We start from the raw sequence: 72,089 nt of genomic DNA, 5'->3' as shown, positions 1-72,089 counted from the left end.
ATCCACATGTCTGGGGGAAAGTGCAGACTGGGGGCTCAGCCTCCACCAGGCTCTCCTGGCCGTGGGCGCACCCACCCAGGACGGTGGCTGTCTTGACTCAATGACCGTCCCTGCTGCAGTGCTGGGCAGTGTCGCTTGGAGACATTTGTGGTCCCCAGCTGCTTCCCCCAGCCCAGCCCTGTCCCCTCTGCTGAAACAGCCTGGTTTGGATGGAGCTTGGCAGGCTCGGGAGTGGGCACCTGGTGGGGGGGTCTGTGCCCTGAAACCCAGAAGCAGCTTGGAGGTGAGGGGGGTTGTGGGTGCTGTCCACAGCCAGCTGGCATTTTCTAAGGAAACTGGGCCCACCAGGGCCGGGAGCCCCACAGTGAGGGGGACCGTCCCAGGCCGCTCTGTGCACTGGGAAGTGGGCCTGGGGGCTCAGGCCCTGGGATGGGGCTGGGGGCTGGGAGCTGGAGGGGGGCAGAGGGGGATCTGAAGGCAAAGGTGATTTGTTGGTAAAAATGGAGGCTTTGTTGAGGGTTCTTAATCTGGGGTCCCTCCCAAGAGATAACCCAGGACCCCCAGTGACCACAGATGTGATGGGGGTAGAGGATTTGGGGGAGAGAGACAATGGCTTCCATTACACCTTTGTCACTGCCACCTTCCTGGAGACTTTCTTCTGGAAAAGGCTTCCCTGGCTACTGGGCCAGATGGTGTTGAGTCAGGGGGCTGGACTTGTCCCTGGAATCTCTCCTTGGCCACTTGCTTCCATGATTGGTGGGGGGCACTGAAGGGCCAGGCTTCTCTCTGTGGGGCCTGTGCTGCTTGTGGGGTTACACAGAGGGAGAAGCAGGGCAGTGGGGGCTGTGCTGGGGTGAGTGGCAGTTGGCCCAGTCACGTGACAAGATCCTGGGTCTGGGCAGGTCACCAGCCTCTGGGTTGGTATCTGGCACACCAGGTACAGCAGGGGGGGCCATACATTCTGTCAAGTGCATGACATGGGTCTGCACCACTGCAAGGGGCTGGGACTGACCACTGAAGACCGGCCAGTTGGGCTGAGCACAAAATGATGTTTCAGAAGATTGGCCAGGCTTAGGTGGGAGGGCAGAGGCTCCTGGAAGGAGTTGAGGATAGGGGCTGGGCACAGGGGCTCACACCTGTAATCCCAGCACTTTGGGAGGCCGAGGCAGGTGGATTACCTGAGGTCAGGCGTTCGAGGCCAGCCCGGCCAATATGGTGAAACCCTGTCTCTACTAAAAATACAAAAATTAGCCAGGCATGGTCGCACACGCCTGGAATCCCAGATACTCAGGAGGCTGGGGCAGGAGAATTGCTTGAGCCCTGGAGACGGAGGTTGCAGTGAGCCGAGATCATGCCATTGCATTCCTACCTGGGTGACAGAGCAAGACTCCTCTCAGAAAAAAAAAAAAAAAAAAGGGAGAGAAAAAAGATAAGAATAGGGATAGGATAAGATGAGATGGGATAAGATAAGAACTCAGAGTGCCTGAAAGACTGACCTCACCAGTAGTCAAATAAACACAAATGTGTCTCTGAAAGATACATTTAAAAAAATCTATCAAACTGGGGCCAGGCGCAGTGGCTCACGCTTGTAATCCCAGCACTTTGGGAGGCCAAGGTGGGCGGATCACTTGAGGTCAGGAGTTCGAGACCAGCCTGACTAACATGGTGAAATCCCGTCTCTACTAAAAATACAAAAATTAGCTGGGCGTGGTGACACATGTCTGTAATCCCAGCTACTTGGGAGGCTGAGGCGGGAGAATTTGAACCCAGGAGGTGGAGCTTGCAGTGAGCCAAGATTGTGCCATTGCACTCCAGCCTGGGCAACAAGAGCAAATCCCCGTCTCAAAAAAAGAGAATCTATCAAATTGGGAAAAATAAGAAAGTTGACTCTGGAATTTGGACGGGCGTGGTGGAGCAGGGAGGTTGGAGCAGGTGACTCAACATTTCCCTCCCTAGGGTTTGTCTCAAACGTGACGGGAGAAACGAGGTCACAGTGAAAGACGGAAATGGCTAGATAATGGCCAGCAACCATGAAATAGCTTAGAAATTACAGGCAATCCAGCCAGGTGCAGTGGCTCACGCCTATAATCCCAGCACTTTGGTAGGCTGAGGTGGGTGGATCACCTGAGGTCAGGAGCTCAAAACCAGCCTAACCAATATGGTGAAACCCCGTCTCTACTAAAAGTATAAAATTAGCCCGGCATGGTAGCACATGCCTGTAATCCCAGCTACTTGGGAGGCTGAGGCAGGAGAATCACTTGAACCCAGGAGGCGGAGGTTACAGTGAGCCGAGATCGTGCCATTGCACTCCAGCCTGGGGAACGAGAGCAAAACTCCATCTCAAAAAAAAAAAAAAAGAAAGAAAGAAATTACAGACAATCCACAAGACAGACCTCAGCAGCCTGAGGAGCTATTTTTGGCACACAGGATGGAATGAGGAACTGCTCCCTGCACATGGCAGGGGTCAGGGCTCCTTCTCCATCCTTCTGTGTCTGTCTGAAAAGTTTCGTAATAAAAAGTTACAAAATAGGGCCGGGCGTGTGGTGGCTCACTCCTGTAATCCCAGCACTTTGGGAGGCTGAGGGGGACGGATCAGCTGAGGTCAGTAGTTCAAGACCATCCTGACCAATATGGTGAAACCCCGTCTCTATTAAAAATACAAAAAATTAGCCAGGCATGGTAGCGGGCACCTGTAATCCCAGCTACTCGGGAGGCTGAGGCAGGAGAATCACTTGAACTTGGGAGGCGGAGGTTGCAGTGAGCCGAGATCGCGCCATTGCACTCCAGCCTGGGAAATGAGAGCCAAACTCCACCTCAAAAAAAAAAAGTTACAAAATAGATTTTAAAAGACTGGAGGAGCACAGCAACTGCAGGCCAGAGAGCTCCAGGGACAGTGGCTGGGTGAGGTCACGCTAGATCCTGTTATTGGAATGTCCATCCCAGCAGCATGTGGCACTTCTCCAATCTGGAAAATGGATTCATTGGCCAGGTGTGGTGACTCACGCCTGTAATCCCAGCACTTTGGGAGGCTGAGGTGGGTGGATTTCTTGAGCCCAGGAGTTCGAGACCAGCCTGGGCAACATAGCGAAACCAGGTCTCTATGAATAAAAATACAAAAATTAACTGGGTGTGGTAGCAGGTGCCTGTAGTCCCAGTTACTCAGAAGGGAGGATGATTTGAGCCCAGGAGGTGGAGGTTTTGATGAGCAGAGATTTTGCCACTATACTCCAGCCTGGATGAGGGAGTGAGACCTTTTCTCCAAAATAAATAAATAAACAAACAAATAAATAAAGTGAGAGAGAGAGGGAGAGGGTGAGGGAGAGAGAGAGAGAACAATTGTAATAGTAGTTAAAGAAAAAAAAGCTGGGCGCGGTGGCTCACGCCTGTAATCCCAGCACTTTGGGAGGCCGAGGCGGGCAGATCACGAGGTCAGGAGATCGAGACCATCCTGGCTAACACGGTGAAACCCCGTCTCTACTAAAAATACAAAAAATTAGCTGGTCGTGGTAGTGCGTGCCTATAGTCCCAGCTACTTGGAGGCTGAGGCAGGAGAATGGCGTGAACCCAGGAGGCGGAGCTTGCCGAGATGGTGCCACTGCACTCCAGCCTGGGCGACAAAGCGAGACACCGTCTCAAAAAAAAAAAAAAAAAAAAAAAAACAAACAAAAAACAAAAACAAAAAAAAACAGAAAAAAAAAGCTGGGTGTGGTGGCTCACACCTGTAATCTCAGCACTTTGGGAGGCTGAGGCAGGAGGATCATTTGAGCCCAGGAGTTTGAGACCTGCCTAGGCAACATGGCGAAACCCCATTTCTATTAAAAGTACAAAAAATTAGCTGGACACAGTGGTGTGCCTGTAGTCCCAGCCACTCGGGAGGCTGAGGCGGGAGAATCGCTTGAACCTGGGAGGTAGGGGCTTCAGTGAGCCAAGATCATGCCACTTTACTCCAGCCTGGGTGGCAGAGCAAGACTCCATCTTAACAAAAAAAAGAAAGAAAGAAAAGAAAAGGCAAATGAAAAAAAGAAAGAATGAACATGGGTTCACAGAAGCAGCACGGAAAGTGCGAGGCAGAGCAGCCTTGGAGCCCGCACACTGAGAACAGGAGAAAGGTGGGTTGGACACTGGAGAGAGAAGTCCAGAGAGCAGTGGACGGCTGGCCTCAGTGGGCTGCCAAGGTGTGGCTTGAAGATGGAGCTGAACAGGGACGCATTTGCCCAGCATGGAGGCTGGGAGATGAGGGGCTTGGTCATTTGCTGAGGGGAGGTGGAGGCAGGGGCCCAGGGCCAGCAGGGGTGGGAGATGCAGCTGGAGCTCAGGGGTGGGTGGATGGGGATGTCAGGCTGACCTGGGCCCACCCACACTGTGGCCTTGTGGCTGGAGTCATCCGAGAGACCTCACCATGGCCATCCTGTCTGGCCATGCTGCTCTGAATCCAGGTGGAGTTGGACGGTGATAAGGGGGCTTCAGCCTGTCACAGTCCCTCAGAGCAGACCAAAAACAGAGTTCCCCAGAGTCCACCAGGCCAGGCTGGCATTGCTGGTGCTGTGAGCATGGTGGGCTGTCCCCTACCCGAGCCTCCGGCGGGCTAGGGGCACCTTGCTGCCGTTTCAGGAGTGAAAGTCTGCACTGGGCGCCTTTCCCACAGGGCTTGGTCGCTCCCACCCATCCCACAGCTGAGAGGAGCCCCACCGGTGGGCCAGACAGCTGGGGCAATGAGAGGAAGGGGCGGTCTCCATGCACAGCCCAGGCAGGGCTTCCCCCACCCCAGGAGGGTGGTGCCTACTTCCTGAGTGGAACAACACAGGAAGCCTCTGCCTGGCCTTGTCCTTCCACTTGAAGACCCAGCCCCAGGGGAAGCTGAGAGAGGACCCGGGCCCCACTGCACCCTCCCCAGAAAGAGTAGTGTCTGAAATGTGGGCAGCCTGCTCTAACCCATGCCCCTTTCTGTGGAGGAAACAGCCCTGGCCCCAGGCCGGGACAGACCGCTACACTGCAGCTGGCGGGTGGGGCCACTGGGCTGGCTGGAGAGAGGGCCCTGAGCCCCTATCCTGAGCTCAGTCACCTTGAGGGGAGGCAGAGGCTCCCCGAGGCAGTACAAGTAGCAGGTGCGGCAAACTGATGGTGAGCAGGTGCTGGCGGGACCCCAGACCCTGGTCCAGGAAGGCCCTCAGAAGAGGCCGGTAGGCTGCCTGAGGCTGTGGACCTGTCCGGCAGGGAATGCCAGACAAAGCTTGAATGTGTTCTGAAAAGCGAAGGGCTGGTGCAGGGCTTCCCTGACGCCCAAGCCTGTTTGGCCATGCGTGGTGAAGAGCTGGACCTCGGTGCTAGCGAGTTGGGACGTCCCAGTGGGCTCAGCTCTCTGGCTGCCCTGCCCTGGGTTGGTCCCACCAGGCCTCCTGCTGGGCCCACTGACTCTTTCCAGGCATCCTCTCCAGGCTGTCGGTGCCCAAAGGTCAGGCACGTGGCGGGATCTGGACATCAGCAGCTCGAGCCACATGGGCCACATGGGACCAGTTGGATGGGAAGGTGGCTCCGGCTCCTGCCCCTGGCTAGTCTCTGCTCTCAACATACAGGCCTGGAGCCCAGAGGGGCCTCTTTGTGAAAGCCTCCGCCTGGGGCTGGGCCTGGAGGGGAGTGTGCATTTTCACTTCACTTCACTTCCTTTGGTTTTGCAGAGGTGCTTGCAGTCCTCTGTCCCAGGTTTGCTGGCTGGCATCAGGGTGACCGGGCGGCACAGCCCTGGACCAGCAAGAGCTCATCCTCCCAGGTTTGGGAGGGTTTCCAGAACCCTTGGTCCAGTTAAAGGCAGACTCCCCGGGAGCCCCTTCCTGGGCGGCTCAGTCATTCTGATGGGGTCCAGGGGCCTCAGGCAGCAGCTCCGTGTGCTCACTCCAGCTCATTTGACAGGAGAGGTCCCTGTCTCCTGTTATTCAGAATTTGAAAGGTCGGGAGGGGGCGGCTGCAGAATCAGAGTAGACAACAGCAAGCAAAAGTATGCGGGTTTCTAGGGCTCCTGAAGCGGGGCCCGGCAGCTAAGGAGGGAAGCCAGGCCCGGTGTGAGGCTGATGGGGCCCCCCCACACCCCTGGGGCTCAGAAGGAACTGGACTGGTCGCAGGTGGCTCTGGCGTGTCCCCAGCCCACTCGGCCCACCTGCCTGGCTGGGGATCTGCCTTCCTTGGCCCTTCTGGTTCCACTCACTGCTTCCTCACCTACTGACCCCCTCTGTTTTGGGCATGGCCAGAGAGCCCTGCATCTCTTGCTGGACCTTGGAGCTGGGCGCAGCAGCCAGACGACAGGGCCACACAGATCTTAACAGAGCAGCAGCCGGGAGGGCAGCGTCCAGCACACAGGCACCCGAGGGAGAGTCTGAAGACCCTCAGCGCTGCCCCACCATTTCCACTCAGGGGGCTAGCCCGAGACGCAGGGAGCAGTGCATACTTATTCCAGCCACTGGGAGGGTGGGGGCAGAATGGGTAGCCCAGGAACCCCTCCAGCCCACACCACCCACCGCCAAGGGGGCATCACTTTGGAGATGGCTTTTCTGGATTCTTTCTTGACTCAGTGTCTCATTTTTTAAAGTGTTTTCCAGGTATTGCTTTAAATTCTCCAGAAGTTCACGAGCTTCCTGTAGTCGTGGCCTCCTGTTTTTCCCGTTGTTAAAAAATGATGAGACAAGTCTCAATCATTTTAGGAGTTTTATTTGCTAAAGTTGAGACCACGCATCCGTGACACAGCCTCAGGAAGTCCTGATGACATGCCCAGGGTGGTTGGGCACAGCCTGGTTTCATGCATTTTAGGGAGACAAGAGACATCAGTCAATATATGTGAGACGTACATTGGTTCGGTCCAGAAAGGTGGGGACAACTCGAAGCAGGGAGGGGGCTTCCCAACTATCTGTCTCTCACCTACCTGTGGGTAGGTCACAGGTAGGTGGGAGACAAATGGTTGCATTATTTTCAACTTCTGATAAGTCTTTCCAAAGGAGGCCATCAGAATATGCATCTGTCTCAGTGAGCAGAGGGAGGACTTTGAATAGAACGGAAGGCAGATTGGCCCTGAGCAGTTCCCAGCTTGAAGGGGCCCGAGATACTTTTCTTTAACAGAAATATACTTGAAAGGGCAGCTGGGGATGTCAACACACAGGCAGCCCTACCTGCTGGCTCAGAGCCCTTGGTGTGGGTGTGCCTGGTTTCTGCCTCACTTTCGAGCAGCTTCCAGAGAATTCTTGCAAGAGCCACGTGGGATGGGTGGGAAGAGCAAATGGCTCCAGGTAGTGCCTCTGGCCAGCCTCTCAACATACAAGCCTCAGGCCCAAAGGGGCCTTGCTGTGTAGGGGCTCTGCCTGTAGCTGGGGCCTGGCCCTGCCCTTTGAGGGGAGTGTGTCCCAGGGGACTGACTGCACCTGCTGGCTTCCCATGAGGGTCTCGGCTGACAGAGGGCAGTACCAGACAGCATGGGGTGGGGGTCGGGCCTGGCACTAGGCAGGCAGGATTGGAGTTAGTGAGGCAGCTGCCAGGCTCAGCCTCCATCCCTGCACTGCAGGGCCCGGAAACAGCAGAGTGAGACCCTCAGGCTTTGCAGGGCTTTGGGAGAGGCACAAACACCATCTGAGAATGGGTTCAGGACACTCTCCTCCCTGCAAACCCTCTTTGGCTGGTCAGGGTGGTGCCTGTTTTAGAGGCATCTCAGGTTAAGGAAGGAAGCAGAGGGTTGTTAGTGGGGCCTGAGGTCATCGGCGTGGCCTGAGGCCGGCAGGTCGACCTCGCGCTTGCTGGCCAGTCCGCCCCGCCCGCTCCAGCAATCTCTCCACTGTGCTTTCAGAAGTGCCCTTCCTGCTGCGCAGTTCTCCCCTCCTGGGACGGCGGCAGTATTGAAGCTTGTGACAAGTGCCTTCACACAGACCCCTTGCAACTGTCCATGCGTGCCGTGGCACCAGGTGCTGCCCACCTGCTGGTCCCGGCCGCCGCTCCTCGTGAAAGTGCATTTTTGTAAATGTGTACATATTAAAGGAAGCACTCTGCATATTTGATTTAATAACGTTAACATTCCGGCCTCCCTTGTTCTTTGGGTGCTGTTCCTTTTGCATTTAGAGTCAGACTGGGAGAGAACCGCGCCGGCAGAGAGGCATGAGGCACTGGGGCATGTGCTGGGTGTTGGCCCACATGGCTGTGGTGGCTGTGGAGGGTGAGACGGTCCTGCTGAGTCAGGGCCTGCCAGGGCCTCGAATGCATTGCCAAGTTGGTGGATGCAGGTTTGGCCAAAACCTTCCTGGGAATGGGGAGGGGGGTATCTAGGTGCCTGGCACCTGACCCTGACTACAAACAGCTGAAAACAGTTTTATAAAATAGTATAAAATTGCTTACCCATGAATACCTATCAAGGTCCTAAGGAATTAACAGTTCAAAATTTTTATTCATTCATTTATTCCTTTGTTTTGCTTGTTCATTCAGAGGCAAGGTCAGCATTTGAGAGACTGGAGGCAGGAGAGAAGCAGCCCTTCCACCTGGCCCTGGAGCTGGTTTTGCCTCTCACTGCTTGAGCCAACTGGAACATGGCATGGTGGCCTCAGGGCTGGGCATGGAAGGCCGACTCCAAGGCTGACTCTGAGCCGTCTGTCAGTGACGTGCAAGTCTTTAACCTGCTGCGAGGGGCAGGAGGTCAACTGAGTCAAGGAGCAAAGCCAAGAACCAGATCTATACAAAAAAGAAGAAAAAAGTCCTGCTGACAGCCTGGGAGTGAGGCTGCCTTGCACAGGCAGAACAAATGAATAAATGAATGAATGAATAAAAATTTTGACCTGGTAATTCCTTAAGACCTGCTGGTTGCTGCTGGTTACTCTGGATGTCTGCTGAGCACTGCTGCTAGGGACTCCAGTGAGCACTGCTGCTGTGGACTCCAGGAAGCCGTGCAAATGAGCTATGGTGTGCACTCCAGGGGCGGTCTCTCTCACTCCGGCTGGAATCCTCCCATCAGCTCCTCCACTGTATTGAGCCAGGTCTGCAGGGACACACAGAGGAGCTGGTAGGAGATCCTGCTTGCCATCGGCTGCTCACAAGCCCAAGGCTTGTGCCCTCAGGGTGGGGACAGGGATTAAACCCGTCTCCTGCCTTGGCCCCAAGGAGTTGGCCAGGCAGTTCAGGCAGAAGGGCAGCCCCTGAGGAGTCATGTACACCATGACTAGTGTGGCCATGAAGCCCATGTTCCCACCACCAGGTTGGCCAAAAAGACGGCAGGCTTTGAGTTTCCTTGTAAATGGTGTTTACCTACCTTCAGTTCCCTAGGTTCCTGGTGGAACCAAATGCAAATCACCTTTGTCATAGACCTCTGTACGCCTCATGAATGATTTTTCAAGGTCAGTGAGTAGACCACAATCAAACCAAGCACACAGGGGAACCTGGCACCATGATTGAAATGCGTGCAGAGGCATCTGAGTCTACTGGAATTCTCAGACATGGATTGTAAAAAGCTTGCTGTGCTCAAAGACAGCTTGGAAAAGCTGATAGGCCAAACAAACTTCAACCTAGCACCAAGTAGAACTTCTGGAAATGAAAAATAAATACAACCTTCAAACTAAACACTCCAGAAGTAGTTTGGCAGCCACTCTTCGACACTGCTAAAAAGAGAATCTGTGAACTAGAAGAGAGGTGAGAAGAAAAGATCCAGGCTACCCCCCAGGACAAGAGATAGAAAACAGCATCAGCAGCTGAGGAGGGGGCCCCACGCAAGGGCCTGGAAGGGGCTGTCCTGAGACCCATGGGAGCCCATCAGGCATGGAGTGAGCAGTGAGTAGGTGCGGCAGGTATAGCAGGTGTCATGGGTGCAGCTGGGTTGCCTAGTTACTTCTGCAAGAAGTGTCCCACAGACCTGCACTTCCCTGGCTGTGCCAATGTGTTCCCCCAATTCTGGGAAAGCCCCTGTAACCTCGGGGAGATGCATCTGGCTTGGAGTCTCACAGGACATAGACTGGCCTCTGTGCCTGTGTAAGGGTGTGCGGCTGTTGGAGGGGTGGCACTCAGGGGTCAGCATGCACCAAGTGTGCATGGGTTGAGCTGAGAGCCTCTGCCGTTGCCTGCATGTGTCCATGGTGGGCAGGCCTGCCTCCCCAACCCCAAGCTTATTGTCCAGTGTCCTGAGCCCACTGGGAGTTCATGGCCTCCCTCCACCCCATACTCAGTCATAAAACACCACTTAGGTGACCTTGCACCTTTTCAGGCCTGGCTGGTGCCTGGCCATAGCCAGCCCATGTGGATGGCAGTGCCAAGAGGTCCAGGCCCGACCGGCAGGCTTACTGCTCGCTGTCTCACGCCATGCCAGGGTGGATGATGGGGCTCTTCTTCATCTCAGTGCTACCACCCCCATGGTGTGGTCATAAGCCAGGCTGGGTTCTGGCCCAACCCCCTGGGGTGAGCCTGGCAGTCCCCTCCTTTGGACCCTAGGCCACCTCCACACTTCCCGAATGCCACTCACCTGCCTCACAGAGTCCACTATACAGAGGCCAGGGTCCACAAGTGAGGGTTAGGCCCCAGGGCCCATCCTGCTGCCACCAAAGCCTTGTTCCCTTGTGGGGTGGGTGGAGGAGTGGCTGCCTTCAGAGAGGGTGCTGTGTGGTCTGCAAATCTAGGGAAGGAAGGCAGGCTCCCTGGCACCCCCAGGCTGGTGCCAGGCTCCTGGGGCCCCTCTGGCTGTGGCTGCAGGAACCCTGGCGGCCACCCCTGCTCTGGCTGCTGGACTTGGGACCTGTGCCACTCCTGTTTGCCCCTCAGGACACGCAGGCGTGCCCTGCCACCCATCCTGGCTGCCGAGTTCCTGGAGCCCGTTGTGTCCTGCCCTGCCATGAAGCGGGGACCCCCGACAGCGAGTCTCCCGCTGCCTCCACTCTTTTTGCTCTTCCTGTTGACAGGTCTGGGGTTCTGACCCGCTGTGCAGAGGGAGAGCTCCTCTGTCACTGGGGCACATGTCACCAAAATGAGCACCTGGGCCTCCCCAGGCCTAGTGGGCAGTGAGCTTGGGGGACATCAGGCTCCAAGGCATATGCCAGGGATGGCTGGGGTGGGGTGGGCACAGGGCCTGTTCCCCACACTTTGGAGCTGCTCCCAGCTGGGCCCAGAGGCTACATGGCTGTTGGTTGTGTGGCTCGGATGGGAAGGGTCTGGATGCAGAGGGAACTCTCAGGTGGCCACTGTGGCCCCAGGAGGGTGCCTGGCTGAGGAGGCCCTGGGCAGCAGGCTCTTACTCAGGCAGAGGATACAGGGAGCCACACCACCATCCCGGCCACCACTTTCCAGGCAGAGTGACCTGTGCCCAGAGGCCAACCTGCAGGCTAGATGGCGTGGGCGGGGCCCCATGCGCACATGCCTTGGAGACTCCCGCCTCCCTGGGCCATCCTCTCCCACCTCTTCTCATTCCTGCACTGTCAGAGCAGGGAGCAATGAGTCAGCCCTGCCTAGTCTGGCTGGAGAGCTGCGTCCTGACTGCGCCATCTGACCCAGCCTGGGACCAAGTCATGGCAGGGGCCTGCAGTGGGTGCAGAGCCCCTCTCAGGTGGTGAAGCAGCACCTCCCGCACCCACTGCTGCCAGGGCCGCCTGCTGCGTTCTTGGTGTTTGGCTGCCGGGACTGCGCCTGCTGGTTCTGCTTGGCAATAGCTCTGACTGCCGTGTCTCTGAAGAAACCGGGCCCCAGGGTGCAGAGAGGAGATTCCACACAGGAGCCTGGTCCCTGGGGTGGCCAGACCCATTAACCCCTGTAGGCCAGGAAGCAGCAGCCGGGTGGTATGGGCCTCATGGTGGCCACAGGCCCAACTCCAACTGTCCCAAGACCCAGCAGGGCTCACCCCTTCCCCATCAGACCCCCAGACCCAGGGTCTTCCAAGGAGCCCCTAAGGTCAACAGGGACCTGTGAGGTCTCGGATGGAGAGCATCTGGATGCCAGGGCTTGAAGACCTTTATACAAAAGGGGAAACGGGCCCGGGAGGAAGGAACCTGCCCTGTGACATTCTTCATGGCTCCCCAGCCCTTGTGGATTCAGGGGCTAGGATTTGAGTCTTGGGGTCGAGTTCTGAGAGGAGGGCAGCCAGCAGAAGGCATGGAGCCACGGGAGGGCTTGCTGGGGTCAGTGGTATCAGTGCGGCTCTGGGCCAGGGGGCTGGGGTGGCAGCTGGGCGGCACCAGGGGCTTCTCTCCTGGGTAGAGAGGTGCTGTGGAGCATCTGTAGGGACAGAGGCTGGGGCCCTAGGAAGCTCACTCTAGGCTAGAAGGTGTAGCCTGTGGGGGTCACCTGTTCAGCCGCAATATTGTTATCCTGCTGTTGATCTGGGAACCAGGAAGTGTCTGCTTGAAAGCCTTCTGTGGAAGAAGGAAGCCCAAACGGTAAGGAGGATTCTAGAAGCACGGAGGAGGCTGGAAAAGGTTGCCAAGAGGCCCCGGGGGCTGCATCGTCCTTGCTCTGATGGAATGGCCAGGTGGCTTCCTTGTGCATCACAGGTTTGGGGTGGCCCAAGGGGGCCTGAACCCGAGGGATGGCAAGGACACACTCATCAACCGTGGGCAGGAGACAGGTCCTGGGAGAGCGCCCAGGCCATGGGACACGCCCACTCAGGCAGGAGGCCTCTCACCGGGCAGGGCTGGGCAGACCAGGGTCCTGAAGACAGGCTCCCCCACGGTGGCCAGGATCACCCCGGGGCCCTTCAGCCCTCATCCCACATGTTGCCATTTCCACAGCTGGATCCAGTCCCCCCACTCAGCACCCCGTCCCGCCCCACATCGGCACCCGAGCTTCTCGCCGTGTGGAGAATGACTCACATCCTGGGCCACTAAGGCCCCAGGGCTCTCGCTACCTCTGTGCAGGTCCCCAGGACCTGGGCCTGTCCTGCCTCCTGCCTCGCGGTGGAGGCTGCTATGCCTTCCACTCGTGCAGGCCTCTGGAGGCCAGGACCGCCCCCCCACCCCACCAGACCACAACAGCCCTGAGGGGCTCGGTAGCCAGAGATAGGCCCTGCCAGGACCCACAGCGCGGAGCCGCAGAGGAGGGGCCAGGCCCTCATCATCAAAGATGCTCATTTGACGTGATCAAAGTGCGGCACAAAATGGCTTTCCGGAGCTAGAGCCCTGAGGTCCCAATGAGCAATCCGGCAGCAAAGCAGAAGAACGGGGCGGCGGGGAGCTGGTGCCGAGACTCACAGGAGGCCTGGAGCCGGAGACGGGGAAAGGAAACTCAGGGCACAGCCTCTGAGTACCAGGAGCTGCAGAGGGAGAGGGAGGGACGCACGGAGGTGAGAAGATCACATGAAAAAGAACATTTCTCTGAGCTAAGTGGAGACCCCAGCCCGCAGACCGAAGGGCCCACCGGCTTCCAGCTGGGAACCTGGTGCCACGGCAAGGCCTGGGGAAAAGGAAACCTTCCGAAGCCACAGGCAGACGCCCCGCCAAGCGGGAAAGAGAATGGACTGTGTAGTGAGCTAGTGCAGCGAGCCCCGCAGAATGAGGCCCCCTGCCTCACTGTGGTCAGCGGGCTGGGGGCAGGTGTGCAGACCCTGCAGAAGGAGGGCACATGCACCAGTCCCTTGGGAAGGTGCCTGGCAAAGCCACTAGTTTCCAATGCAGGTGCCCTTCGCTGCAGCAACCTAGAGCGCCAGCCGCGAGGGTCCCAGGCCTAGGAGGGCTGCAACTGCACAGCCACACGTGGCATGGATCAGGCACCAGACAAGGCCACCACGGGAGAGGCCACTGGGGAGGCCACCGGGCTGCTGGGCCTGGCAGGGCAGTGCGCAGGTTCATGGAGCAAGCACACTGCGGCAGATTGCTGGAAGGGAGGAATTCAGAAACAAGCCACCGTACGATATGATCTGTGATTGTGTGTTTTTGTTTTTGTTTTGACAAGGTCTCACTCTGTCACCCAGGCTTGAGGGCAGCGGCACGATCATAGCCCACTTCAGCCTCATCCTTTTGCGATCACGGGATCCTCCCACCTCAGTCTCTGGAGTAGCTGGGACTACAGGCACGCACCATCAGGTCTAGCTAATTTTTTAAAAACTTTTTTGTAGAGATGAATTCTCCCTATGTTGCCCAGGCTGGTCTTGAATTTCTGTGCTGAAGTGATCCTCGTGCCTTAGCCTCCCAAAGTTCTGGAATTATTGGAGTGAACCGCTGCCTCCAGCCTCATTTTAAACATTCTTAAGTGTACAGTTTAGTGGCATTAAATATAGTCAATTGTGCAATCATCATGGTTTACCTTTAAAAATTTCTTTCTTTTATTTTCTTTTTTTTTTTTTGAGACAGGGTCTCACTCTTGCCCAGGCTGGAGTGCAGTGGTGTGATCATGGCTCACTGCAGCCTCTACCTCCTGGGCTAAAGGGATCCTCCTGCCCCAGCCTCAACCTCCCAACTAGCTGACACCATAGGTGTGCGCCACCACACCCAGCTAATTTTTAATTTTTTGTAGAGATGGGGGTCTTGCTATGTTGCCCAGGCTGGTCTTGAACTCTTGGCCTCAAGTGATTCTCCTACCTCGGCCTCCCAAAGTGTTGGGATTACAGGCATAAGCCACTGCACCTGGCCTAACAAAATGTCAGTTGTGGTAAATACACATAAAATATCTCTCTTAACCATTTTCAAGTGTGTAACTCCACAACGCTAAGTCCATTCACATTGCTGATCACACTAGGTCTCCAGAAGTTTTTCATCTTGCAAATCTGAAACTCTGTCCCCATTAAACACCAACTCCCCATTCCCTTCTCTGCACACCCTGGTGTCCACCATTCTACTGTCTGTCTCTATGAGTCTGACTACTTTGGATGCCTCCTGTAAGTGGAGTCAGGCAGTGTTTGTCTTTCTGTGCCTGGCTTATTTCGCTTGACTTCATGTTCTCAAGGTTCATCCACGCTGTTGCATATGGCAGAATTTCCTTCCTTTTTAAGGCAGAATCATAGTTCCTGGGATGCGCAGACCACACTTTGCTTATTCAGTCATCTGTTGATGGCCCCTGGCTACTGTGTCTAATGCTGCTGTGAGCATGACTGTGCAAACATCCCTTTGAGACCCTCCTTTTGGTTTTGCTGGGAGTACACCCAGAAGCAAAATTGTGGGATCCACTCTGGGGTCATTCTGCTTTTAATTTTTTGAGAAACTGCCATACCTCTTACCAAGACAACATTCCCACCAGCGGCGCACAAAGATTCCAATTTATCCACAGCCTTAACTTGTTATGTTTTGTTTTGTTTTAATAACAGCCATCTTATTGGGTGGGAGGTGGTATCTCACTGTGGTTTTGATTTGCGTTTCTCTAATTAATGATTAATTAATTTGAGATGATCTGTGTTCTTTTTTTTATTTTTTGAGACGGCCTATTTTTATATTAATTGTACTATTTTTCCCCTTTTTCTGTAGCCATACTTATTAGAGTCTTTTTTAGGAAAAGAAATTTTGGACTAGAGCTGATTGTAAATGTTTGCAGAGAAGAATTTAGAACAATAACTTTGAATGACAAAACTTAGACTAGTCATGGTTAAAATTTGATAAAATTCCCACGGTACAAGGAAATGTAGTTATTTTTGTTACCTGTAGCATTTTAAGATAACAATAAGAACCATGACTGACAGTGTCACATAAGGGCTATCAGGCTTTTATAAATTTTATGCAATCTTTAAAATACTCACATTAATAACATATCTATGTAAACATAGGTTTAGAACAGGTTTTAATATAACAAAGTTATGACTTATATTTGTTTTTTTTTAAATTTCTACAATTTTGGAACATTTATATCAATAATATACCCATAAATGTAATTGAAAGAAGGTCTAGCATCACTTACCATTTGACAATGTTTCCATACAGTTTACCAAATAAGTCTAATCATGTAATTCAAAAAGGCTTAATTTAGGATTTTGGTCCTGGAGAAACCCATAAAAAATGTCAAAAGGTTTAAAGCACTTTATCAAAACAGAATCGCAAGTCATTGAAAAATAATAGTTATTTGTTTAACCAGAGTGATAATTAAAAGACCTCAAAGGCAATACAAAAGTTACATGGATGTAAAAGCCTTAACTCTTTCAAAGCTCAGTTCTTCTAAGTTATCAAAAAACAAATAGAGACAACACAGGAATTATCTTGACAAAATGTAAAATCTTGTGTGTGTGTGTTTTAGGCCAGTTACTAAAAAGGTAAAGGAAAACCTCTTGTAATGTCTGATTGCTTCTCTTTATGGGAAGCAATAGGTGGCTTCTAGGTTGATTTCTAGGTTTAGGTAACCTAGAAATCAAACTTCATTAAGAAAGGGTGTTTGTACTTAATCAGACACAGGAGAGTGTGTCCAGGGTAATGAGTGTACACTACATTATAGGGGAGTGTAAACAAGAAAACTAGTATCTTGAATGGGGGAATACATGACTCTTAGTAATGGCATGGGAAGTATCCTGGTTACACTGAACAATTCAGACATGTTAAGAAAAGCCAACCAGGCACAGTGGCTCACACTATAATTCTAACACTTTGGGAAGCTAAGGTAGGAGGATCCCCTGAGGCCAGGAGTTTGAAACCAGTCTGATCAATATAGCAAGACCCTGTCTGCACACACATACACACACACACAAAGAAAAAGAAAGAAAAGTCAAATGTGATCAAGCCACTGCACTCCAGCCTGGTGACAAAGTGAGACCCTGTTTGAAAAAGAAAGGAAATAAAAAGAAAAGCCAACAGCACAGAATCAAATTATACTGGAGGAAAACATTGCTTTTCTAAACTGTGAAGATAAACATTTAAGCATCAGACCACAACAGCAAACTTAGAACAGGAGTTGATGAAAAGATTGAAGGAGAGAGTTACAATCCCAGCCAAACAAAAAGATATGCCTTTTCAAGGGGAGAGGGAATAGAAGGCAATGACATATGACTGCACATTACATGGCAAAAGTTGAACTTCTGAGATGTAAATTTGAGAAGTTTAAAAAAGGAAACAGATAAGAATCAAAACCTCTTATAATTTTATTAAGAGCAAATCAAGACTTTAAGAAAACTTTGTTCTAATATAGGGAACCAATTTTTAGTTTTGTAGTAGTGTATTTTTTTTTTTTTTTTTTTTTGAGACGGAGTCTCGCTTTATCACCCAGGCTGGAGTGCAGTGGCATGATCTCTGCTGACCACAAGCTCCGTCTCCAGGGTTCATGCCATTCTCCTGTCTCAGCCTCCCTAGTATCTGGGACTACAGACACCCACCACCACACCCAGCTAGTTTTTTGTACTTTTAGTAGAGACGGGGTCTAGGATGGTCTCGATTTCCTGACCTTGTGATCCACCCGCCTTGGCCTCCCAAAGTGCTGGGATTACAGGTGCCCGCCACCACACCCGGCTAATTTTTTGTATTTTTAGTAGAAACAGAGTTTCACGTTGTTAACTAGGATGGTCTCAATCTCCTGACCTCGTGATCCACCTGCCTCAGCCTCCCAAAGTGCTGGGATTACAGGTGCCCACCACCACACCCAGTTAATTTTTTGTATTTTTAGTAGAGATAGGGTTTCACTTTGTTAACTAGGATGGTCTCGATCTCCTGACCTCATGATCCGCCCGCCTTGGCCTCCCAAAGTTCTGGGACTGCAGACGCTTGCCACCACACCGAGCTAATTTTTTGTATTTTTAGTAGAGATGGGGTTTCACGTTGTTAACTAGGATGGTCTTGATCTCCTGACCTCGTGATCCGCCTTCCTCGGCCTCCCAAAGTGCTGGGATTACAGGCGTGAGCCACCGCGCCCAGCCATAGTGGTTTATTTTTAATATCAAAGCTCAAACCTTAGAAAGATTATTATAAATAATTATTTAAAATTATAGCTAACTTAATCACATACAAAATTCCTTTTATAAAATTTTCTTTTCATGAAACTTATCACAACTTACACAGGCCATTTAAGTTATGCTTGGACTTTTTGCTTTGTCCTATAATCAGTCATTTTATTTTAGGACAAAAACTTCACCATACAAGATTCTTTCTCATACAAAATTATTCTCTCTCTCTTTTTTAAACTTTTCTTACCAAAAATACAACTTCATATCCATAAACTTCTTTACATCTCTCCCTCCTACTTGCTGGCTTCTTTTAATTTTGTTTCATATTTAAAAAAAACTGAAAATTAGACAAAAATTATTTTTTCTCAATAAAGAACACATTTTGTGCCTTTTAAATAATTTTTAAATTAAAAACACATTTCTGGCACATTTACATATGAAATAATATATAAATTATAATTTTTAACTCTTAGTAAATAAACTTAAATTTAGTGAAAACCTAGGAAGCCAGAAATCTTGAATTATTTGTCACATACTAGAATTTTATTGATGAGAACAATATTACATTTTTTTTGAGATGGAGTCTTGCTCTATCACCCAGGCTGGAGTGCAGTGGCATGATCTTGGCTCACTGCAACCTCCTTCTCCCAGGTTTAAGTGATTCTCCCACCTCAGCCTCCCAAGTAGCTGGGACTACAGGTGCATGCCACCACACCCAGCTAATTTTTGTATTTTTGTAGTGATGGGGTTTTGCCGTGTTAGCCAGGCTGGTCTTGAACTCCTGACCTTGGATGATCTGCCTGCCTCAGCCTCCCAAAGTACTGAGATTTCAGGCATGAGTCACCAGGCCTGGCTCATATTATAATTTGTAGAAACATGTAACATAATTTTTCTTAGTTGGAAATGGAGACATTTAAGATTTCAAATACGAAAAGTTTATTTATAGGCATTTATCCCATTGACATTTACTTATTTAGTAAATTGCTTTTCTAGATCTTCAAGAGAAGGTCTTTGCCTAGATTAATTATAAAAACTGAGATATTAGACAAAGTGAATCATCATTTTTAAGTTATTTTCCTGCTAACCATTTTTACAGCCTGTGAATATTAGGTGTTCACCTAAGTAAGAATATTAAAGTTAAATATATACGGCTATTTTTCTGATAACTCAGAAGATTTAACTCTTTTTATTAAACCAACAATATGAAATAATTTTTCTCATTAAAAAATTACACAAAGGTCATTCTGTTTCTGGCTGGGCTTATAGTTTTATAGTCTTCATGCTAAACCCTGACACCTTAAAATATTTATCAGCTCATATAAACCTGTCTGACCACTCAACCCAGGCAAATGTATGCTGACAATTCTGAAGACATTTCTATTTCTTATTTTACCACTAATTTCAAAGTCATCTTATTTCTTAGAGATTTACTTAAGTTAGATGAACTTCAAAAATATTTGGGCTTACTAATTGATGAGCACTCATTTATAAGTCATTTGGTACCATGTAGACACAACATATAACATAAACGTACATATTTGTAAACACATCAAACATACATACACACACACAAATGTCTTACAGCTTTCATTTTAGAATTTTAGTCATGAGATACTAATAAGAAACTCACTGGTTTATAAAAGATGTTTGGTTCCAAGTTACATTTTTTTTTTTTTTTTTTTTTGAGGCAGAATCTCACTCTTGTTGCTCAGGCTGGAGTGCAGTGGCACAATCTTGGCTCGTTGCAACCTCCACCCCCAGGTTCAAGCGAATCTTGGTTCTCAGCCTCCTGAGTAGCTGGGATTAAAGGCACCCACCAGCAGCCCAGCTAATATTTGTATTTTTAGTAAAGATGGGGTTTCATTATGTTGGTCAGGCTGGTCTCGAACTCCTTACCTCAAGTGATCTGCCCACCTTGGCCTTCCAAAGTGCTGGGGTTACAGGTGTGAGCCACCGGGCCTGGCCCCAAGTTACATTTCTGACAACACTGGGACATGTTCACATGGCTAAACTTTATTTGCTTAAATTTTTAAAACCCCTTTTACCTTTTTTTTTAGTTTTACATGAGTTTAGGGTTAAAAATTCAGTGTATACATTTTAGTTAGAACTGGCTGAATTCTGTAAGAAAAACAAAATCTCCAAGTAGTCTTGAACTAGTAATACCATAAACAATGAGTTTTATCTTGAAAGCACTAGAAAATTCAGCAGATTCAGGCCGGACACAGTGGCTCATGCCTGTAATTGCAGCACTTTGGGAGGCTGAAGCAGGTGGATCACAAAGTCGGGAGATCAAGACCATCCTGGCTAACATGGTGAAACCCAGTCTCTACTAAAAAAATAGAAAAAATTAGCCAGGCGTGGTGGCGGGTGCCTGTAGTCTCAGCTGCTCAGGAGGCTGAGGCAGGAGAATGGCATGGATCTGGGAGGCGGAGCTTGCAGTGAGCCAAGATCGCACCACTGCACTCCAGCCTGGGTGACTGAACGAGATTCTGTCTCAAAAAAAGAAAAGAAAAAAAAAGAAAAGTCAGCAGATTCAATGTAGTCAGAAATAAAAGAAAAAAAGAGAGAGAACTTAGAATACTCTACATGTTAACTCTGTAGTTGAAGATTGGTTGCTCGAATTCTGAAGTTTTCTTGATGTTATCTGTCCATCAGTTTAAACATGTGGACAAGAATGGGTAATAATATGTAGCTGACTGTAGTCGCAGAAAACCTGGCATGTCTTAATGTTTGAAAATACAATTTTTGGTCATTTCAGTGTTAAATCATTGTCTCTGTTTCTCCCTCTGGTTATCTAAAAACTTGTGGGGCCTCAGAGTACTGTGTGACCAACCCTCATGTGTGTGTCCCCAGAAGAGCCAATTGTCAATTGCTTGTGACAAGGAATTTCCTGTGGGACCTCTGTGTGTTGAAAGGATGGCATCTCCAACACTTCCGTGAGCCCTCTAATCACCAAGGGATGCCAAATCAGAATCTAGTTGGAAGGAGCAAATATTCCTGGTCTTTGGAGTTGACTCAGGTCAAACCCTCATAGATTTTCATAGCTTCTGTCCCGCTGAGCCTCGCTTACAGAGTCAAACGGAAAGGGAGAGAGAGCACTGCCACAACCTAGCCAATCAGACACCTCACATGATCATTTCTTCCTAGTATCTTTCAGCGAGAAGAAATCCTTCTCAAGAAATAAAAGTCGCCAGGAATAACTTACCCCTTCATCAAGGAGTCATAGCAACTGCGTGTGAATAAATCTCAAGACCACCAGCTATGTGGGAGGAGAGACTCACTCAGTTGTCTGTAACCACTGGGGAGCCAGAGGGACTCAAAGGGCACAGGCCGGTACCAAGGCACCGGGTCCTGGTGATGTTTCAGACAACTCTGGGCAGCTGGGCTTGGAGTTCCCTCATGGTAGTCATGATTGTTGACTAAAGGAGAAAAAATCAAGCTTTCAAATAACTAAAGTTAGTTTTATTGTGAAGTCTGACTGAGGACTACAGATTAAGGCCAACAGCCTGGGAGCAGCTCTGTCAGGCTCCTCCAACACAGTGTTTCAACTCACTGCTTGTGTATGGAGTGGGGGTTAATATGTGCAAGAGCACATCAATGTGCTAAGATGTGACATTGAAGCAGAGTCACATCGAGGTTTGGTGGTAGAGTACATCTGCTTATAGATGACAGAGGCATCATCAAGAACCCCATCACATGTTATCTTATGTGTAGGAAAAGGCAAAAAAGAAATTTTTTTTTTGAGAGAGTCTCGCTCTGTCACCCAGGCTGGAGTGCAGTAGCTCAATCTCAGCTCACTGCAACCTCTGCCCCTCCAGGTTTAAGCAATTCTCTGCCTCAGCCTCCGGAGTAGCTGGGATTACAGGTGCGTGCCACCATGCCTGGCTAATTTTTTTTGTATTTTTAGTAGATACAGGGTTTCACCATCTTGGCCAGGCTGGTCTTGAACTCCTGACCTCGTGATCCACCCACCTCGGCCTCCCAAAGTGCTGGGATTACAGGCATGAGCCACGGCGCCTGGCCAATAATTTTTTTTTTTTTTTTTTTTTTTTTTTTTTTTTTTGAGTCAGGGTCTTGCTCTGTCATCCAGGCTGGAGTGCAGTGACTGATTTTTTAAAATTTAATCAGCAATCATGGCCACCAGGAAGGGACTCAGAGCTGACTGTCCAGGGTTGTCTGATCATGGCTCACGGTGTAACCTCAAACTCCTAAGCTCAAGTGATCCTCCTGCCTCAACCTCCCAAGCAGCTAGACATGTGCCACCATGCCCAGCTACTTAAAAAAATTTTTAAGGCCAAGCACGGTGGCTCATGCCTGTAATCCCAGCACTTTGGGAGGCTGAGGCAGGTGGATCACTTGAGGTCAGGAGTTGGAGATCATCCTGGCCAACATGATGAAACCCCATCTCTACTAAAAATATAAAAATTAGCTGGGCGTGATGGCGCATGCCTGTAATCCCAGCTACTCAGGAGACTGAGGCGGGAGAATCGCTTGAACCTCAACTGCGGAGGTTGCAGTGAGCCAAGATCCTGCCACTGCACTCCAGCCTGGGTGACAGAGCTAGACTCTGTCTCAAAAATAAAAATAAAAATAGAGACGGGGTCTTGCCATGTTGCCCAGGCTGGTCTCAAACTCTTGGCCTCAGATGATCATCCCACATGGGCCTCCACTGAGCCTGGCAGGGGTCATTTATCTTTGGAGGAATGTAGTGACTCAGGCAAGAGAGGTGGGGGCCGTGCACTCTGTCCTGCTTTGTCTTCAAAGCATCTTTCTGGAGAGCTACACATTGTGGAAGAGTCAGGGCTTTGTGAAATTATACTGCAAGCAGAAAGCTTCTTACATTTGCTACTTTGTTTTGCAAAAGTAACACTTGTGCATTAGAGAGGCCGGGCGCGGTGGCTCAAGCCTGTAATCCCAGCACTTTGGGAGGCCGAGACGGGCGGATCATGAGGTCAGGAGATCGAGACCATCCTGGCTAACACGGTGAAACCCCGTCTCTACTAAAAAATACAGAAAACTAGCCGGGCGCGGTGGCAGGCGCCTGTAGTCCCAACTACTCGGGAGGCTGAGGCAGGAGAATGGCGTGAACCCGGGAGGCGGAGCTTGCAGTGAGCTGAGATCTGGCCACTGCACTCCAGCCTGGGCGACAGAGCGAGACTCCGTCTCAAAAAAAAAAAAAAAAAAAAAAAAAAGAAAAGGACAAATATACAGAAACTAAGGTGGAAAAATCCATCATCCCACTACTAAGAAACAACCACAGTTAATATTTTGGGATTTTTGTTTTGTTTTCTGTCCTTTTATTCTATTTAATTTTTACTGCGGTAAAATCACATACTGTAAAATGTACCATCCAAACCATCTTTAGGTGTGCAGTTCATGATTCGTAGTTTTCAGTTTATACACCTGACATCTCTTTTGTCAAATTTATCCTTAGTATTTTATACTACGTGATGCCTTTGTGGGTCGTGTTTTAAAATTTCCCAATTTCCAATTGTTTCTTGTAAATACATAAAAATACAATTGATTTAGCCGGGCGTGGTGGCTCATGCCTATAATCCCAGCACTTTGGGAGACTGAGGCAGGCGGACCTGAGGTCAGGAGTTCAAGACCAGCCTGGCCAACATGGTGAAACCCTGTCTCTACTAAAAATACAAAAATTATCCGGGCGTGATGGCAGGCACCTGTAATCCCAGCTACTTGGGAGGCTGAGGCAGGAGAATCCCTTGAACCTGGGAGGCAGAGGTTATAGTGAGCTGAAATTGTTCCATTGCACACTCCAGCCTTCATGACAAGAGCGAAACTCCGTCTCAGAAAAAAAAAAAAAAAAAATACGGTTGATTTTTGTTTAATGCTCTTATATCCCACAACCTTGCTAAATTCCCTTACTTGTTCTGGCTTCTGTCTTTTAGAAAACTGACATGAGCTCTGCTAATGATGGAGATGTTGACTGAGTCATCCAAGCCAGCTTGCTATTTCCATTCCTAGACATGAAACTGCTGGGTTGCAGGACAATGAAGCATTTTGGATGAGTGCTGCCAAACTACTTCCAAAAAGAGCTGCTGACTTCTACTACAGCGGGGGCATTCCTGTCTTCCCCACCCAGCTGGCAGGCTGTGGGATTTAGGGCAGAGCCATGGGGTTGTCTGTGAAATGGCTCCCGGTCCTGCACCTGGCTCTGACCTACAAGCGTCATCCTCACGGCTTTTCTAGGCATCCTATGGGCGATTTATCTGAATGTCAGCAAATGAAAAGAGGGCTCTGTGTGAGTTCCTGTCCATATAGCATGGAGTGTCATTTTAAAGGACCCTTTTTGTGCTGTTGTCTAAATACGAGCGGCTGGGGGCATTGAACTAATGGACTTTGGGCAGAGTCAAGCAGCTCCATAGTGAAGGACCAGGAGGCGACTTACCTGCCTGGTTCTCGCCCTCCTGTCAGTCCTTGCTGGCCAGGGCCCAGTCCATCACATTCTGCTCGCCCACCTAACCTCCGCAGCCGGGTGGCCTTTCATCCTACTTGATTGAATGGTATGAAATTGCCTCTTTTTAGTCAAAACAGCCACCTATCAGCAATTTTGTGTAGTTCAACCAAATTATTTAAGTGCAGCTGATGCTCAGCACCAATTTTCTCAGCATAAGAATCCCCCAGTTCCCCAGGCCAAGCAGCCCCTCAGGGTCCAGAGCATGGGAAACAGAGGGGTCGTCCTCACAGTGGCCTTTCCTGACCAAGTGCATCCTAACCTGAGCAGCTAGAGGGGCAGGGAGATCTCACCTTCCTCATCCTTCTTCCTCTCCTCTGGAAATAGAAGAACCCTCCAGTGGCTTTCCACCTTACTCAAAGAAAAAGCCCAAGTCCTTAAAGGTCACCCCATGGTCCAGCCCCCCACCCTCCACCCTGCCCTGGCTCCTTGGGCGGCCTCCCAGGCGTGTGCACTTATCCCTCCCTTGCATCTTAAAGCCTCTGCCTGTCGTCCAGCACCCCTCCCTGGTCCTGGGAGCGTCTCTGTGAGTCACGGCCCCATGGTGCCTCTCACTGCTGGAGCTGTTTACTGTCTGTCTGCCCCCAGAAGCCAAGGTCCAGTAGGGCAGAGACTTAGACTGGGTTTCCCCTGTCCTGTCCCCAGGTGTGACCTGGTATGTCGCAGACACCCAGCAGATACTGCATGCATGAATGGATGAATATCCATTTCAAAATACCCTTGACAATAGTTCCTTTTTTGGTTGGGAGTGGTGGCTCACACCTGTAATCCCAGCACTTTGGGAGGCCAAGGCAGGTGGATCATCTGAGGTCAAAAATTCAAGACCAGCCTAGTCAACACAGTGAAACCCTGTCTCTACTAAAAATACAAAAATTATCCAGGCATGGCGGGTGTTGCCTGCAATCCCAGCTACTCGTAAGGCTGAGGCAGGAGAATCGCTTGAACCCATGCGGCGGAGGTTGCAGTGGGCCGAGATCATGCCATTGTGCTCCAGCCTGGGCAACAAGAGCAAAACTTCATCTCAAAACAAAACAAAAAATCCCTTTTCTTGTCCCTGTTCTGCTTGTGCCTAAGGGTGTGTGTAGGACACTGTTGGGCAATTCAGGATTTCTTACACCCACTTCACTTCAATATTGCTCTTACATTTCAATACCAAGTTGTTTTTTTTTTTTTCTTTTTTTTTTTTTTAGAGATGCGGTTTTGCTCTGTCACTCAGGCTGGAGTACAGTGGCATGATCATGGCTTACTGCAGCCGTGAACTCCTGGGCTCAAGTGATCCTCCTGCCTCAGTCTCCTGAGTAGCTGGGACCACAGGTGTGCACCACCATGCCCAGTTTCCAAGTGTGTGTGTGAGAAATAGGAACTCACAGGTACCCTAACACCTGGATTCTGACATGTTTGAAAAGAGTGGTATAAAATGCTTCGATCACTGCTGTCCTTCAGCATTGCATATTACTGTGGAGAAGCTTGGGGTCAGCTGTTTTTTCTCTCCTTGTGGTAAGTTGATTTTTCTGCCTGTGTGGCTGTAGGATTTATAGCAGATTTTGTTTCTGGCTACTCAGCCCTTACCAGCTCTTCTCACTCTCCTCCACAGCACTGGGGCTAGACATCTGAAAACTACATTCCCCAGACCCGCTGCCAAATGGATTTCCATGGGGTTCTGTACTTGGAGGCACTTGTGTGGGGTTAGAATGCAGGGGCTAGGAAGGACCACTCTGCTTTTGACCTTGGCAGCAGCAGCAGCTGTCTCAAAGTGACATCATAGCAAAGGAGCTTAGGCTCAGATGATGGAGGTTTTGCAGGGTGGAGGCCACCAAGGCCCATCCCTGGTCATGGCTGTGCAGCAGGTGGGATGTCTAGCTCAGGCTCCTACAGGTGTCGTAGCTACTTCCCATGGGTCAGGATCTTTGGACAACACCTCCATCCCATTGTATTCTGTACAGGTTCTCTGTATTGGAAACACACAGAGTGGTTTCTGTTTCCTGTCTGCTGATCCACATTGAGCATCAGGAATGCATCCAAGAGAAAGACCCCAATCTGTGCTCTGTGGAGAACCCCGACTTGCATTCTGCGGTTGCTTCACGCAGGGGTCCAGATGTTGAGACTGAAGAAGGCTCACACCCCTAGAGCGTATGGGAAGTTGTGTTGCTCAGATAATGAACTTTCTGAGGAGGCAGGGCAGGCACAACCTGGTCCCGAATGGCTGAGTAAAGAGGGTGTGCTTTGCTTTGGTGTTTACTGGAGCCGGGGCTGGGGCTGTTTGCGTGGTTTGAACTTCCTGAATATAGGCTTTCTTATTGGTTTGCTCAGATGCAGGGCAAAGGGTTGCGGGGGAGGGGCTTACCTGAAAGTTTTCAGCAGTCAAAGAGCAAAAGCGGAGTCAGACTCTATGATAATCTGGGCTTGGTTCACATGACCAGGCTCGGACATGGTGACGGCCTCATTCTAACGGAAAATGGAACGCGATAGCCTGTATCATCCCTGCGAACCTTTATCCAGATTACCACCTGGAGTTGTCTGCGATGAAATGCTGCGATAGGCTGCTGGGGTGGCACATCAGTTAGCCAGAGCTGTGTCACAGCCGTGCACCTCCATGGCTGAAGACGTTAAGTGGGCACTTACTGTTGCTTGGGAGGTTCTGGCTCAGCTGCAGTTCTGCTGATCTGGGCCTGGTCTTTGCTGAGCTTGCTTATGAGCCTGTGGCCACCTGGCAGGTCAACTGAGGGTTAACTAGTTTAAGGTGGTCTCACTATCACCTCTAGGGGTGGTTGAAGGTCAGCTGGGGCAATGGGAGTGACTGGGCCACAATGCCTTTCATCCTCCAGCACTCTAGCCTGGGCTTGTTCCCATAGCAGCATGGCAGGAACAGAGGGAGGAGTGTTCATGGCTGCCTTGTCTTTCTTTCTCTCTTTCCTTCCTCTCTTTCTTTCCAGCTTTATTAACATACATTTCATATACCATAAATACACTCTTATCTACGGCCATACCACCCTGAATGCACCCGATCCCGTCTGATAAAATGCACTCATTTCCAGCATACAATTCAATTACTTTTCACAAATGGAGAGTCATGCAATGGTAACGACTCTAAGCTCAGAACACCTCCATCACCCCAAAAGGAGGCTGCACACCCTTGCAGTCACTCCCTGTTCCCACCCGTGGTCCCCAGGGACTGAAGTATTCCATTCATTTCCTGTCTGTAGATTTGCCTTTTCTGGACATTTTGTATCAGTGGAGTCATAAAATCTATGGTCTTTTGTGTCTGATGGCTTTCACTCAGTATAGTCATGTTATTCCATGTATCAGAACTTTGTTCCTTTTTATTACCATATCATGTCCCACTGCATGAATAGACCACACTGTTTCTCCATTCACCAGTGGATAGACACTTGGGTTATTTCCAGTTTGGGGGCTACTATGAATAAAACTGCTATAAATATTCACGTACAAGTTTTTGTGTGCAGATATCTTTTCATTTCTCTTGGGTGGATACCTAAGAGTGGGATTGCTGGGCCATATGGTGACTCTATGTTTAACAATCCAAGAACCTGCCAAACTGTCTCCAAAGCAGTTACTGCACCATTTTACATTCCTGTTACGAATAAGCGAGGGCTCCAGCTTCTCCACAACCTCTCCAGCTCTTATCTGTCTTTCTGGTTACAGGCATCCCAGGGTGTGCAGAGTGGTATCTCGTGGTTATAATTTGCATTTCTCTATTAACTAATGTTGCCAAGCATTTTTAAAAGCATCTGAATATATCCTTTGGAGAAATATCTCTTCAAATCTTTTGGCCATTTTAAATTGGGCTGTTTGTCTTCTTACTTAGTTGTAAGACACAGGCACACACATATTATTAATATAAGTCCTTTAGGGAATATATAAAATTCGAGTGTTTTCTCCCATTCTCTGGGCTGGCTTCTTGTTGAAAAATCTATGGACCATAAATGTAAAAGATTACTTATGGATTTTCAGTTCTTTTCCATTTATCTGTATGTCTATCATATTTCCAGTACCACATTGTCTTGATTACTGTGACTTTGTAGTAAGTGAAATTAGGAAGTGTAAGTCTTCCATCTTTGACCTTTTTTTTAAGATTCTGTTGGCTATTTGGGGTACTTTATTAGTATGCCAATTTCTAGGAAAGCAAGAAAACAAAACAAAGCCAGCTGAAATTTTAGTAAGGACTACAATACATCTGTAGATGAATGTGGGAATTATTGCATCTTAACAGTGTTGAGTTGTCCAATCCATGAACATGGGATGTCTCTCCATTTAGGTCTTCTTTCAACAACATTTTGTAATTTTCAGTGGACATGACTGCACTTGCTCAAGGGGTCTTGAGGTTCAGTCCTGGGACTGTTAAATGACATGTCTAACACACTCTGTTGGACACAGTTCTGGGGTCCACACACCAGATACAAGACATGGAGAAAGAGACTACCCCTGTTGGTAAGAAGCATTGCAAGGACATATGGTACAGAGTGTGGATCCAGGGATAGTGAAGAAATGTGGCCATTGCTCTCACCTTTTTAGCACAGGTGTGAATGATGACTATGAGGAATGAGGATTGGGCAGTTGCTGATGCCTGCACTGGGGAACTTAATGAAAGTCAGTGAGAATCCCGTGGTTAAATGTCTTCATTTACAAATGACAAAAAATGGAGCATCTATCATGGCCCTAACCACTTACCTCATGTAGCCTCAGCACTAACTTAGTTGAAAGTCACCCCAAATTGGCCTTGGAAGTTGCAGAAGTCCAAGGAAAGTTGAATCTAGAGCCTCACCAGGTCATGTATATGAAAGTTAGCATCAACTCAGGGAGAGTAGAGTCCTGAGAATCAGAATGAGAATATTACCTGGGTTGGAATGAGTCTGATGAACTTGAACTTCCAACCTCTCTCCAGACTCCCTGGCTTACAAAGCAGCCCCTCCTCCCCTCTGTGTAGACTGGTCTTCCTTTGCTTGGCAGGTGAGTGGTACAGATTTTAACCTTGCCCAACAGGAGGTCCAGTCTTTGCCTTCAGCTCCTGGGATTGCCTGATGTCCAGAGGGACCAGAGACTGAGGTTGGCCACACAGGTAATCAGTCATGGAGTCCAATAAAGACTTTGGACACTGAGGCTCAAGTGAGCTTCCCTGCTTGGCCATACTCCATGCAGACTGTCACACATCAGTACCAAGAAGTCACACCATCCACAACTCTGGAGGGAGAGAACACCTGGAAGCTTGCACATGGTGTCTCCTGGCCCCTGACCCCAGTGCCTCTTCCTTTGACTGCTTTTAATCCATACCTTTTTGCTGTAATAAACCATAAACACGAGTATAACAGCTTTCAGTGAGCTCTGTAGGCCCTTCTGGTAAATTGTTGAACCACAGAGTGATCTCGGGAACCCTCCAAACCTACAGTAGGTGTCAGAAGTAATGGCAGTTTTGCAGAATGCAGCCCCTAACTTCATGCCTGCCCTGTAATCACCTCCCTCAAGGCAGTTGTTTGCTGGGGGATTCTCCTGTCTCACAGCCTCAGCATCCCTTTTTGCCTCTAGATTCGTAACTCAAGGCAGATCCCAGCATGCCCCATGGGGACACATATAAAGTCCAAACCCAATGAGAGATGGCTGACACCCCAAAATTCATATGGGTAGAAACTCTTGGGTTGAGTGTGGGGATGGCTTCTGTCTTAGTCTGGCCTGCTTTAAGAGGCTACCATAGACTAAGTGGTTTATAAGATATTTATTGTTCATAGTTTTGGAGGCTGGAAGTCTCAAATCAAAATGCTGGCAGATTCCGTGTCTGTTGAGGGCTTATTCTTCATAGACAGTGCCTTCTCACTCTGTCCTCATGTGGCCAAGCTTGAACAGCTTCCTAGGGCCTCTTTTAGAGGGCACTAAACCCACTCATGAAGGCTGTGCCCTTACAATGTATTCACCTCCCCAAGACCTCACCTCCTAAGACTATCACCCTGGAGGTGAAGACTTCAACATATGAATTTGGGGGGATTCAAATATTCAGTCCACAGCAGCTTCCAAGGGTGGTCCTCCACCAAGGGTGGATCCGGTCATGCTTATCCACGTGTATTTCCTTATTGGAGCTGCTGGCACGTGGGTGATTGCTTACCACTGAGGAAGGGTCCCTGGTTTGCTTGGTTAGACAGCCAAGACGTGCACTCAGTGGCCCTCACTGACTGAGGTCAAGACGCCAGCACACCTCTGGGGTAGCTGAGAAAGAATGAGAGGGCTTAGGGAATGGGATACTGTTACGGTTTTGTCCTGTGTAGCTCATCCTGCACCTCTATGCCTTGTAGATGTTCCCACCTCTTAGCGGGTAGATCCTTTCCCCTGAATGGGGAAAGAAATTTTACTCCAGAGCTCAGCCTCAGAGACAAGCTAACCACGTCATATTTCTTCATTCCTTTAACAAATGCTTCACAGTGTTCACTCTATGCCAGATCTTGCTCTGAAACCTTTGCAAAAATAATTCACTTAATCAACCTGCAGCACCACAGGTGTTTTGCTGGTGATACTGTTATTATTCCCATTTTGCAGGTAAGAAACTGAGGCATAGAAGGGCTACATGGATGGCCATGGCCACAGAGCTGACAGAGCATCCTGATCCCTTCCGGGTCACTCAGCATGAAGCTCCCACCTCCACACAAGGGGGAGAGGCCCCAGGCCCGCACCTCTCTCCTTGGCATGAATTTGGTCTCCAAATGTGCTGTGAGTACATACACATGGACAAGAAGCACATGAGCCTCCCCAGAGCAGACAGGATTCTCAAAGATGCTATGCCCACTCTGGAAGGGTGCCCCTGCTGGGTGCCTCTGCCCTCTCTTGTCCCTCTTCCTGAGGTACAGACCCTCACAGGCCCAGCCTTGTGCAGAGCCCAGTTCCAGTCCCTGTCTGGGCAGAGCCTGTGGCCTGGCTGTGTCCCCAGAGCCCAGTGCCTCCCAGACGCAGCTGGATCCGACAGCCCTGCCCCTGTGGGTCCACATCCTTCCTTCTGACCTCCCAACTTGGCTATGCATTTTATCCTCATTTTAGAAAATCAGCACTTCTGGTGCTTGGGGTATAAACAGAGCTCCCAGCCCTGCCTGTTCAGGCATCTTGGGCAGGAGAAACCAGCCTTTTGCCCTTGGCCTAGGGGTCCACTCCAGTCTGTCTAATCACAGTGAGGATTCTGTTGTCGGGAAGCACCTGCACACAGAACATTCTCCCGGTGCCCCAGTGATGGACATTTCAAGCTGTTGCTGTGGAGCCGCCCATGTGCAGGTTTTTTGAGGGACGGCTCTATTGCTGTGGGTGTACCGTGTCAAGAGCGAACACGTCTGAAGATGTCGGTGGGGGCAATGGTGCTGCTCTGCACAGAGGCTGCACTCTGTGTGAGCTCACCCAGAGAGGGAATAGAGTTCCCTTTCCAGCACCGGGAGTGGGTGGGGCTCCTATGAAGAACAAAAATATGTGACCTTATTTGTACCCCAAGCTGGTAGAACTGGTTGCACTGGCTATGTTTGTCTATAGTGTCTTTTGCCATGAGATATTTTTAATTTTAACATGGAAAAATCTGTCATTTCTTCCATTATGTATATATGTATATTGCAAATATATATATATATATATATATATATATATATATATATATAGCAAATTCAGAGTTCATGATGGAGTGTTTGCTGAGTAAAAGTCTTAAATGCTTATGGTCGAATCTGTCCATCATTTTGGGACGTATGTTGCAAGAAGCATTCCTCAGTTTGTTCACTGTGGTTCTCTTAACTGATCAGAAGTTTGAAATTTTTGTTTAGTCAGGTCTGTCAGTCTTTCTTTGTGGCTTCTGTGCTTTTGTGGTGGGGGTGTTGAGGAGGACCACAAATAATGGCCCATCCCTCCCCCGACGCACATACACACCAAATTCAGATCAAGTGAGGCCCATGAGTCAAACTGGTGGAAATGAAAATCCGGTTCAGTACTGACAGGGCTGGGTTGAGGCTGTGGATTGGATAAGTAGCTGCCATGGGCTCCATGAAGCATGCCCCTCTAACAGACACCCTCTGGTGACAGTTGGATGGGAAAAACGAGGTGGAAACTGTCATGTTGCTTCCCTCGTTTTCCACTAGCAAGCCCAGACAGGGAGATGGTCAGCATTTCTGAGGTAGCAGTAACAGAAGCCTCAGAGTCTCACCCTTAGATTTCATGTCATAGGATATTCATTTTGTTGTTATTTGTCTTGGCTAGGGAAATATGGTCCTAGAGTCAAACATACGGGCATCTTCTGTTTCAGCAATTTCTAGATTGTGGCAGGAATGGAACCTTCCTTGAGAGGTGCATTGGATATCTTTTTGCTGTGTAATGAATCATCCCAAAGCTCAATGACCATGCATTCAGGTCATGATTCTGTGGGTTGACAATTTGGGCTGGGCTCAGCAGGATAGTTATTCTGCTGGGCTTGGCTAGGTTCACTCTTGCTTCTGTGGTCAGCTGTTGGTTCTGTTGTTAGTTCGTGGGTCAGCTGGGATCTGGCTGGTTCTTATTGGCATCACACACAGATCTATTAGTTGACTGGTTTGGGGCTGGGGTGCTTCAACACTTACCCAGTTTCTTAGCCTCACCAATACTTGTTCACATGGTTCCAGCTCTCCAAGAGCACCAGAGCAGGAGCTCCACAGCTTTACTTTGAATACCTTCTTTGATCAAAGCTAGTCACAGGCCAGTCCCTAATGAGGGGGTTGAGGGAGGTGGTGAAATTGATCGACGTCTTGACTGCAAGAGCTACAAAGGATCTGTGGCCATTTCTAATCTGCCACAGCAGGACAATTCTGCAGTACCATTGTGAGAGTCATTGCTGAGGCTCGGCTGAAACCCTGCTCTTCCCACTGTCACAGTGCTCTTAATTCTCTCCATTCTGCCTTCATTCAATCCCCTTTTTACCAAAAGTAGCCAGGATAAGTTTTTGTTATCCACAGCTGAATCCTGTCTCCTACAGTATTTGATACCATAAGAGACTGCAGAGGACAGACCTTTGAGGGTGAAATTCTGGGATGGTTTCTGTGACCTGGTTGGGTTTGGGGGCCATGAGGATGAAGGGATATTTGGAGTCCATGGCACCTGGTGAAAGTTATTAAGTAACCACCCATGCTCACCCAGAGTGAAGTGCCTGTGTAGTGTGGGTCTGGTATGGCAGCACAGTACAGTGGGCAGGAGGGGCACAGGGCTGTGGGATGGGGCGGCTGCTCTGAGCTGCACTGGAGAGTCTAATGAAACAAGATGACATAGTTGGGCTTTTCAAATGCTGAGCTCAAGCCATGGTCAGAGAACAAGAAGGTTTCCATAATCACTAGAAGAATCTCTTATCTCTTAAGGCTGTTGAGTCTGATGTGCCCTCAAGTCAGCTTCAGGGCATTATTGGGAGGCTTGCTGAACGCCGATGTAGACTGGACTTTCATCCTCCCTCAGGTCTCTTATGTGAGAATCAGGGCATGGACTGGGAAGGTGCTGGACCCCAGAATCAGGAGGGGAGCGATGAGCTGCATACCCTGACAATCACGCCAAGCAGAAGTAGCCCCTGTTTGATGGGTCGGGTCCTGCCTTGTTTGAAGACCTTGCTGTGACCTCACCTGCTGTGGTTACTTTACAAGTAGGTGCTGATTTCCATCACTCCACCACTACTAACCTCACCGCTTCCAAACCTGCAATTAGAATCAGATCCCGGCATGTCCCAGGGGGGATCAGCACAAACCTAAATTGGGAAAAGAAGGCTTACACATCAAAAGGTTTGCAAGATTTGTCATTTATATTGTTAGAAGACTGAGAGTGTGTAGGGGGGTGGCTTCTGCAAACACTAAAACTGGGAGGGAAGCACAAACTTAAAGATTAGAGTCTGTCGAGCTGTGTGCATTTACAACAGATTCTGAATTCAGTATTTTTAGCTCAAGAAGCTGGAGGTGGCTGGGCGCGGTGGCTCACATCTGTAATCCCAGCACTTTGGGAGGCCGAGGCTGGCGGATCACGAGGTCAGGAGATGGAGACCATCGTGGCTAACATGGTGAAACCCTGTCTCTATTAAATATACAAAAAATTAGCCAGGCGTGGTGGTGGATGCCTGTAGTCCCAGCTACGTGGGAGGCTGAGCCAGGAGAATGGCGTGAACCCGGGAGGTGGAGCTTGCAGTGAGCAGAGATCGTGCCACTGCACTCCAGCCTGGGCAACAGAGCAAGATTACATCTCAAAAAAAAAAAAAAAAAAAAAAAAAAGCTGGAAGTGCTTTTAACATTTTTCTTCATTGGTTGATTGAAGCCTGAGCTCCAGAGTCACCTCCATCAGTGGAGGCTGAGCCGCTGAAGCGCCTTGGCATGACTTAGAGGAAGGAGTGGAAAATGAGGAAAGAGGTGCTCATCCGCTGACTCTCCCCCATGAAGACCCTGAGAAAAAGTCCCTCACCACAGCCTGGGAAATAGGCGGGAGAGCAAACGCTGGCTTTTGGCCCAGCCCCGAGGCTATCCTCCTCAGGTGGGAGTGAGAGAGGGAGATGCTGATGGTAAAACGGCTCCCTGCCTGCAGTGGGGATGATGGGCAACCACATCCTAAAGGGTCAGATCGTAAAGACAGAAGCAAAAATGAATGGATTCAGGTTGGTTAGAATGAATAAGTAAGTCTAGGAGCTAACTATTTGGGGATGAAATCAAAATAAAATAGAAAAACAATGAGAAAACCCAATCAAGGAGAGAAAAGAGGCACTCGCCCTCTACATCGCCTGCCTGGCCCTCTTCCAAGCACACTTTCCTTCCTTTCATTCCTGCTCTAAAGCTTTTTTTTTTTTTTTTTTTTTTTTTGAGACGGAGTCTCGCTCTGTCGCCCAGGCTGGAGTGCAGTGGCCCGATCTCCACTCACTGCAAGCTCCGCCTCCCGGGTTCATGCCATTCTCCTGCCTCAGCCTCCCGTGTAGCTGGGACTATAGGCGCCGGCCACCGCGCCTGGCTAATTTTTGTATTTTTAGTAGAGACAGGGTTTCACGGTGTTAGCCAGGATGGTCTCGATCTCCTGACCTCGTGATCCGCCCGTCTCGGCCTCCCAAAGTGCTGGGATTACAGGCATGAGCCACCCGGCTCAACCCCATTTTTAATTTTTTAAAATGTTAAAAAAAAAATTGTTTTTGAAACAACTCACTCTGTTGCCCAGGCTGGAGTGCAGTGGCACAATCTCGGCTCACTGCAACCTCTGCCTCCTGGGTACAAGTAATCCTCCTGCCTCACTTTTCCAAGTAGCTGGGACTACAGGTGCACACTGCCATGCCCGGCTAATTTCTTTTGTATTTTAGTAGAGACAGGGATTTCACCATGTTGCCCAGGCTGCTCTCGAACACCTGAGCTCAGGCAATCCACCTGCCTTGGCCTCCCAGAGTGCTAGGATTACAGGCGTGAGCCACCACACCCGGCCTAGATCCTGTCTTAAAAAAAAAAAAAAGAAAAAAATCTGTCAATAAAAATAACATATTTTAAAAATAATAGTGATAACAAAACTCCAAAATGTAGCACAATAACGTAAAATTATAGGCTGTAATGACAATCATTGCAACGTTATTGTCGTTTGCAATAACGACAATGCAAAAATATTAAATAAGATATTGGTAAATAGGATCAAGCAGCACATTTTTAAAAATCACACTCTGGGCCGGGCGCGGTGGCTCACGCCTGTAATCCCAGCACTTTGGGAGGCCCAGGCGGGTGGATCACGAGGTCAGGAGGTCAAGACCATCCTGGCTAACGTGGTGAAATCCCATCTCTACTAAAAATACAAAAAATTAGCTGGGTGTGGCGGCATGCGTGCCTGTAGTCCCAGCTACTCGGGAGGCTGAGGGGGAGAATGGCCTGAACCCAGGAGGCGGAGCTTGCGGGGGCCAGGCACAATGGCTTGGCCTGTAATCCCCGTGTGTTGGGAGGTCAAGGCGGGAGGATTGCTTGAGGCCAGGACTTTGAGACCAGCCTGGGAAACGTAACAAGATCCTGGCTCTACAATGTTTGAAAAATTGCCTGGCTGTGGTAGTGCACACCTGTAGTCCTAGCTACTGGGGAGGCTGAGCCAGGGGGATCGCTTGAGCCTAGGAATTTGACTTTACAGTGAGCTATGATCACACCACTGCACTCCAGTTGGGGTGACAGAAAAAAAACAACATGCACTGAAAAAAAAAAACCCCACACAACCATACTCTGAAACCGCGTGACGTCTACCATGGAATCATGGAATGTAAGGGTGGCTCTTTTCTTTTTTTTTCTTTTTTTTTTTGAGGCGGAGTCTCGCTCTGTCGCCCCAGGCTGGAGTGTAATGGTGAGATCTTGGCTCACTGCAATCTCTGCCTCCCGGGTTCAAGCGATTCTCCTGTCACAGCCTCCTGCGTAGCTGGGATTACAGGTGTATGCCATCATGCCTGGCTAATTTTTGTATTTTTAGTAGAGACGAGGTTTCACCATGTTGGCCAGGTTGGTCTCCAACTCCTGACCTCAAGTGTTCCGCCTGCTTCAGCCTCCCAAAGTGCCAGGATTACAGGCATGAACCACTGCGCCCAACCAGGATGGCTCATTAATGGAGAATATTTTAATACAATTCACCATATTAACAAATCAGAAGGCACAAGTTATTAACCTCTCCTTAGATACTTGAAGAGGCATTTTATAAAATTTAACATATTTTATTTTGTTGAGGAAATGTACATACAGTCAAATGGACAGATTTTTAAAACAATCTTAAACCTACGGAAAAGTTTCAACTTATTTTCTGGAACCATTTGAGAGTAAGTTGCTGACCCGATGCCCCATCACCCTCAAGTGCTTCAGTGTGTGGTTCCCATAGCAAGAATATTCTCCCAAATAATCAAAATCCAACTCTCAAAGTCAGGAAACTGGCTGGGCATGGTGGCTCACGCCTGTAATCCCAGCACTTTGAGAGGCTGAGGGGGGGCGGATTACGAGGTCAGGAGATCGAGACCATCCTGGCGAACACGGTGAAACCTCGTCTCTACAAAAAATACAAAAATTAGCCGGGTGTGGTGGCGGGCGCCTATAGTTCCAGCTACTCGGGAGGCTGAGGCAGAAAAATCGCTTGAACCCGGGAGGTGGGGGGTGCAGTGAGCCGGGATCGCGCCACTGCACACCAGCCTGGGCAACAGAGCGAGACTCTGTCTCAAAAACAAACAAACAAACAAACAAACAAAAAAACCACCAAACAAAGTCAGGAAACTGACACTGATGAAGCAGTGCCTTCTAGTTGTCAAACTCCCTGTAGATTTCATCACTTTCCTCACAGGATCCCATCTGGAACTCCACACTGCATTCAGTTGCCCCAGTCTCCTTCCGTTTGGATTCGTTCTTCAGTATTTCCTTGACTTTTATGTCCTGGACACATTGGAAAAATCACATGCCGGTTATTTTGTAGGGTGTTCCTCAGTCTGGATCTGCCTGAGATTTCCTCGTTTTTAGATTCAGGATGTACATTGTTGTTACAAACATCTCAGAAGACAGGCTGTGTTCCCAGGGCACCCCATCAGGTGAACACACATTTCACTTTGCCCTGTTACAGACGATCTGCACCTTGATCAGTTCTCAGAATGTGAAGCTGCTCTCTCTCCCTCTGTAGTTACTAAACATTTTGTGAGAAGGTATATGGAGACTATGCAAATATCCTAGTCCTCATACGTCATGTAATTAATACATATCAGTGTGGATTCATGAATTCTTATTTATTCAATGCATTCTAATTGTAACTTTCAGTATTTATTTTATAGCTCAAATCATCCCAGATTTGACCACTTAAGCTAGCTCCTGTGTCTTTTTGACATACCCCCTTCATTTGTTTTGTCTGTTTGTTTGTTTGTTTGAGACAGAGTCTTGCTCAGTCACCCAGGCTGGTATACGGTGGCATGATCACAGCTCACTGCAGCTCCACCTCCTGGGTTCAAGGGATCCTCCCACCTCAGCCTCCCAGGTAACTGGGACTATAGGTGCTCGCTGCCAGTCCTGGCTAATTTTTCTGTTTTGTTGTTGTTGTTGTTGTTTTTAGACAGAGTCTGGCTCTGTCACCCAGGCTGGAGTACAATGGCGTGATCTCGGTTCACTGTAACCTCCGCCTCCTGGGTTCAAGTAATTCTCCTGCCTCAGCCTCCCGAGTAGCTAGGACTACAGGTGTGCACTACCATGTCTGGCTAATTTTTTATATTTTAGTAGAGACGGGTTTCACCATGTTGCCGAAGCTGGTCTTGAACTCCTGAGCTCAAGCAATCTGCCCGCCTCGGCCTCCCAAAGTGCTGGAATTATAGGCATGAACCACTGCACCCAGCGAGTCCCAGCTAATTTTTACAAAAACTGTTTGTAGAACCAGGGTCTTGCTATGTTGCCCAGGCTGGTTGCGAAGTTCTGGGCTTAAGGGATCCTCCCACCTCAGCCTCCCAAGCATCTGGTCTACAGGTGTGCACCACCACACAGGCCCCTTCATTCTTGAAGCACAACTTACTCTCTGATAAACATGGTGTTCCAGGGCTCCCCTTATATGTTCCCTGAATCAACCTAGTTACTAGCCATTCCTTCAAGGATCCCTAATTCCTTTTAGTGGAGGAGGTATTCCAATATACAGATCTTAAGTGTACAATTCAATGAGATTTGAGAAATGTATGTGCCATTGCAGACAATAGCCTCAATCAAAGTATAAGCCATTTCCATCACCCCAAAAAGTTACTTTGCCTCTTGAAGATTATTCCTAACCCCATAACTAATCACTCTTCTGATTTCACTCAACATAGATTCATTTTGCCTGTGAATTCATGATTATATTCAAATGAAGAATTCATTTATTCTTCATTTGAATAGAAATATTAAGTACACATGTTTTTGTGTTTGGCATTTTTAATTCCATCTAAAGTTTTTGAGGTTCATTCATGTTGTGGCATACATCAATCATTCATTTTTGGTTTTGCTGCATAGTATTTCATGATAGGGCTCTACCACGATTTCTTTATTACCTTGATAATGCTGTAGCATTATAGGCATTAGCCACCATGCCTGACCCTTCTCTCTTTCTCTCTTTTCTAGAGACAGGGTCTTGCTCTGTCACCCGGGCTGGAGTGCAGTGCTGATCATAGTGCACTGCAGCCTCGAACTCCTGGGTTCAAGTCATAGTCCTGCTTCAGTCTCCCAAGTAGCTAAGACTACAGGAGTGTGCCACCAGGCCTAACTGTGTGTCTGTGTGAGTGTGTGTGTGTGTGTGTGTGTGTGCGCGCAGATGGGGTCTTGCTATATTGCCCAGGCTGGTCTTGAACTTTTGGCCTAAGGCAATCCTCCCACCTCAGCTTCCCAAAGCAGGGGGATTACAGTGTGAGCGAACACGCCTGGCCTTCTAGTTTCCATTTCACTATGGAGATTTCATGTTTGTCCATTCATGTCACTCATTTGCTCCTTTAATCTTTGGACCTATTTACAATAGGTCTTTTAAAGTTAAGGTCTGCTAATTCCAACATCTGTTCACCTGGAGATCTGCTTCTATTTATTTCTATTCTACTGGCAGATCATCTTGAACATATCAGGCTTGACTTCTGCTTATTTTAAAATTTATTTTTATTTTGTTTTGAGACAGAGTCTCACTCTGTTGCCCAGGCTTGAGTGCAGTGACGTGATCATGGCTCACTGCAGCCTCAAACTCCTTGGCTCAAGTGATCCTCCCACCTCAGCCTCCTGGAGAGCTGGAACTACAAGTACCCACCACCGCACCTGGCTGCTTGTGTTTTGATAATATAAAATAATGTTATTAAAATATTCATATGTCTCCTGCCTGTAATCCCAACACTTTGGGAGGCCAAGGCAAGAGGATTGCTTGAGCCCAGAAATTGGAGACCAGTTTCTGCAACATAGTGAGACCCTGTCTTTAAAAAAAAAAAAAAAAAAAAGTAAAAAATTAAAATAAATTAGCTGGGCATGGTGTCACATGTCTGTAATCCCAGCTACTTGAGAGGCTGAGGTGGGAGGATTGCTTGAACCTAGGAGGTTCAAGTGAACCATGATTTTCCCACTGTACTTCAGCCTGGGCAACAGAGTGAGACCCTGTCTCAAAAAGAAAAATGTTTATTCTTAATTGTAAATTGAGCAAAAGTATACATTATAAAATAATATATCTGACACCATCCCTTATTTGTAAAAATTTGACAATGGCTATATAAGCATAGAAAGGACTAGAAGGAAATATTTTACGATCATGGTAAAGTTATCCCTGGTTTGTTGAGATAATGATTTTAGCCTTCTCTGAGTCTTCAGTTTTCTGCAATGAATATGCTTGTAGGTGTCCTCAGTTTTCCTTATCTAAAGTTTTTATTTTTATGTGATAAGAACACTTAACTTGGGATCTACCCTCTGTACAAATTCTTAAGTGTAGTACACTACAGTATTGTTAACTATGGGGCAATGTTGTGTAGGAGATCTCTAGAACTTATTCATCTTGAATAATTGAGACTTTATGCCCATTGACTAGAAACTCCTCATTTCCCCCTCCTCCCAGCTCCTGGCAGGCAAACAACATTCTATTCCCTGACTTTATGAGTTTGACTATTCCAGATATCTCATATAAGTGGAATCAGGTAGATTTGTCTTCCTGTTTTTGTTTCTGTCTTCCTTTGCTGTTTTCCTCTGCTTCATCCCTCTTCTCGTGTTCTCTTTTTTGGGTTTCATTGATATTTTTGTGTTGCTATGCTTTGATTCCTTTCTCCTTTTCTTCTGTGTAACTTCTATAGGTATTTTCTTTGTGTTTACCATAGGGCTTACATAAAATACCTTATAATTAAAATAGTGTGTTTTAAGCTGATAACTTCAATCACATAAGCAAATTCTACACTTTTACCATTCCTCCTACTTTATGTTACTGATGTCACAATTAACATCCACTTATATTGTGCACCCATTAAAATATTTTTAGTTGTAGTTATCTTCAATAATTCTGTAATTTAACTTTTATGTTAGAACTAAAGTGATTTACCCACCACCATGACAGTAATACAGTATTCTGTATTTGTCTATATATTTACCCTCGTCAAAGAGTTTTATGTGGCTGTGCACGGTGGCTCACGTTTGTAATCCCAGCACTTTGGGAGCCCGAGAAGGGCAGATTACCTGAGGTCAGAAGTTCGAGACCAGCCTGGCCAACATGGTGAAACTCCGTCTCTACTAAAAATACAAAAATTAGCTAGGTGTGGTGGTGCGTGCCTGTAATCCCAGCTACTTGGGAAGCTGAGGCAGGAGAATTGCTTGAGCCTGAGAGGCGGAGGTTGTAGTGAGCTGAGATGGCGTCATTGTACTCTAGCGTGGGCAACAAGAGCGAAACTCCATCTCAAAAAAAAAAAAAACAAAACCAAATAAAAACAGTTTTATGTTTTCTTATGCTATCACGTTGCTGTTTATTGTCCTTTCATTTCCAGTGAAATAACTCCCTTCATTATTTCTTATAAGGCAAGTTAATAGTGAAGAACAGTGTCAGCTTTTGTTTGTCTGGAAAGTATGTCTCTCAGCTTCATTTTTGAAAGAGTTTTTTCCCAGGTACAATATTCTTGCTTGGTAGTTTTTTAAAAATGTCAGCACTTTGTGTATGTCATCCCATTCTCTCTGGTTTGCAAGATTTCTGAAAAATTAGTTTATTTCTTATGGAGATTCTCTTAAATGTGATAAGTCACTTTTCCCTGCTGCTTTCTAATTCTCTGTTTGTCTCTGGCAACTTGATTTTAATGTAGCCTTGCTATAAATTTCTTTGAGTTCATCTTATTTGGGACATTTTGGCCTTCTTGAATCTGGATGTCCATTTTCTTCCCCAGATCTGAGGAGTTTTCAACCATTATTTCTTTGAATATAATGGTTCTTTCCCTTATCTTTCTGGGACTCCCTTAATGCATCTATTGGTCTGCTTGATGGTGTCCCATAAGTCCCTTCTACTTTCTTTACTCTTTTTTTCTTTTTGCTGTTTGCTCCTATGATTAATTTCCAGTGACCTTTCTTTAAGTTCACTGATCCTTTTTTCCGATGGATCCAGTCTGCTGTTCGGCTCCTCTTGTGAATTTTTCAGTACAGTTATCATATTCTTCAGTTCCATGATTTCTGTTTGGTACTTTTTAGTATTTTCTGTCTCTCTGTTGAAATTCTCCCATTGTTTATACATTGTTTTCCCGTCTTCAGTGAGCAATTGTATGACAGTTATTTAAAATTCTCTGTCCAATAAATCATATAACTCCCTATCACTAGAGTCAGTTTCTAGAGATTTATCTTATTCCTTTGTTTGAAACATTGTTCCCTGTTTCTTCATTTTCCTTGCCTTTCTGTGTTGGTGTCTGAACATTAAACAAAGCAGGCCTCTGTCAAGTTTTCATGAACTGGCCAGGTATAGGAGAAGACCCTCACCAATCAGCCAAGCCAAAGATTCTGGGGTCCTCTCTAAACTTCCTGCTGATCCAACCCACCTTCTTTGTTTTCTTCAGCCCCCAGGTGTCTAGAGTATGCCAAGTCCTGTCTGCACTTTAGACAAGTGACTGAAAGAAGTTCTTCAGGTAGACTCCAGAAAATTGGATTGTTGGGTGTTCTGTTCAACTGTTTTCTTCCCTAGGGAGAAGCTTGAATCTAAGGTGTGTTATGTTTTTTTTCCTATTCAGTCTGTGTTGAGTTGGGCTGTGGTGACCAGTTGCACTCTAGATCATGCCACCATGTCTCTTCTCATGGCCCTGAGGCAGTGGGGTTATTTCAGGTCCCTTCCACGTTCTGAGACAGGCTAGACAGAAGTCAGCCCCCTAGGTAGCCCTCAGAAAAGTTGAGGTATTGAATACACAGCTCATTTCTCTCTCACTCCATGGTAAGTTGGGAGCTAGGGGATTTCCTCGCAGTCATACGGCACTGTGCTGGGTGTAGGGATCATGCCAAGAGGGTGTCTTAAATTCCCTACCGGTTTCAATATGAGTAGATTCATGCTCACCTGGAATGCAGGAGACTCTCAACTAGTTTCTGGATTTCTTGCAAAGGGAATTTTCATGAATTGTTGTTGAGTTGATGTCTTCATGGTTTTGAAAAGGAGAGTCCACAGCCTCCAATTCCATCATTTCCCTGATGTCACTCCAGGCTTGGTTTTATGCTTTGTAAGGGTGAATCTGTTTGGGTTTTGTTCTTAGTGCTATGCTTTGGCCCTTATTCTGGACTGTGATTCTTATTCTTAAGCCACATCCTTTCTGATTTCTCAACTGATTGCCTGAGGGGCTCGGTGAGGTTTCTCCACCCTAGCTGGGCAAGAACTGCAATGTCACCTCGCACTGCACACTGCTGGGCTTGTCTGTCAGCTCTCAGCCCCACAGCAGCAGCTTCCCGCTAGGCCTTGTGAAGGATCACCTTGCACATGTACAGCCTGGACTCACCCAGGGATCCGAGGGACCCACATGCAGCCTCTGAACCCTCATTCTACATAGCACGCTCCCCTTCAGTGCCCTGCTCTACCAGTTGTAGCCGCCTCAGCGCCCAAACGCTGATCTCTGCTTTCCCAGCCAGTGATCTCTGGCTGATGATCTCTGCTGCGGCTTTACCTCTCATATCTTGGTAGGAAAACCCAAAGTAAAAAGACAGGGCAAACTTGGACTCACTTCAGGTATTTCCCTTCTCTCAGGTTATTGCAGTCTTGCCAGTTGTCCAATTCCTGTACATAATTGCCTTGTACATTTGGCCCATCTTTATCATTGTTTATGGCAGGAGGCTAAGTATAAATCCCATTACTTCTCATGGCCAGAATCAACTTGCATTCTCAATAATACTTCTCAATGTGCTGCCATACATTTATGTCAGCCTCAAAGCTACCCCTTTGTCAAATGGGGAAGATACTAGAAGCATCTCTGTCAAGGTGAAAACTCAGGAAGCTGTCTTCTATCATCACTGTTATTTAATTTTTTTGCAATTAGAAGAGAGAAATTAAGTTTAAAAAATGCAAAGGAGGAAATAGAATATCACTTTTTGCAGATGACATGATCAAGTCCCTGGAAAATCCAAGATGATCAACTTAATTTCTATTACAAACAATATTTAGGTTTTGTGGCCAGAGGCCAGGTACGGTGGCTCATGCCTGTAATCCCAGCACTTTGGGAGGCCGAGGCAGGCGGATCATGAGGTCAGGAGATTGAGACCATCCTGGCTAACACAGTGAAACCCCATCTCTAATAAAAATACAAAAAAATTAGCCGGGCGTGGTGGTGGGTGCCTGTAGTCCCAGCTACTGGGGAGGCTGAGGCAGGAGAATGGCATGAACCCGGGAGACAGAGCTTGCAGTGAGCCGAGATTGGCCACTGCACTCCAGCTTGGACGACAGAGCAAGACTCCCTCTGGAAAAAAAAAAAAAAGTTTTGTGACTGGGACTAAAGTAACGTGATAATTAGCCTTCATCTATATAAAAAATGACTTGCTAGCAGGAATATTGATGAGAAAAAATATCCCATTTACCACAGCACCAAAAAAAATTAAAACCTAGGAATAAACCTAAAAAGAAACATGTACAGTCAAAAGGAATAACACTTTAAATCCACTGAGGGACATGAAAGGAGACTTGAGTGAATGAAAGGCATATCCTGTTCTTAGACCCAGTGGCTGAGCATCATAAGACAACAATCTTCACTGCTGGGAATTTATCCTATGGATATGTTCTCATGTGTATGAAATGAGGTTCGTGCAAGGTTATTCACTGTAGCATTGTCTCTAACAGTGGTGCAGGGCAGGCAAGCCCCCAAATTGGGGCTTAGCCGAGAAAGGTTCCTGGTTTCACCTAGGGAAGAATTCAGAGGCAAGCTGCTATGCACAGCGGAGCAGCCATGCATGGCAGCAGCAGAGCAACTGTCCCTTGTGGAGCAGGGCCACCCATAGGTAGTACACCCAGAGCAGTGCTCAGAGGCAGCTCTGCACTCAGATTTATACCCACTTTTAATTACATGCAAATTAAGGGGTAGTTTATGCAGACATTTCTAGGATGAGGGTGGTAACTTCTGGGTTACCAGGTCATTGCCATGGAAAGATGCCATAACTTCTAGGTGTTGCCATGGTAATGGTAAACTGACATGGCACACTGGTGGGTGTGTCTTATGGGGAGGTGCCTCTGCCCTGGACCTGTTTTAGCTAGTCCTCAATTTGGTCCAGTGTCTGAGCCCTACCTCCAGAGTTGAGTTCTGTTTTCTACCTCAATAGCAAAAGTTTGGAAACAACTCAAAAGGTCGATGAGGCTGGTTAAATAAATCATATTACACATCCAGAGTGGGGGTATACTGCCATTAACAAAAACAAGGCTGGTGGAGTGACTCATGCCTGTAGTGTCAGCAGTTTGGGAGGCCTAGGCAGGGGGACCTCTCGAGTCCAGGAGTTCAAGACCAGCCTGGGCAACAAAGCAAGACCCAGTCTCTAACAGAACATGTGAAAATTAGCCAGGCATGGTGGCACATGCCTTTAGTACCAGCTACTTGGGGGGCTGAGGCTGGAGGATTGCTAAGCCCAGAAGATCCAGGCGGTAGTGAGCTATGATTGTGCCAATGCACTCCAGCTTGGGCAACAGAGTGAGACCTTGTCTTTAAAACAAAACAAAACAAAACAAAACAAAGCAAAAACAAAACCCAAGAAAAGAAGAACAAGACAATTTGCCAGGCACTGATAAAGGATGATCCGCAAGATTGACGGTTCAGTGGAAAAATCAAGGTGCTAATGGGACAGTATGTGATCACTTATGATGTATGTATGGCATGCACTCGTGTGTCTGGTTTTGTATGTCAGAAATGTTTTGGCTTTAAGTAAAAAAAATCCAACCTAACATGAGGCCAACAAACAGGGGTTTATTTTTCTCCCTTGAGACCCAGAGGCAGTGGCCCCAGTCCTGACTCAGCTGCCCAACTGTGCCATTGCCATCTTAGGCTTCTCTTTCCATTCTGCTCTCTGAAGCAGGATGGCATTTCCCTCAGTCTTGTTGCCTCCTATTTGCAAGATGGCTGACTCATCTCCAAACATGATGGCAATGCAATGTTCAAATTAAGAAGAAAGGGGAAGTACAAAAAGGTGATTGGTCCTACATGTTACTGGAAAAGCAAATACTTTCTGATTGTACCACTCAGCAAGTGTTTCTTGTATCTCATTGGCCAAAATGGAGTCACATGACTGTTCCTAGCTGCAAGGGAGGCTAGGAAATAGAGCATTTAACTTCCAGGACTCTGCAACAGAGAAAGGCAAAGGAGAATAGGTCAAGAATGAGTGGTGGGGCTGGGTATGGTGGCTCATGCCTATAATCCCAGAACTTTGGGAAGCTGAAGGGGGTAGATTGCTGGAGCCCAAGAATTCAAGAGTAGCCTGGTCAACAAGGTAAAACCCCATCCGGAAAAAAAAAAAAGAGTGGTAGGTGACTCACTTTACTACATTGGTCATACTTAGAAAGCCTTCAAAAGGACACATACGAAATTGGTAACTGGGAGTTCAAGACAAGCCTGGCCAAATGGTTAAACTCCATCTTTACTAAAAATACAAAATTTCAGGCATGGTTGTGGGTGCCTGTAATCCCAGCAACTCTGGAGGCTGAGGCAGGAGAGTTGCTTGAACCCAGGAGGTGGAGACTGCAGTGAGTTGAGATCGCGCCATTGCACTCCAGCCTGGGCAACAGAGTGAGACTTCGTCTCAAAAAAAAAAAAAGAAAAGAAATTAAAGTAGTAATCATACCTGTATCCCATCGCACACGCATGCAAACACACTTCCCAAAGCCCCAGCACAGCAGTATTCACAGCACCCATATCCCAGACCTGTGGGGAACCATATCCACAGGACAGGATATGTCTGTTGTTCCAGAAAAGGAGAAGTTAAGGGAAAGTGTTCCTGCCCATTTGATGAAGCTCTGAGACAGCTAGAAATGGGAACACAAGTAAATTGCAACCCAGTTTTATAAAAATCTTGAAGTATCAGCTAACCAAAATCCAACAGAATACCAAGGTCACATAAAGTTTATCTCAGGAATATCAGAAGGGTTCAAATCAGAAATGTTAATACAGAAATTCACCAGGTTCAAGAAGAAAAGTAAAGTCATCATGGGGGCTGGGCATGGTGGTGCCTGCCTGTGCCTATTTACCTGTAGGTTTATTTTTTCTTGGGTCTTTGTTTGGCTTTGGTATCAGGATAATACTGGTTTTATAGAATTAGTTAGGGAGGAATCTCGTGTCAATTTTTTTTGAATAGCCTTTGGAAGATTGGTGCCAGCTGTTCCTTGTACATCTGATAAAATTCAGCTGTGAATCTATCTGTTCTGGGCTTATTTTTGTTACTATATATTTTATATTGCTGATTAAATTTTATTACTCATTGTTGGTCTGTTCAGGATTTCTGTTTCTTCTTGATTCAAACTTGGAAGGTTGTATGTTTCCAGGAGTTGATGCATTTCCTCTAGGTTGTATAGATTGTGTGCATAGAGGTGTTCATAACAGTCTCTGAGGATTTTTTGTATTTCTGTAGTATTAATTGCAATGTCAGCTTTATTATTTCTGGTTGTGCTTATTTCAATCTTCTCTCTCTCTTTCTTTGTTAATGTAGCTAGCAGTCTATTAATCACTTTTACTCTTTCAAAGAAGCAACTTTTAATTTCGTTGATCCTTTGTATGATTTTTTAGTCCCAATTTTATTTAGTTTTGCTTTGATTTTTGTTATTTATTTTCCTTTGGTAGCTTTGGTTTTGGTTTGTTCTTGTTTTTCTAGTTCCCTGGGGTCCAAGGTTAGGTTGTCAATTTAAAATCTGTCTTTTGAATGTAGGCATGTAATGCCATAAATTCTCCTCTTAAAACTGCTCTTGGTGTATCCCAGTGTTTTTGGTATGCTATGGCTGTGTTTTTATTTGTTTCCATTTAAAAAACATATCTGTCTTAATTTTGTTTTTTACTCAAAAGTCGTTCAAGAGCAAGTGGTTTAGTTTTTGCATACTAGTGTGTTTCAAGAGCTCACCTTTGATTTGATTTTTTACTTTATGACCTTTTGGTCCCAGAAGATACTTGATATAAATTTGATTTTTTTTAATGTATTGAAACTTCCTTGGGGGCCAAGCATATGGTCAGTTTTGGAGATTGTTTCATATGCAGATGAAAAAATGTATATTCTGTGTTTGTTGGTTGGCATTTTCTGTAGATGTGTATTAGATTTAGTCAAGAGTGCAGTTTATGCCCATAGTTTATTTGTTTCTGCCTTGATGATATGTCTAGTGCTGTCAGTGGGATGATGAAATCCCTCACTATTATTGTATGGCCACCCATCTGTTTCCTTAGGTCTAGTAGTGTTTGTTTCCTAAAACTGGATACTCTGAGGTTGGGTGTATATACATTCGAGTTAGATAAATCTTGTTGAATTAAAATCTTTATTATTATATCATGCCCTTCTTTGTATTCTTTTTTTCACTGTTGTTGAATTAAAGTCTGTTGTATATCATATAATAATAGCAATTCCTGTTCTTTTACATTTTCCATTTGCATGATATTTCTTTTTTTACCCGTTTACTTTGAGTTTATGGGTGTTTTTACACATTAAATTGGTCTCTTGTAGAAAGCACATGGCTGAATCTTGCTTTTTATACAATTTGCCAATTTATATATTTTAAGTGGAATATTTAGGTTATTTATATTCAAGGTTAATATTGAATGTGAGTTTTTATTCTTGTCATAGTGTTGTTAGTTAGTGGCTGTAATCTCAATTGTGTAATTGCCTTAGAGGGTCTATGAACTTTGTATAATACTTATGTGTATTTTTATCATGTCAGGTATTTTGGTTCCATGCTTAGAACTTCTTTGCGCATATTCTGTAAGACCAACTTAATAGTGACATATTCACTTAGCATTTGTTTTGTCTGGTAATGAGTTTATTTCTCCTTCATTTATGAAACTTAATTCAGCATGATATAAAATTCTTGGTTGTCATTTTTTTTTTTTCTTCAAGAAAGCTAAAAATAAGCCCCCAGTCTCTTCTGGTTTGTAAAGTTTCTGCTGAGTCCACTGTAAGTCTGATGAGATTTCCTTTATAGGTGATTTTACATTTCTCTCTAGAAGGTTTTAAGATTTTCTGTTTAGTGTTGATTTTGGATAATCTGATGACTATATAGCTTGATGATGTTTGTCTTGTATAGTATCTGCCAGGTGTTCTCTGAGTTTCCTATTTCTGGAAGTCTATCTCTCTAAGAAGATCAGGGAAACTTTCTTGAATTAATTCCTCAAATATGTTTTTCAATTGTCTTACATTTTCTTCTTCTCTCACAGGAATGTCTATATGTCACACATTTGTTTGTTTTGCATAATCCCATATTTCTTGGAGGATTTGTTCATTTTAAAAAATTATATTTTCTTCATTTTGTCTGACTAGGCTAAATTTTAAGACCAATGTTCAATATCTGAAATTGTTTCTTATACTTATTCTAGAATATTATTAAAAATCTCAACTCTATTTTGAAATTCATTTAGTATTTTTTTTTCATAATTTCTGGATTTTTAAAAGAGAATTATCTCTTATAATCCTGAATTGGTTTTCTGGCTCCTTTGTGTCATTCTTCAACTCTCTCTTGGATTTCATAGAACTTCCTTATTGTATTTTAAACTATTTATCATTTCAGAATTTTCATTTTGGTTAGGATTCATTTGTAGAGACTTAGTGAAATTATTTGAAGGTGTCAAACACTGTATATTTTTGTATGGCTGCTGCTGGAGTTCTTGCACTAATTCCTTCTAATATGAAGTGGCTGTCACCCTTTATTTTGTGATTTGTTATCATTTAGAGGAAATTTAAAATTTGTATTCTGTTTTTCCCTTCATAATATTACTGTGGTGTATGTTGTGTAGAATTATTTGACTTTATTTCTGGGTGTTTTCAGGGGCCAAGGCTCTGTATGGATTCCATAGTATGGATAGCTACTTTGTGGCGGCTTTCTTGCACGCTGCTTGTTGAAGTGGAATATTGGATTATGAGCCTACACACTCTATTCTGCAGGGTTTGGGGTATGTGTATGGAGGTTTCAGTGAACTTATCTCAAACACTACTACTGTGTTCTTTTGCCAGCAGGTTTTTTTTTTTTTTTTTTTTTTCCTATTTGGTCTTGTAGTGAGTCTACAGTCCAGTAAATTGCACTTAAGAGTATGGTATGGTTCTCCCATGGGCAGCCCAATCATGAGCGAAGGCATCAGCCCTGATGGGGGTTGGAGGAAAGTTCATGTGGGGACATGCTGAGGTCTCAGGGGGAGCATTAAGGGGACTGTATCAACATATCTTCCTAGGAAGGCAGGGATGTGGTCCACTTTCCTTTCACACCCTGACACAGGGATCATAACCTTTCGTTCATGCAGACACTGACCTTTGGCTCCCTGCTACAGTGCAATTGAGATCCATACAAATTTCCTTCTGGCAGCTACCACCGAAATGGCCTGAGTGCAGCACCACAAAACATGCTGGAAATTCTGTCTCCAAGCGTACCTGTGCCATCCCTCAGCAGGCAAAGTCTGTCGCACCTGCAACAGTGGACAGGGAGAGCAGTACATGACCCCTAATTCACTTCCATTCCTGGCCACGGATGCTGACCCTTCAGGGATTAGCACCACATTCATGTTTTCTTTGTCCCAGGAGGTGTTTGTTGGGTCATGCTCCCCACTAGGGACTGCCCACACCAAGGGCTAAACCTCCAGTGATCTTGCAGCTCCCCAGGGTTCCATGAGTACACTGTAGTTGCCAAAATCAGAGCGGGTTCTGGTTATGTTTGTGGGGGATCTGGTGATGTGGAGACACAAGGGTAGGTTTCCCAGGTAGAACAGTTGCACAAAATGAGTGCACAACCACAGTGGCACCTACTAACCTAGTCTGGGTCTGAAGGAAGTGCAAATTCACCTGCATGAGCTGGCCATCCAGTGCTCTATCCCCAGGAAGTACCCAAATCACCACCAACAGTGTTGCCTGGGATTGCAAGGCCAGAGGGGATTCCCAACATTTTGGTAGTCAGCAGTATGTCTCAGGAGTGAAGGGAGTAATGAAACCTCCCCATCTGCCCTTTCTCTGGGACTCCAGGTTCCTTAGGGGTCAATCTCTGCCAAAGTCTTATACTTTCCTTTTCTACACCTTAGCTTCTACCCAGAGGCTATCCAACAGGTGCCAGCCCTCTTTCCTTAGCTTTCTATTCAAATAATGACAATTCACCTTTCACTTTGTGTTTCTTTCTGATGAAAACTGGCATCTGATGTATCTACTCAGTGATCTTGAAAAAAAATTAAAAACTAAAAATAAATTTTAAACTAAATTTTTAAAAACATTTCTTCAACAAAAATATGTCCTTAATCTATTAAAATACGTATTAGATATGTACTAATTAATTCCCAAGGTTTCTAAGAGTGCGTCTCATATTTTACTAGAGATTAATCTAATTTAACGATTAATTTTTAACGTATTATTACACAGGCCTTGCATTTTCTTAAACAATTGATGTAATAAAAAGCCTTTAATTACTTAGCCTGGTAAAAATTCCCAAACCACTCAAATGACTCAATCCTCAACAAAGTGTCACTATCATGATTTTTCCCACACTTTATTTAGTGCATATAAATAATTTCCATTCTGAGCACTAAATTCTCAGGTTTTAATCCTAATAGGTATAGACAATCTTACAAACTATGGGGTACAATGATTTATATTATTTATATCTGATACTGTGGCCTTCACTCAAATAGGGGGAAAAACTGTTTTTCTGCTGCCTCTTTTATGATAAATCATAGACCTTAGATCACAATCTGTTTTCCTTACTTTAAAACATTCAGATTGAATTACTTTCACTTGACTGACACTGGAAATCACTTTATACTAAGTAGTACTTTTTCTTTTTACATATTGAGTGTGCTGCTATAGATAATTCATTAATAAACTACACTATGACTACACAGAAATGATAGTGAGAACCATATTAAGTATTCAACCATTATAGTAGGATAACTGTGGAATGCTAAATCATCATCTTTCTTTAGGAAAGCAAGTTATCTCAGCTTGAACTGCTCATTAAAATAATTTGTTCCATCATCATGCCAACTTATTGGCACACAATAAGTTTACACTAAGTACTGATAGACTCATAAATCAATTAATTATAGTAGCTACTAATAAATGGTTAAATATTCTTTGGGAGTAATTTCTGTGATGTTCAAAACATTAAATGTTGTGCACTTTATAAAGAGAGGACATACATAGACACACACACACACTCACATACACACACTAGATTGTGCTTTCCAGTGAGCCGTCACTGAAGATGAGAATAAAAGGGTTTTCTATATACACCACAAAAACCAAATAGAGCTTAATGGGACTAAAAGCCAACATAGTCAAGCTGTGATGAGTATATGTAATTATGTTTTTAACTTTTGTTCCTGCTCTAATTTCATTGTCTATTCCTGCTTCTCATTTTTAAACTAAGAACAATCACTTGCTGTTTTTGGCAATGACTTTCTAAATGATTCAACATTAATTACAGGTTAGGCAGAAGTTTTTATGAATACATTTCTTACATTTTTCTGTACCAAAATATGTCTCCCCAAAATTCACATGCTGACGCTCTAACGTCCACATGAATCTTTTGGATACAAGGACTAATTCAGGGAGGTGATTAAAGTTAAATGAGGTTCCAGGGTGGTAGCTTGATCCTTCAGAACAGGTGCCCTTCAAGGAGTAAGAAGAGACACCAGAGACCTCTCTTTCTCTCTGCTATTTGAGAACACAATGAGAAGGTGATCATCTAAAAGAGAGGTACATAAAAGAGAGCCCCCACGAGAAGCTAACCGCTACAGAAACCTTCACCTTAGACTTCCTGCCTACAGAACTGTGAGAAGGTAAAATTTATGTTGTTTAAGCCAACATCTAATGTCAAATAACTTAGTAAGGACAAATAAAGCAGATTAATTGTTATCACCCTCTAGCTAGCACTAAAGTTTTCATTGCTATTGTAATTTCACTTTAAATATTCAGGAAGAAAATGGCAAAAATAAACATGTAAAATGTTAATAAATTATGATCCCATAAAATTGATAGAATTATATATAACTTGTGAATTTTCATCAGGCATTTTATATCTGATCTTTTGTTACTGTGTGAAGAGGAAATGTCTTATTTAGTATCTAAAATACCTATAGACTTCTTCAAAAAAGTGTTATGTCTCACTCAATGATTACCCAAAAGTTAAATGAGATTTTATTTGCTTTTTACTTGGAGATTTAAGCATAAGACTTTGTAATGTTTTTCTTTTATTTTAATATTTATTAAGTACATACTATATCTCAAAAGATATAAATATACATTTTCATTCAGTGTAATCCCTGCCTCTTACGTTCTACAATCCATTAGAGGAAACGTGTCATTTAAACTGTATATAACAAGGGTTTCCAAGACATCATCTTCTCATAGCAGATTTAGGGTCATAGCAATATTGAGAGGGAGGTATAGAGATATCCCATATCTCCTTGTCCCCACACATGGTAAACTATCAATTTAAAAGTTTCAATTACTTAAAAAACCATTGTTATTACAATGAACAATGCTTTGACGATTAATTTTATGTATTAAATTGACTGGGCCACAGTTTGCCCAGGCATTTGGTCAAGCATTATTCTGGGTGTGTCAATATTGAGAGGGAGGTATAGAGATACCCCATATCTATATACCTTTTCCCACAAATGGTAAAACCGTCAATTTAAAAGTTTCATTTATTTAAAAACTATTGTTATTACAATGAACAACGCTTTGACAATTAATTGTATGTATTAAATTGACTGGGCCACAGTTTGCCCAGGCATTTGATCAAACATTTTCCTGGGTGTGTATGTGAGGGCATTTTAGAATGAGATTAACATTTGACTTGGTAGACTGACTAAAGCAAATTGCTCTCCCTAACTTGAGTTTGCCTCATCCAATCAACTGAAGGCCTGAACAGAACAAAAAGACTGAGTAAGAGTCAACTCTCCCTCTCTCTGCCTGACTGCTTTACACTAGAACATTGGTCTTTTCAGACTCAGACTGAAAAATCTCTTCTTTTTGGATCTCAAAGCTACTGAGTTTCAGAATAAAACTACACATCAGTTTTCTGGGACTCCAGCTTGTTGATTGCAAATGCACTACATGCATGGTTACGGGTGTAGAAACGCTTGAATTTTGTGAGGGAGAAAGGCAGTAAAAAGATGTGGAGTAAGTTAATTATTGAAATACCGTGTATCAAGTGTTCTAAAAGTACAATTTTCCGATGCTGTGAGAGTGCTGTGCCAAGTCATCAAGGATAAGGGGAGATTTTCTGATTAGAGTGGTAAGTAAATTTTAATCCACACAAAAATGAATCAGGTATAAGAAATATAAGGTATTGGAAGGTGAATGAATATAATTTCCAAAGGATCTTAAATTAGTTCAATATAATTATATTATAGGAGTAGAGCTGTCAGATATTAGGAAGTGATAAAAGATGAAGAGAAAAGGAAAACAATTAAGAGAACAAAACCTACATTGTAAGCTACATCAATTCACTGTGACATGATGTAAATACTTGAAAGGTCACTTTTCTTCAGTTGAAAAGTGAATGACATGAACGAATATGTTCAGAAAATTACTTTGAGATTGTTTAGGTAATGTTATCCAGCCAAGAGACAACCTACAAGCATGGAAAGACACCACTAAATTTTATGTTTACCTTCTATCTAGAAATAAGCAATACAAAAATTTTGACAATATAATGCATGGATTAGCATTAGAATAAATGTATGTGTAAATATATTAATATTGCAGATGCATGATTAATATTTGCTTTGTACTGATAGGTATGTGCAATGACAAAAATGTGAAAGTCATTGTTATAGGCCAAAATGCACAACATTCCATATGTAATTTAGGTCTCTCAGAGAAGATCATTGGCCTTATCAACAAGTAACAGTTTATATAAGTGTTCAAGCATTGTGAAATATGATCATTCAGTATTAAACACCTAAATTTCAAAAGAGGCCAAGTTCGATGGCTCATGTCTATATTCCTAGCACTTTGGAAGGCTGAGGTGAGAGGATCAGTTGACCCCAGAAGTTCAAGACCAGCCTGAGCAACATAGTAGGACTCTGTCTCTACAACATAAAAATTAAAAACAAAAAAATTAGCCAAGTGTCGTGGCACATGGCGGTAGTCCCAGCTACTCAGGAGGCTGAGGTGGGAGGATCACGTGCGCCTGTGGGATTAAGGATATAGTGAGCCATAATTACACCTGTACTCCAGCCTGGGTGACAGAGAGAGACTCTGCCCCAAAATAAATAAATAAATAAATATTAAAAGAACACTAGACATTTGTTTTATTCTACCAATCCTGAAGTTCAATTAAAACAAACACAGAAATGTTAAAATTAGATAAATTGTATCAATTAAAACATGATATATAATACCTATAAACAAATTTTGTATGTATGTCTACCTTTAAATAAAAAGAGTGTTCAAAGTTTACAAAGGGATATAAAAGACAAAAATGTGAAAATCTTTTATCTTTATGGTAAAATTATAAAGCTATTAATATAAAGTAATTTAAATATTTAGTATGCTTAAAATTATTAATAGAATTTTGGATTATCTAGCTGAAATAATACTAAAATTCATTTGGGAATCAGGAATCATTCAAATATAGCCAATAAAATATGGTAAAAAGCCAGTTGAATCATTATTGTAAAAAATATTGCACAATCCTTTTCTTACTTTTTTGAAAATAATATATTTTAATTGGATCCCAAACAATACTTAAACAATAAAACAAGGGGAAAATCACTTTCTTCTATCTCCTCCTTGAAAGACAGGGGTCAACCAGGGTGTAGACCACGGGCATCTAGGCCAGACAGGCAACTTAAACCTGTGACCCAACAAAGTTATGACAATTGATATTCACTCATGTCCTGTAGCTCAAGATAATGCAAACTGAAAAGAACCGAGAGCTTATTTCCAAGTTGATGATAAAAGATGTCATTTTACTCATAACACTATTTATTAGAGTGTGATCCATGAATCACATGAATCATTATATGGGTTCCCAAATAAAAGTGCAAATTTGGGGAAAGTTCTGTCAAACCTAATTTATTAATATTCTTAGAAGTGAAACCAAGGGATCCACAATTTTAACAAGTATTAAGTGATCATTAAGTACATACTTTTTTCGTTGTTTTGAAACAGAGTCTCTCTCTGTCATCAAGCTGGAGTGCAGTGGCGCAATCTCGGCTCACTGCAACCTCCGCCTCCCGGGTTCAAGCAATTCTCCTGCCTCAGCCTCCCTGGTAGCTGGGACTACAGGTGCACGCCACCACACCCAACTAATTTTTGTATTTTTAGTAGAGATGGGGTTTCATCAGGTTGGCCAGGATTGTCTCGATCTCCTGACCTCATGATCTGCCTGCCTCAGCCTCCCAAAGTGAAGTACATATATATATTTAAGTTTAATTGTATAATTTCCAATTGTATGTCTTGGAGATTTAACAGATTTAGTTTTGTTAATCCCAATACTATGAGTTATGGGTCTTGATAATACCATATAACAGTTTGGTCAAAGGTGGTAAGTAATAAGTTATACTTATTACTTAGGTGGTTTCAGTTTGTCGTCAATTAATAAAACACGTCTATGTACTAAAAAGATATGACATTACACTTTTCTTAGAATATTACAAATACAGTATTTTAAAAATAATTTTGTTTTTTGAAATATTTATATATAGATGAGGATTGTAATTATCAGTGGTCTTTGTCATCAGAGAGATTTGTCTTTGTATTACTTTTCCATTTCCTCATCTACAGAGGGGCAATAAGTATAATTTTATATAAGACTGTTTTGAGAGTTAAAGTACACGTGGTTCAATGTTTGGCAAATTTTAAGTGCTCAGCCAGTGTTATATTACATACTATCAAGCATATAATACACAAATACACATATGTTAGTTATTACGGTGAGAATAGATGGTTCCAGACAATCACAGTTAATCTTGTCTTTAAATAGTTATTGACAGGCAAAGAAACAACATGTACAATTAATGGCCCTGAAGATTTTAAATGTAAGTTACAAACAAAAACATCCAAGTGTAATCTAAGCATGCATATGTATATATACATATATATAACAAACTAGTTAATTATAGCATATGTATATATGTATGTATGAAAATATAACAAAGATATATTGAGACTTAAATTATTTATCATGTATGTATATATGTATAATTATAGCATTATATGCTATAATTATTGGTTGTAATATTGAATAGTATATCATTGCATATCAGTATTGACATAGGACCCAAATTAGCATATATTTAATTTCTTTTTGTAATAAAAGTTAACCTATAATTCTCTATTACTTAAAATATCTTTTTGTTACATAAATTTTATTAAATTTATGTAACCTAAATACAGCCCATAGTGATTGACGTTGCTATTTTAATTGAAGAACTGCTTATTTATACAAATGGTATTTTTCTATGAAAACCACTCTTGTACCTGTGTTAAAGAAACTGTGGCAACAGCAGTGGCTTGGAAAGAGAAATAAAAAATGTAAACACTGCAAAGCGCTATAGAAGATTAAGTTGAATTTCCATGTCTTCTTAGTTGATATCTCCTGCTTTTCATCTACTCTTTACTTTGATTCGTTTTTTAAAAAATTCTCAAGTGATCCTGTTTGAATCTCTGGTGTGTGTGTGTGTGTGTGTGTGTGTGTGTGTGTGTGTGTGTGAGAATCTTTGCCTCATCTTTTCTGCATGTACCACATAGCAACAATCCTCATTGTCACATCCCAGCATCCTCTACTCTTTTTCCTTCTGCCACACATGGCAATTATGGAATCAGATCTATCCCTCCTCATGAAAAGCCAAAAGAAAAAATAATCCCTAACCTGTAACAAAGAGATTTATGAAGATCAGCAGGATTAATTATATGAACAGGTAACATTTCAATGGACACTGAATGAATGAAAATAGCACTATTATTAGTAGGAATAGTCTCTGGGTTTGGTAAGATTATAATTAGTAGAGCCTATTTAAGGGTAAAAATCATAAATTTAAATCTAAACCTAATTTTTATTTTTATTTTAATTATTATACATATAGGTTAAAAAGATAAAAGAAAATATATTTCACTAAACTGTTAATATATAATAAGAAAAACATAGTAACATCTTTTGGCACATTCAGTGTATTTTTTTTCCTTTTTATAAAGAGAATGTATTATGTTACCATAATCATTCTTAGATTTGCGATTGTGTTTTCCTGATAGAATCATCACTTATTACCATTTATTCTGTCAGTTAAAATCATTTAGCTTAGCATTCTGTAAATAAGTGAGCTGTCATTTGGTAATATTTTTCAAAAATGTAAATGCCAATAAGTTTTTCCTTCAAAGTCATACTTCTAGTACCTTTGGAATCTTTTATTTTAGAAAGGTGATATAGAATATTTATATTTTTAAAGAATATTAATTGTGAAAATAAAATAAAGATGCACTGAGATACTTAAATTTTTTATCAATACAAACGATTATTTTTTTTCTATATGGATATTCGTAAATGATCATAGAGTCAGGACAATTTTGTTGCAAAGGTCACAAGTTAAAAGTCAGTTATACTTACTAAGATAACTAGATTGCTTTGCTAGTAAAATGTATGAAAATTTTATCATTTCAATGTCTAAAAGAACATTTCTATAGTTGGAAAATAATCAGTCATTTAGGGTAGTATATGTCTAATTAAAAGACATTAACTTAACTTCCTATTATATAGAGTATAGATCCAATTTCAATCTATCTTTCAAGTCCCATTTATAATGGATGTTTCTGATGACAAATTCTGAGACTAATCTCAAATAGTATTTTGTCAAACAAAATGAAAAAAACTATGGAAAGTGAACCTAAAAAAGGCGAAATAGAAAACATCTTCAGGATAGAATCAGACAAACTTACCTAAAAACAGTTTTCATTGCTATTGAGATTTATCTGTCATATGCTCTGAAGTAAAACAGAAAGAGTCCATGGGGAGAAAGAAAATGATTCTTTCATCTTAGCACCTTCTCTCCTATCACTGTGGCTTCCTAATTTTACCAATTATATGAGGTAGAGGTAGAACTAGAGGCAGAGATAGAGAGAGAGAAAAAAAATATATTAACACCATAGATAAATTCTCCTGCCCTATTCTCAGGCCCAACTTTAGAGGTAATCGTATTGATCCGATTCTGCTCTTCCTCCTGTGTTAGTTTGCTAGGGCTACCATAACGAACTACTAGATTCTTGGTGACTTAAATAACAGAATGTATTGTCTCTCTGTTTGGAAGACTAGAAGTCAGAGATCAAGGTGTCAGCAGAGTTGGTTCCTTCTGAAGCGCTAATGGAAGGATCTGTTCCAGGACTCTCTCCTTGGCTTGTAGCTGGCCAACTTCTCCCTGTGTCTTCCCTCAGTACCTGTGCCCAGATTTTCTCTTCTTACAAGGATAACAATCTTACTGCATTAGAGCCTACAGTAATGACCTCAATTTAATTAATTACCTCTGTAAAGACCCTGTATACAAATATGGCACATTCTAAGGTCATCTGGGTTCAGATATCAACATGAATTTTACAGAGACACAATTCAGCCGTTAACTGATTAATCCCCTAATAGTGAGCATTGTTCATACAAAAGTTAATAAAGTTGTTATAGAATTTTGTTTAATAACCACAAAAATACTTATGAAATACAAAGATTTTAACTTTTTATACTAATCTTCATCTTCCTTGTCTCATATTTTGTATGTATTTAATACTATAATTAAAGTTCTATACCAAAAGTTTTATGTTCTATATGGATAATATCTTTCTTGTGCCACCCATGTCCCCTTTATTTTGAAGAGACAGAATCTTTTTGGACACCCAGGCTGGAGTGCAGTGGTGCAATCATGGCTCACTGCAGCCTTGACCTCCCAGGTTAAAGTGATCCTCCTATCTAAGCTTCCCAAGTAGCTTGGACTACAGCCACATCCCCTCTGACTAGATTTTTTAAATTTTTTGTAGAGATGAGGTCTCCTGGTGTTGCCCAGACTAGTCTTGAACTCATGGGCCCACGTAATCCTCCTTCCTCAGCCTCCCAAAGTGCTGGAATTACAGGAATGAGGCACTGCACCTGATCTCTTGCCCTTTTTTCAGATTTGTTTTCCTCTGAATTTCATTTTGATTAGTGGTTGTTCACAGAATAAGTATATGCCTTTTTATTATTTCCATTAAGATAAAAATCCAGTTTCTTCTTAAAGATATTGTACTCTGAGTTGGCTGAATTGTCTGAATTTCTGTGAGAATTTGAACAAAATTATTTCTTAATATGTTGTGGGAAGTCAGGGACCCCAAACGGAGGGACTGGCTGAAGCCACTGCAGAAAAACATAAATTGTGAAGATTTAATGGACATTTATTAGTTCCCCAAATTAATACTTTTATAATTTCTTATGCCTGTCTTTACTTCAGTCTCTGAACATAAATTGTGAAGATTTTATGGACACTTATCACTTCCCCAATCAATACCCTTGTGATTTCCTATGCCTGTCTTTAATCTCTTAATCCCGTCATTTTCTTCGTAAACTGAGGAGGATGAATGTTGCCTCAGGACCCTGTGATGATTGTGTCAACTGCACAAATTGTTTGTAGAGCGTGTGCGTTTGAACAATGTGAAATCTAGGCATCTTAAAAAAAGAACAGGATAACAGTGATGTTCAGGGAACAAGGGAGGTAACTGAACTGGCCGCCGGTGAGCAGGACAGAACAGAGCTGTATTTCTCCCCTTCCAAAAGCAAATAGGAGAAATATCGCTGAATTCTTTTTCTCAGCAAGGAATATCCCTGAGAAAGAGAATGTGCTCTGAGGGTAGGCCTGTGAATGGCCCCCTCAAGGCATGCCATCTTTTATGGTCGAAACTGAAGGGATGAAATAAGCCCTGGTCTCCCGTAGTGCTCCCAGGCTTATTAGGATGTGGAAAATTCCTGCCTAATAAATTTTGGTCAGACAGGTTGCCTGCTGTCAAACCCTGTTTCCTGATAAGGTGTTATCAATGACAATGTGTGCCAAAACTTCATTATCAATTTTAATTTCACCTCATCCGGTGGTCCTGTGATCTCGCCCTCCCTCCATTTGCTTTGTGATATTTTGTTACCTTGTGAAGTATGTGATCTCTGTGACCCACACCCTGTTCGTGCACTCCCTCCCCTTTTGAAAATCGCTAATAAAAACTTGCTGGTTTTACGGCTTGGGGAACATCACGGATCCTGCCGACATGTGATGTCTGCCCCGGACACCCAGCTTTAAATTTCTCTCTCTTGTGCTCTTTCCCTTTATTTCTCAAACCAGCCAAGACACCCAGGAAATAGAAAAGAACCCACTTTAAACATCAGGAGTGGGTTCTCCCGATAATATATGTCACAATACTCAGCATTCTTTCAATTACCTTTTAAAAATTAATTCTATCTTTCCTGGAAGTCTTGCTTTGTTTTCATATTGTTTTTTAAGTTAGGCACCATAATTAACTCTTTATTACTATTATACATTTTACAAAACTATTGACTTAGTCTTATACAATTGTTTTTCCTGTATACAGAATTCCAGTCTTAAAATATTTCCCCACTAGAATTTACAATTAACATCTAATATTGCCAATTAAAAAAAATGTGGCAACCATGTGAATCTAATTTATTTGTAAATACCTTCTTCTTTATGTTCCTCCTTCCACAGAAATTCATTGCAGTACTCTGATGTAAAGGGCCCTGAAATTTATTAATGGGATTTAGCTTTCATGATGATAGAAGATGAGAAGTCCCAAGATTTGAAGTCAGTGCTAGTTGGAGACCCAGGAAAGCCAATGTGTAGCTCCAGTCCAAAAGCTGGTAGGCTCAAATCCCAAGAAGAGTTGACATTTAAGTCCAAAAACCAGAAAAGACCAATGTCTCAGATCAAAGTAGTTAAGTGAGAAACTTCAGCCTTTTTGTTCTACTCAAAGCTTTAACTGATTGGATGAGCCCAACTCATTTTAGGAAAGGCAATCTCCTTAACTAAACCTACCAACTCAAATGTCAATCTCATCCAGAAACATCCTCAAAGATACAGCCAGAATAATGTTAGGTCAAGTGTTTAAGTACTGCATGGCCCAATCAAGCTGACACAAACTATTAACCATCATAGGTAGCAAACACATGTTTATAATGTGTTTGTTATTCTTATGATGTATATCATATTATTTATGCAGTTGATTCTTGTTCTTAGCAGTTATGTTCTATAGCATAGTTACCAACTCTGAATTAGTGAATACTAGAACATTGCTTCTAGGGAAACTACAAGCTTAGATTTTTGTGAACTTCTAATCGGAACATTTTATTCAACATATCAATATATAACTTTGCTTTATGTGTGTTTTTCCTTAAAGCCATTTTATGCAATGTAGTGTTGATTCATAAACATTGAACTCATGGTCAACAGCATTATAACTCATGCTTCATTTAAGCTTATCTAACACAAGTACAGTATGTTCTGCATAACTCACATTATATCTGTCTTGTGCTTGGGAACACCAGAAAGCACTTCAGCATTATATTTCCGGTCATTTAAGCAGCAAAATCACCAACAGAAAGTAAAAGATGTAAAAAATGTGATACTACAGAGACTGCATAAAGGATACTTTTTTTAAAAAAAAATTACAGTTAATATAAGACAACAGAGCTTTGCCTTAACTTCAGCTGGGAACGTGCACTCAGGTGACCCAAGTTTTTCACCAATGTACATGTCCATAAATGACTGCAAAAGTGTCTTGAGAGGTGATTTTGATGTTACAAATAAATCTTAGCTAGCATGTGCATTCTCAAATACAGAATTCACAAATAATGAGGCTCGAATGTATATAGTACTATTTCATAGGTGCTGTTATAAGCATGTATCTTCTTTAACTTACAATAAACCTGGGATCTACTTACTGTTTTATCTCTGTTTTGGAAACCAGGAAGATTTTGCTCAGAGATGATTAAGTAAATTGTCTAGAGGAATAAAGCTAGTCAGTGTGGGATCTAGGAAGGGAATGACTCTGGACACTTGGGCTCCAAAGTCTCTCCAATCTCTATGCCTTTCAAGATCAACTAGAAAATGAGTTCTTTACTTTTACCAACATATTTGATTCCAAATATTTTATCCAAATATCTAGATTAGAACATGTCACCATAATTAAATAGCAGACAAATACAAGGATTAGGTCTTGTTAATAATTTGTGGTTAAATACAAAACATTTGTTTGAAAATGTGAAACATGAAAACATAACTTACTATTTTGTAATCAACTCTTTTAAACAATATTATTATTTAGCAATTTATAAAAATTAAACATTTACATTAGTTGAAAAATAAAGAGTAAGTGTGTGATTATAAGGAAGTTTTGCAAATTTCACCGCAAATAAATTAATAATTAAGCACATTTTAAATGTGGGTGCTTGTTGAATTATCTGCTTTTGTTGTAAGTTGTGATCAAACATGATTTATTTGCTTAGAAGCTTTTTATTAAGTCGTTAGGATGACATAGATAAGGAAACAAACAGAGCTTCTATTTCCAGGCAGCTTCCTCTCTGGCTCAGAGCAGGTGCTTTCATTGCTTTTATACTTCTCCTATGGGTGAGTTCTTCCAGTTCCTGAGGAGGTGGTAATGCGCATCAGTTTCATCAATACCAGCTTCATTCCAAGGAGTGTCATTCTGAAAATAGCAGGAAACACATAAACCATCTGCATTTAAGTACTTGACATTTTGGTGAAATACAACAGCTATACCAAAAACTACAACTGTTTGACTTGAATTCATTTGATTTTTTTTTTCTATTTTTACGAGGCAAAGGTTCAAAGAAAGCACAGTTACTGTTTAATGAAAACAGCAGGCAATGCATTGCACAGAGAACTGCTCTTCTATTCCCATTTGAGAGACCTGAATTTTAAAAACTCAATTCCTCCTTCAAAATCATCCTACTTTTTATTCAAATTTTAAACATTCAGGTTACCAATTGTTTGAAGAATTGAATGAGATTTTCAATTTGAAATTGACATAAGAATCTTTTTTGTTCCAACTGGGAAAAGGAATTCAGCTTGGTGCTTATGAATTTTTATATACAATGTAATAGCTTTTTTAAAGAACACAAAAAAATTCGTAATACTATTTTTCCCTCCTTTTTTCTTTTTTCTTCCCTCCTTTCCATGATCATACTCTTTCCTTTATTTCTTTTTTTCCTGCCCTCTCCAACTGGCTTCTCTCCTATAGCATTCAGTCATTTCATTGAGTCATAACTACTTGATTCTCTCATTCATTCTCTGCATATTCATTTCCTGCATATTTTCATCGCAGGCCTAATATGTACCTCTCTCCATTATATGTGCTATGGATAATATTCAAAAGTCTTTGTATTCATGCAGCTTAAGTTCAAGTAAGAGAAAATTATATTAAGTTAAATCAGAAATTTAAGCTGTTTTATTTACATGAATTATATTTTTCTTAATAATTTAATTATAAAGCATTTGAATATATCATATATTTTCCTCACCATCACTACCTGTTTCTAATTTTGAATAAAAAAAATTCAGCATTGTAAATACAACACAAATTTATATATATTTCCTACCACAATGAAATCAAAGGTATATTGCATGGAATTTAGGAAATATATCTGAATTCAGCAGGTCTAAAGCCTCTAAATCAACATAGAAATCTGAAAGTCGTTGGTCTTCTGACCAAACACCAGACCAATGGGGATCCTGAGAAAATGTGGTTCCTTAATTATTTGCTTTATATACAGTTAATTGTCAATCCTTTTATTTTCCTTCTCTCTCTTCCTTTGAAAAGATGTGTATTTGTGTATTACTTCGTTCTCATGCTGCTATGAAGAAATACCCAAGACAGGGTAATTTATAAAAAAGAGGGGTTTAATTGACTCACAGTGGCACATAGCTGGGAAAGCCTCAGGAAACTTAACAATCATGGCAGAAGACATCACTTCACAGGGTGGCAGGAGAGAGAATGAGTGCAGAGCAAAGGGGGAAAGCACCTTATAAAACCATCAGATCTCCTGAGAACTCATTAGCACAAGAACAACATCGGGGAAACCACCCTCATGATTCAATTATCTCCACCTGGTCCTGACCTTCACATGTGAGGATTATTACAATTCAAGGTGAGATCTGGGTGGGGACACAGAGCAAAACCATATTATCCTGCACCTGGCCTCTGCCAAACCTCATGTCCTCACATTTCAAAAGACAATCATGCCCTTACAACAGTCCCCCAAATCTTAATTCATTCTAGTATTAACCGAAAAGTCCAAGTCCAATCTCTCATCTGAGATCAGGCAAGTCCCTTTCACCTATAAGCCTGTAAAATCAAAAGCAAGTTCGTTACTTCCTAGAGACAATGGCGTGTCTAGTCTCTGCAGCTTTTTCACATGTGCAGTGCAAGCTGTCAGTGAATCTGCCATTCTGGGTTCTGGAGGACAGTGGCCCTCTTCTCACAGCTCCATTAGGCAGTGTCCCAGTGGGGACACTGTGTGGGGGCGTCAACTGCACATTTCCCTTCTGCACTGCCCTAGAAGAAGTGTCCCATGAGGTCTCTGCTCCTCCAGCAGACTTTTGCCTGGACATCCAGGTGTTTCCAAACATCCTCTGAAATGTAGGCAGAGGTTCCCCAACGTCAATTCTTGACTTCTGTGCACCTGAAGGCCCAACACCACATGGAAGCCGCCAAGGCTTAGGGCTTACACCCTCTGAAGCAATGTCCTGAGCTGTACCTTGACCCCTTTTAATCAGAGCTCCATCTGAAGCAGCTCGGACACAGGGCACCACGTCCCAAGGCTGCAGGGGGGCCCTAGGTCCGGCCCACAAAACCATGTTTCCCTCCTAGGACTCCAAACCTATGATGGGTGGCCTGCCATGAAGGTCTCTGACATGCCCCAAGGACATTTTCTCCATTGTCTTGGTGATTAACATTTGGTTCCTCATTACTTATGCAAATTTCTAGCAAGGGCTTGAATTTCTCCTGAAAAAATGGGTTTTTTTCTATTGCATCATCAAAGTGTACATTTTTCAAACTTGTATGTTCTGCTTCCTCTTGAATGCTTTGCCACTTAGAAATTTCTTCCACCAGATATAAATCATCTCTCTCAAGTTCAAAGTTCCACAGATCTCTAGGACAGTGGCAAAATGCTGCCAGTCTTTTTGCTAGACCATATCAAGAGTCATCTTTATTCAAGTTCCCAACAAGTTTCTCATTTCCATCTGGGACCACTTCAGTCAGGACTTCATTGTACACATCACTATCAGCATTTTGGTCAAAGCCATTCAACAAGTCTAGAAAGTTTCAAACTTTCCCTCATCTTTCTGTCTTTTGAGCCCTCCATGTCTCTAGGAAATTATAAACTTTCCACATGTTTCTGTCTTCTTCTGAGCTCTCCAAACTGTTTCAATCTCTGCTTGTTACCCAGTTCCAAAGTCGCTTTCACATTTTTGGATATCTTTACAGCAGCACCCCACTACTCCCAGTACCAATGTACTGTATTAGGTCATTCTCATGCTACTATAAAGCAATACCCAAGACTGGGTTTTAATTGCTCACAGTTTGCATGGCTGGGGAGTCCTCAGGAAAATTACAATATGGAGGAAGGTACTTCTTCACAGGGCAGCAGGAGAGAGACGTGCAGAGCAAAGTGGGGAAAAGCCCTGTTTAAAACTATCAGATCTCAGGAGAACTCACTATCATGAGAACAACACAGGGAAACTGCTCCCATGATTCAATTATCTCCACCTGATTCCACCCTTGATATCTGGGGATTATTACAATTCGAGGTAAGTGTTGGGTGTCTGGAGCATAAATATATTTTTTTCCTCCACAGAAAGACCGAGACAACTTTTCATGTCATTTAATTTAAATGTAAAACAAAATTGTTGGTATAAATTGCATGCTTCCTATGAACATATAGATATGTGTATATATCTGTATATATACTGTGTTAATACCACCCTGCAATAGCTTAGTCCCTTTTCATGTATATAATCACAAATTTATTTAATAAACATAAAAACAATGGAATAAAAACAATATTTATATATTTCAAGTCATCAGAAAAAAAGAAACACAGCAAGAATAATTCTAACAGTGGAGTACAAAAGAAGAAACATAAATTTAAAAGAAAGGAAATAGGAAACCTAAAAGCAGAAATTTAATTAAAATAATAGACCTCATAACTGAGACAAAAGCACTTTGGTTAAAATATTTTTACAAAGGCCTCTGACAATCTTTATAAATGTGTTTGGGAATTTTAATGTTTTTCCTTCTCTTTAATTTTAGTAGACTGGGGTTTCTGTAAATTATTCTGTCAAATTATCCTCTTTAAGAAAAAAAAAATTAGTCTAACGCATTAGATCTTCTAATAAATGGAAGAATACTCTTTCAGTATTAAAAGTTTCCCACTTTATTTTACATGATTTTTCTGTCTATGTTTAAAATAGTACTGAGGGCTCACAGAAAAGTTCAGATTTTTATAATTCAAAATCTTGTGTTTAAACAATAACATAAGGAATGACAAATTATCTTCCATAGTTCATTTACATTAAGTAGATGCTAAAATAAACTTGAGTAAAGATCTTAATCTCATGATTTTTGAAAATTACACATGTACACATACATACATAATACAATTCCAATTTTGAACATTAGTAAAAGAAATTGACGTCATACATGAAAAATTTAATGTAAAACCTGTGTATAAATATTTATAATTATATAGGAGGAAATATTAGAAATATAAAAAGGAATATTTATTCTTTGTCAAACCCCAAGGAATCAATTAAATCTGGCTCATGAGTAATTAACATCTTCTCAGAAAATAATAATTATATTTTAAATATATGTTTTCTATAAAAGTGATGATATTTTAGTGAATATATTTGAGGGTAGGACAGCAAATAATGACAGATACACTAAAATGAAGTAATTTCAGTTATTTTTCTTATATATTATACATTTAAAATCCTACAGCACAGACTTTAGGTTTAATACAGGAAAATACAATTATATTTAAATATAAAGAAATTAAGCATTAGGATATAGTTATGAAATCACTATGATTTAATGCCAATTCGCAATTTGTGCTTTCCCATTGTTTAACAAAGGTTAAGATAACAATTTAGTGTGGAACTGCAAGTGCAAAAATACCTAGGATATTCACATATATGTGTTTTAAATATTTACTAATCTCATATGGTACTTTTTCAGCCTTAATATGAATATTCACATATTTCTTACTATAGGTTTATTTTCCTTTACTTTTTTTTCTCATTTAATTGATTCTTTTCTCCTTCTGGAAGTTTTTTTTTTTTTTTTTTTTTTTTAAGAAGGAGTCTCACTCTGTCACCCAGGCTAGAGTGCAGTGACGTGGTCTTGGCTCACTGCAACCTGTGCCTCCTGGGTTCGAGTGATTCTCCTACCTCAGCCTCCTGAGTAGCTGAGACTACTAGAGCGTGCCACCACACCAGGATAATTTTTTGTATTTTTAGTAGAGACAAGGTTTCACTGTGTTAGCCAGGATGGTCTCAATCTCCTGACCTCGTGATCTGCCCGCCTCAACCTCCCAAAGTGCTGAGATTACAGGTATGAGCCACCGCGCCCGGCCTCATTTTTAATATATTAGCATCCTGCATTTGTTTCCTATGTCTCCTTAAAATCATATATTTTTTTAAAAAATTGTAGTATGTCATCACTTAATTTCAACAACTAAATTTCAACATTCTTTTTTTTTAACATTTTAAAGTATTTCTTTTTTATTATTATTATTATACTTTAAGTTCTAGGGTACATGGGCACAACGTGCAGGTTTGTTACATTTGTATACATGTGCCATGTTGGTGTGCTGCACCCATTAACTCGTCATTTACATTAGGTATATCTCCTAATGCTATCCCTCCCCCCTCCCCCCTCCCCACAATAGGACCCGGTGTGTGATGCTCCTCTTCCTGTGTCCAAGTGATCTCATTGTTCAATTCCCACCTATGAGTGAGAACATGTGGTATTTGGTTTTCTGTTCTTGTGATAGTTTGCTGAGAATGATGGATTTCAGCTGCATCCATGTCCCTACAAAAGGACATGAACTCATCCTTTTTTATGGTTGCATAGTATTCCATAGTGTATATGTGCCACATTTTCTTAATCCAGTCTGTCACTGATGGACATCTGGGTTGATTCCAAGTCTTTGCTATTGTGAACAGTGCCACAATAAACATACGTGTGCATGTGTCTTTAAAGCAGGATGATTTTTTCTGTCTTTGAATTTTTTAGGGTGAAAATTAGTTACATAATTGCTTATTGTTTTTATGTGTTCTACCTGTATATCATATCTTTATATCTGCCTAAGAAGTCTTGTTATTTGATTTTTAATGACCTCAAAAGGAGTTCACTGCTTGGATTTTTCTGCAGAGTTTTATTATATTAGTTATAATTTTTCTTGGCTTGCCTATATCAGAAAGTTTAGGATACTTCATCAGCCATACTATTGGAGTTTTTCATACATATCTCAGATAATTGGCAAACTATGACTCTTTAGCATGATATTCTTTTTAAAAGAGTGCAGTGAAAATTATAGTCTATGTCTTAGTCTGCTTTGTGTTGTGATTACAGAATGACTGAGACTGAGTAGTTTATGATCAATAGAAGTTTATTTAGCTCATGTTTCTGGAGAATGAAATCTGTAAGAGCATGGGGCAGGCATTCTGTGAAAGACTTTATGCTGCATCATTCTATGGCAGGAGGCTGAAGAGGAAGAAAATGTGAAAGCAAGAGAGTAAGACAGTGCAGAACTCACTTTTTTAACAACCCACACTCACAATAATGACATTAATCCATTAATGAGGGTGGAGCCCTTGTTGTCTACTCACCACCCTTAACAATCTGAATTCTTAATGCAGTCACCATGATGATTAAATTTCAACATAACTTTTGGAGGAGCCAGTCAAACCACAGCATTTTAATCTTGACCCTTCAAAACTCATGTCCTTCTCACAAACAAAATGTATGTATTACACCCCAAGAGTCCCAAATCCTTAACTTGTTCCAGCACCAACTCAAAAGTCCAAAGTCCAGACTCTCATCTGAATTAGATACGGGTGTGATTCAAGGCACAATTCTGCCTGAGGGAACTTTTATTTATTTGTGAGCTTGTGAAATTAACATGCATGCATCCAAAGTAGAATTATAGGATAGATATGGGGTAGGCATTCCGAGTCCAAAAGGGAGAAATAACAAGAAGAAAGGAGTAACTGGTCCCCAAAAGTCCAAAACTCAACAAACAAAACAACTTCAAGTCTTAAAGATCCTGAATAATTTCCTCTGGCTCCAAGTCTAACATCCTGGGCACAGTGGAACAGGAGTTGGACTCCTAAAACCTTAGGCAGCCCCACCCCTATAACTTTGCTATGTTTAGTTCATCCAGCAGCTCTCATTTGTTGGTATCCTGTGCCTGCAGCTCTCCCAGGCTGATGCTGCAATGTGGTAGCTCTACAGTTATGAGGTCATGATAGTGACTTCACTACTACAGCTAAGCTAGGCATCACCCTAGTGGGGGCTCTCTGTGGTGACTCTTCTCTTGCAACAAGTCACTGACTGGGCCCCTAGGCTGTTCGTGACAACACTGAAAATCGAGGTGAAGGAAGTCATGCCCCCACGGCTCTGCATTCTGCACACCTACAAAATTAGCACCACATGGACTCTACCAAGGCTTATAGCTTGTACCTTCTAGAATGGTGGATGGAACTGCACTTGGACCCACTTGAGCTGTGATTGGAGCAACCAAGGAGCTGTGCTAAAATTTGTGGAGCATTGACATGGGGTGATTATGGGCAGCTTGTCCTAGAGGGTGACCTGGGCCTGTCTCTGCAAACTATTCTGCCTTCCTCCAGTTCTGGAACCATTATAAAAAAAGCAGCCTCAAAAATCTCAGAAACCCCTTTAGGGACATTCTGTCATTATTTTTATGATCCCTTCTTTCTGTACTAATCTTTTTAGCAGATAGTTGCTTGGCCACGTCCTTGGTTTGTGCTCCTGAGTATGCTCTTTCATTCTTTACAAGACCAGGTTGAAAATATTCAAAATATTTCCGTGCCATTTCTCTCTTAATTATGAATTTTAGCTTTAAGTCTTTTATGTTATCTCACTTTTTATTTTATGTGGTTAAAGGTATGTAGACAATTTCTACAATATTTTACTTAGAAACTTATTTCACTAGATATTCCTGTTCATTTTTCTGAAATTTCACTTTCCATAAAGCCGTACAGCATGTGCAAAATTCATTAAAGTTCTTTAATACTTCATAACAAGAATGGGCATTTCTCTCTTTTTCAATAAGACATTCCCTTTTTGCATCTGAGACCTTATCAGAATCGCCTTTACTGTCTATGCTTCCACCAATATTCTGATCATGACCACTTAAGTGATCACGTTAGAGAACTTCTTCTCTAAGAAGTTGTAGACTTTCTCTACCTTTTCCATTTACTTCTGAGCCCTCATCAGAATCACCCTTGACACTCCATTCATGGCACTCTGGACTTTTTCTAGCGTACTCCCTCAAAGTCTTCCAGCTTCTAACGATGACTTAATTCCAAAGTTACTTTCACATTTCAAGTATTTGTTATAGTAACAGCCTCACTTCTGTGAACCAGTTTTTTGTCTTAGTTCATTATGTTTTACTATAAGAGAATACATGAGATTGGGTAATTTATTAACAATATAAGCCTGTTTACTTTATGGTTCTGGA

Source organism: Macaca fascicularis, chromosome 10 (assembly GCF_037993035.2).
Source record: "Macaca fascicularis isolate 582-1 chromosome 10, T2T-MFA8v1.1".
NCBI lineage: Eukaryota > Metazoa > Chordata > Mammalia > Primates > Cercopithecidae > Macaca > Macaca fascicularis.
This window is presented reverse-complemented; position numbering follows the sequence as displayed.